At 40.8% G+C, this 72,089-nt stretch overlaps 3 protein-coding genes across 4 annotated transcripts; all 3 read left to right on the forward strand.

The window, feature by feature from the left end:
• The first annotated feature begins 15,974 nt into the window (after positions 1 to 15,974).
• P4HB (prolyl 4-hydroxylase subunit beta) lies at positions 15,975 to 25,380 on the forward strand. Its single transcript, XM_075216810.1, has 11 exons — positions 15,975 to 16,195; positions 20,642 to 20,848; positions 21,015 to 21,148; positions 22,159 to 22,296; positions 22,999 to 23,103; positions 23,197 to 23,322; positions 23,637 to 23,837; positions 23,948 to 24,068; positions 24,156 to 24,337; positions 24,430 to 24,513; positions 24,606 to 25,380. Exons 1-11 carry the CDS (start codon positions 15,997 to 15,999, stop codon positions 24,681 to 24,683), a joined length of 1,575 nt encoding a protein of 524 aa, XP_075072911.1. The 5' UTR covers positions 15,975 to 15,996; the 3' UTR covers positions 24,684 to 25,380.
• A 10,419-nt stretch (positions 25,381 to 35,799) lies between these two features.
• On the forward strand, positions 35,800 to 52,307 carry PPP1R27 (protein phosphatase 1 regulatory subunit 27). Its single transcript, XM_075216811.1, has 3 exons — positions 35,800 to 36,222; positions 37,138 to 37,288; positions 50,847 to 52,307. Exons 1-3 carry the CDS (start codon positions 36,054 to 36,056, stop codon positions 50,968 to 50,970), a joined length of 444 nt encoding a protein of 147 aa, XP_075072912.1. The 5' UTR covers positions 35,800 to 36,053; the 3' UTR covers positions 50,971 to 52,307.
• An 11,668-nt stretch (positions 52,308 to 63,975) lies between these two features.
• Positions 63,976 to 70,024, forward strand: MCRIP1 (MAPK regulated corepressor interacting protein 1). Of its 2 annotated transcripts, none has more exons than XM_075216812.1 (5): positions 63,976 to 64,101; positions 65,043 to 65,114; positions 65,261 to 65,379; positions 65,737 to 65,835; positions 69,374 to 70,024. In XM_075216812.1, exons 2-5 carry the CDS (start codon positions 65,107 to 65,109, stop codon positions 69,436 to 69,438), a joined length of 291 nt encoding a protein of 96 aa, XP_075072913.1. In that variant the 5' UTR covers positions 63,976 to 64,101; positions 65,043 to 65,106; the 3' UTR covers positions 69,439 to 70,024. The 2 variants fall into 2 exon arrangements, with proteins under 2 accessions (XP_075072913.1, XP_075072914.1); XM_075216813.1 differs by lacking the exon at positions 63,976 to 64,101 and adding an exon at positions 64,368 to 64,392.
• The last annotated feature ends 2,065 nt before the right edge of the window (positions 70,025 to 72,089 follow it).

Genomic DNA, 72,089 nt, shown 5'->3' on the forward strand with positions numbered 1-72,089 from the left:
CCCCGTGTATCAGTCTCTGTTAGCTCACCTTCCTGGATCTCCTGCGCTTGTGTACCGACCCGGCTTGTTCACCATTCTGTTTGCCTGTGACCCTGACCCGGATAGTTGATGTTCCTCTCTCTACTCCGTTTCTCTGCCATTCCTGTGTACCGATCCAGCTTGCTGACCATTCTCTTTGCCTGTGACCCCAACCTGGATTGTCTGACGCTTCTTTGCCTCCGTTTGTACTGCTGCCGCCAGACTGTGTACTGAACCCGGATTCCTTCACGCTGCATCTACTCACTACTCCATCCGCTATACTACTTCTTGAGGCAAGCCTGAGGACCGCGACCTGCGTCTCCCGGCAGCTAAGCCCATCCCGCCTTGCAGCACTTCTTGGTGAACACCGGGGAGTTCGTTAGACTCTGCGCCTCAGGTAAGCCAGCGCTAATCAAGAATAGTACTGAATCCAGCTAATCGGTTACACAAAGCCATAACATAAGAAAACAAAGTTCTATCTGATCGATTGACCTTATATGATGGGTTGGCCACTTTCACCACTGCCTTTGTACTAACCGTTGAAGCCCTGGCCACTGCCATTAGGCCAAACCCTGAGATATCTGGGTTTAGAGTAAGAAACAAGGAGCACAAGCAAAGGTGTAATTTCCCTAGTAGCAAAGAGTGCAGCTGGGGGTTCACCATGTTTTTTTTTCACCCTTGGGCGGTACATGGGGCCCTTACAAAATGTTGCTATGGGACTCACAAATGTCTAATTACACCCCTAGCTTTGTTTACGAACGACACATTATTGATACATACAAATCAATTTACATCCCTTTCTCAAGCACTGTCTGAAATGTTAAAATTTGGAAAAATTTACTTTTTAAAAATTGAGTGCAACTAAAACAGAAGCAATTGATATCGCTATACCTTGGACTATGCTTCATTCATTAAAAGTAAAATTTCCATTTAATTATCCCTTACTGAATGAACCCCTTCCTTAACAACATTACTTCAAGCTAACTGCCTCCCATTATTACCTAAGATAAGATTTAACACCGTGTGATATCCTTTGGGTCTCTTGGGCGAATGGAATGAATTTAGTAAAAAATAAAAATCCTACCTAAAATAATATATCTGTTTCAAACAAATCCTGTGTATGTACCAAAGTATTATTTTAGTCTTCTTGCACAAAAATTATATATATTTGGAGGACCTGCCCTGCCTTCATTGGTTATATCACATTCTCTGAACCGAGAACCACAGGAGGTCTAGGGCTACCTAGTATATCTGAATACCAAATTATTGGGGAGATAAGAAGAGTGGCAAATTGTAAATAGCAATAAAGCAACATCTGGCTAACGAATCCAAGCCTCTAATAGTTCTCAAGTCATTGAACCTTTAGCACAGTGATAAAATTCTGAGACCAAATTACAGTAAGAAGACATTTGACCTTGAGCTTCTTGTCCTTCTTAACCCCAATAACTCAATATCCCAGCTTTATGCCCAATTAGCTGGGAAAAATGGTACCTCTTGGAACAATGGGAAAACAATTAATATTCACCATTTTATTAGCACTGCAACTATTTAACATTCAATGTACTAAAGTGGTCTATTTATTAATACTGTGTGGTGACAATCAATATTCATCGCTGCAAACTGAAATCGGGGCTGCACTGGGAGTTGATCCCCCTCCACCATTAAGTATTTCTCCTCTTCACCACCAGCCTAGCGGTGCCGGTTAGTGGAGTAAGTCCTATGCTATGCGTATAGCGCATTCCCTGTGTGCAGGATCCAGCAAAGCCAGAGAGACTATAGCTGGATCTCATTTAAAAAGACTAGTAACGTCATCTTGAGAAGGTGTAAATTTGCTGTGAATTGCAAAAAAGAAGAGTCCACACAGAAGTCTATGGGGACAGTGGTAAGCTAAGAATCTGTTTAATGCAGCCAAAATCGTGACTCCAAACATAGTGGAAACAGAAGCAGGCCCCTTCTGTTTTGAATGGAATATAAAATGATCTAACACTTTGAAGTTATTGGTTGTTAGGCTACCATATTGAAAATGATGTATCTCCATTATGATTAGATCTTTTCTCCCTCTTCTTTTTTGTATTCCAAGTTCCTCGTTGTTTAAATATACCCATTTTCTCGGGTGTAAGAAATGTGTTAAAGAATAATAAAAACCAGTTGAACAGCAATAAAACAGTAACTGTAAATACCATGTACAATAGCTTGTTATATCAAGTGATGGGAACTTTTACATACATATCTGTGAATGTTTTTAATAGCTCCTTTATGTTATGTAATCCAAGAGTCGCGGGCACACTTCCAGGAACCTACTTCCTCTGCTATGTTGGGATCTCAATCAATCCGCTACAAGAGTTTGCTATTATAACTATTTGTGCTGGGTCTTTGATATTTTGACAGTGTGAGTTCTTTTTTGGACGTATGATTTCATTAGAAACCCAAATAGCACTAAGGAACTGGGTGTCAGGAAAGGGAGCCCCACAATTTAGGTAAAGGAGCGTAGGATATTACTATGTACAAATCTTGTTTAAAAGGTAGAATTGTCTCCTTAGGTTCTAAATAGGTTCTGGCAGCATGGTGGCTCAGTGGTTATTACTTCTGTGTGGAGTTTGTATTTTGTCCCCGTGTTTGTGTGGGTTTCATCCAGGTGCTCTGCTTTCCTCCCACACTTCAAAAACATACCGGTATTTTAATTGGGTTTTGACAAAATGGGTGTATGTGAGGCAATTTAGTCTGGTAACTCCATTGGGGCAGGGACTGATATGAATGACAAATATTCTTTGTACAGCGCTGCAGAATTGGTGGCGCTATATAAATAGATTATGATAAATACATGTTTGTAGGCAAAAGCTTATTAAAATAATGTAATTAAGGGCTGATACTGGGCCATTAAAGGACCACTCTAAAAAGTTTATTGAAATAATGTAACTAAATAGGGCTGATTCCGGTGCCATCAAAGGACAACTCTTAATCAGCTCATTCTTTTAGAAGAGCCATATAAACAATTAAGATTAATTCGTCTTCAAGGTCTATATACAATATTTAAAACACCAAACTGTATTCATATATGTGGAAACATCCTTATGACAAACATTTTATGTTTGGATCGAGAATTGTATGAAGATCTGATTGTAATGCAGGATATGTGTGATAATGCTGACTGAGCCTTTAGCAGCTAGCAGCAATTTCTTTAAACAGGCTTCAATCAAGTTTCCCTTGATGCTGAGTTTACAAATACAGCTGTCTGCATCCAGAAATAAAATAAAGGACATTATTATTACCAGTACTCTGTGATCATGTCATTCACATGTATACAAAGTGCTTCCTCCTGCAGTCACTATGCTGATACACTTCAGGGGGGGCATGGGTGGCCCTCTACCTTTCAAAAGGGCCGCATGTTACCCTTAATCTCTGTAATAAGTTAGAACAATACATTGTTAATCAAAGTGACACCACTCTGTAAATTAATTGAAAGGTTTATTACAAGTGAACCAGTACACCACATTAGAACTAGTCTACCTCTGTCGTCAGAATGGGCCATACCCATAACTGGTGCAAAGCTAACAAAATGGCAGTAGAAAACTGCTCATTATATTGTCAACAGTTTAAAAAAAGTGTATCCTGCAACAATGGATCATCCCACACCTCCTTCCTTTTAAAATGGACTGGCTGGAAGCCTCTATGCATAAGGAAAATCAGGTGGTTTAGTGTAAAAGAAGCATTACAAGCTATAACAAAAAGTCTGGCAAGTCAGTGTAACTGCTGGATAACCAGATGTTCCATCAGCTTTTGTAAGTTAGGTGTAAGGCAGTGATGGGCAAACTTTTTCAGGAGCGGGTCAAATAAAAAATAAAAACTTTAGGCGGGCCAATATAATTTATTAAAAAACTCAAATATCGAAATATAGAATACAATTTTTTTAAATGGGACGGGAGGGTGTTATATAGCAGTGTTACCTCTATAAGTGCAGCGATCGTACAGACACAGCACTTATTTCAGCAGGTTGTTGCAGATCCGTCTTTCTGGTGAACCACTAACTGACAACACAGCAGCCAATCGAAATCCGCCTTAGTATATGGCCCAGCCCATCTCTTCTCACATGACTTTCAGCCATTAGGGGGCGGGCAGGTGTTTGAGTGATTGACATACGAAGTGTCCTTGTAGGAAGAAGGATGAAGTGTAATGGAGGAAATAGCTGAGAAGGCATAAAAATGAAGGTTCTGACACACAGGGTCAGCCCTAATAAATTTATGCATAATTTATTGAAATTTTTTAAAATATTGGCGGCCCGGATAGAACCTCTAAGTGGGCCGGATCTGGCCCGCGGGCCATAGTTTGCCCATCACTGGTGTAAGGCATAGCACCATTCTGCAACAAGTTTTCCATCTGTTATCCTATTCAAATGTTATTTTTAAGGTACCAACTACAGAGAATGCTTGTTCATATATGTAAGTGGAACCAAAAATATACATCAATTTTGCAGCACATTGGTACATAACAGGGCCTGCCTAAAAATGATTTACTTTAATGAAGTAGACTAGAATCATGCAGTTTTTTCCCGCAGTGAATAAAGGGAGACCATGCTGTGCAGATGGCACGGCCCTCATCCTTTGAGGTCAGATGTGCTGCTGGCACTGAGCGATCTCCCTGTATTGTGCAGAAGAAATCACGTGAGACCAAGGAGGACGTCATGTTATTTACATTCGAGCAGCTACAGGCAAAAAATATTATCAAGTGCAAAGCTGAGAACGCGATAGTAAAACAGGGACAGTTTTATATGCAAGCCCAATACCTGTAGTATCACAAAACATTTATGATAAAGGTGCTTATGCATACTACAATTGTGATGGTTAGTTAGGCCAATTTGGCTTGGTGCCCGGATCCAATGGACGTGTAGTTACTGTGCTCCTACAGACTCGTCTGAGATAAGCTACATAACCAAAATGCAGGATCGAATAACTTTGCCTACTTTTACAGGCTTGGTTTTTGGTCCCCTAAATGGGAAAAAGTTCTCTTAAAGATATTAGGGTCTTTTTTTTTAGAGCAAACAATTAAACCACCTCTGACTCCCATGTAGATTATAAAAAGGTACAGAAAACACAGGACATAGACTCCTCACAGATTGATGGAAAAGATCTTCCATGCTACAAAAAGGATTTCCTTGAAATTAGAACTTATCTATCATCATTGAAGGATAATATACAAAAGATTTAAATAACTCTTGCACAACAAACATGAGATTCAGGAACTGGCGCTAGGGTAGATGCTTTAGAATCCAAATTGGATGACATTAGAGATACCCTAAAAAAGATCGACATGACCAACAACTGGCCCATGATAAACTGGAGGAGGTCTGTATAGACTGATTGCCGAGGGCATTGTAAAATCCTCCACTTTAGGGAATCCCCAAAGAGGTACTAGATCTAAATACCTTTCTGCAATGTCTCTTTACTTAACGGACTCCACGCACACAGCCCACTCACTCTTGTACAGTTCGAGTGCACCATACACTTCATGCACAACCAGGCAGGATGACATTGTTTGCTTTCATCATTTCACAGCACATACAAGAGGAGATACCCAGAATTACTAGACAATCTGTTTCTCAGATTAATGCATTAAAGTTATTACAGATCTCTCTCCAATGACTGTCTAGAAGAGGCGCCAACTGAAGCAGGTAACTCGCACATTGCTGTCATCAGTAATACACTAACATTGTATGTTTCCTAAGGCCTCAAAGATATTCTTCCATAAATATGTCAAAGGAGCCTTTCTTCACCTTTCGAGGAATCGTTCCAGTATCAAATCTATATGGAGTGCAACCTACTGGGGACACCCAAAAACCTCAGATTATATACATATTCCTGTCAACTAGTGTTGACCATTTTAACAGATCCTAGATGATGTATAACGTAACACTGGAAGAGAGATCCCTCTTTACCATCATAATTAGATATTTTACTAAAAATTGTGAAGTACTTACAATGGGAAAACCTACTGCCTGTGCAAATTAATCTTAAGCTTCATTTACTTTGGTATCAATGGCTCACCCAAAGAGCCTCAAGAAGGCAGACCCTTATCTTAACCTAAACCCTAGAATACAAAGGAGTATATTTATAACTGCGGGTTTGAAAAAGTGGAGATGTTGCCTATAGCAACCATTCCGGTTCTAGTTAGCATTTATTTAGTACATTCTAGGAAATGACAGCTAGAATCTGATTGATTGCTATAGGCAACATCTCCACTTTTTCAAACCTGCAGTTTAGTAAATATACTCCAAAGTGTTTTCTTTTTCTCACCACCCAGTGGAGTTGCAATAATCAAGACAAGAGCATTACCACTAAACCAGAGTCCCTATACAGTCATGGGCAAAAGTTTTGAGAATGACACAAATATTATTTTACACAGTCTGCTGCCTCAGTTTTTATGATGGCAATTTGCATATACTCCAGAATGTTATGAAGAGTGATCAGATAAATTGCAATTAATTTCAAAGTCCCTCTTTGCCATGACAATGAACTTTATCTCAAAAACAACATTTCCACTGCATTTCAGCCCTGCCACAAAAAAACCACTTGACATCAGGTCAGTGATTCTCTCGTTCACCCAGGTGAGAGTGTTGACAAGGACAAGGATGGAGATCACTGAGTTAGAATAACAGACTGGAAGCTTTAAAAGGAGGGTGGTACTTGAAATCATTGTTCCTCCTCTATTAGCCATGGTTACCTGCAAGGAAATACGTGCAATGATCATTGCTTTGCACAAAAAGGGCTTCACAGGCAAGGATATTGCTGCTAGTAAGATTGCACCTAAATCAACTATGTATTGGATCATCAAGTACAGAGGTTCAATAGTTGTGAAGAAGGCTTCAGGGTGCCCATGAACATCCAGCAAGCACCAGGACCATCTCCTAAAGTTGATTCATCTGCGGTATCAGGGCACCACCAGTGTAGAGCTTGCTCAGGAATGGCAGAAGGCTGGTGTGAGAGCATCTACACGCACAGTGAGACTTTTGGAGGATGGCCTGGTGTCAAGAAGGTCAGCAAAGAAGCCACTTCTCTCCAGGAAAATCATCAGGGACAGACTGATATTCTGAAAAAGGTACAGGGATTGGACTGCTGAGGACAGGGGTAAAGTTATTTTCTCTGATGAATCCCCTTTCAGATTGTTTGGAGCATTTGGAAAAACGCTTGTCCGGAGAAGGAAAGGTGAAAGCTCCCATCAGTCCTGTGTCATTCCAACAGTAAAGAATCCTGAGACCATTCAAGTGTGGGGTTGCTTCTCAGCCAAGGGAGTGGGCTCACTCATAATTTTGCCTAAGAACACAGCCATGAATAAAGAATGGGACCAAAACATTCTCCAAGAGCAACGTTTCCCAACCATCCAAGAACAGTTTGATGACAAACAATGCCTTTTCCAGCATGATGGAGCACCTTGCCATAAGGCAAAAGTGATAACTAAGTGGCTCAGGGATCAAAACATCAACATTTTGGGTCAATGGCCAGGAAACTCGTCAGGCCTTAATCCCATTGAGAACTTGTGGTCAATTCTTAAGAGGCGGGTGGACAAACAAAAACCCACAAATTCTGACAAACTCCAAGCATTGATTAGGCAAGAATGGACGGCCATCAGTCAGTATGTGGCCCAGATGTTGATTGACAGCATGCCAGGGCAAATTGCAAAGGTCTTCAAAAAGAAGGGTCAACACTGCAAATATTGACTATTTGCATAAACTTAATGTAATTGTCAAACAAAGGCTTTGACACTTAGGAAATCCTTGTAATTTTACTTCAGTATACCATAGCAACATCTGACAAAAAGGTTTAACAACACTGAAGCAGGAAACTTTGTGAAAACCAATACTTGGGTCATTCTCAAAACTTTTGGCCATGACTGTAGACATATGATCCTTGGAATACTTTAGTGTAAAACACCATATTTCTTCTGTTTTTACTTATTCTCATTCTTTTTGTTTTCATGTCTGAAAAGTGAGAAGACTTGTGAAGAACTGTGATTTCCTTTACACTTAAGCTGGTGTCTAGTGTGTTTTTTAATTAAGACTATTCACTTTATCACTACTAAATTCTGGCACATCAAGCCTAAACCTGTGGCACACAATTGTGTCCCAAAAACATGTCAAGAATCACTGACCTAATTCAGCTGAAACACAATACATAAACATAAATCAGACATACTTTATAGCACAATACAGGACATATGGCATACAATATGATATCCTACACTTTACATCAAGTACTGCCCTATTCATTCATCACTTCAACAACACAATAGTTTAAAAAAGGAATGGATGTGAGGAGGAAGTAGGTGAAAGGGGCAAGAGGAGGTAATCACAGGCCAAGGCTTTAATGACAGACAGACACATATAAGGGGAGTGTGCATAAATAAGGCAAGACAATCAACAAACTTCAAGCAGTGTGATGATGGAAGGGAAGGGAGGCGGAATCACTGGCCCAAGGCTTTTTAAAAAAACAGACACAGATAGGGAGAAAAGGATGTTTTTAGTCGTCTTCTTATTAATAATTGGAAAGGTGGTGCAGCCATCCAATCAAGTGTTGATTTCACCACACACCTCTCTTTAACAGTCAGTAAAACTAAAGGGGTTGTGTGTTTTTGGACAGCCGTTAAACTTAAAGACTTCTCCCTCTTAAGTAAATACCCCTCCCAACTTAAATTTTAAGACGGTGGTCCGCTCACCATTACGGATACTTGTGTGGATGTCAAAAGCAACTGTTATTGCAGTGACAATGTTTAAACTTGGTAGGCATTCCTTATCGAGTAAGGAAATGCTTGTCATAGAACAGCTGTGGCTCCATTCCAATAAACAGTGGGTGAAGCCCTAATCCAGACATGCCAACATTCCAAATAGGTCATAAGGGGGGAATTCTGTATATATAAGCAGCAAACCACAACAAAAATAAGTGTAGCCTAATTATTTTGGGGTGTGACTTATACAGAGGTAGTGTGGTCAGTGTGCAAAGTACAGCCTATTGCATGTACAATACAGTCCATTGCATGGTGGGCAAAATACTACACAGAGCAAAGTCCCTGGTGGCCAAATGTATGATAACATCACGCCTTTCACCAGTTTCGCCCCGTGTGGCTCACTGTGTGCTTTGGTTTCCCTTGGTTACCGCTATCTGCTGTTCAGCCTGGCGTTCCTTTATAAACGGACGCCATCTTGCCTAGTGGTCTGCGCATGCCTTTCCCTGGGCACCTTCAAAACTTCTGCTTCGCAGTTATTGGATCATAACTGCAGCCAGTTCCCTTTATAAGGGCCCTCCTCCCTCTAATGGGTGTCAGATCATCAGGTCGCTCTACCGGATAGGAAGCATTCCCTCTGACTCCTGTTGTTCCTGACATCGTGGATGGTGCAGCTTATGGCTATTCAGAAAACCTGTGCTGCTCACTGCTTCTCAGCAACTACCTGTGCAGCTCATCACTACTCAGAATACCTGTGCTGCTTACTGCTTCTCAGCAACTACCTGTGCAGCTCTTTGCTTCCCAGCATTATCACCACAGAGCATCGCTCATCATTGGTCCTGTTCCATCGTTAGAACACGTGTGGATCTCAGTACTATTGCTCTCTGCAGCTCATCGCTTCACCGCCATATTGGCTCAGCCTCCCTCACAATCAAGACCTACCGATTCACCGCAGAGCATTGCTCATCATCGGTTCTGTTCCAGAGTTATACACCTGTGTGGACCTCAGTGCTCCAGTGCATCTCTTCACCTCAACTATTGTTCTGGCTAAACAACTACTCGGTGGTTCTGCGCATTCGCTGCTCTGCGCCCCCTAGAGGACCACGACCTGTGGTGGAGAGCAGCCAAGACCATATTCCTGTCACTCACCGGACTGTGAGTGCTACTTCTAAGGTAGCTAGGAACCGTGTCCGTCCAGTATAATGAGGTACTGCGCATGTGCAGTCCCTTTTAACCTTCAGTTCTGTTCCTTTAACTTAATTGGCTGATCAGGCAACACTCCCTATATTAAGCACCTGTGGTCAATACCACGTGGCCTGATCTTGGGAGTCTCATTCCTCATGAGTCTCTGAAGGTGTTCCAGTGCCTGCTCGTGTGTTCAGCTGATGCTGATTCCTGTTTGCCGTTTGTGATTTCCAGACCACTTCTATTCCTCGTGTTCCTAGTGTCTTCAGCAGCTGATTCCTATCCGCTGCCTCCGTGTATCTACAGTTACAGATTACTACAAACTCTCCTGTGTTTCATCGTGACTCCAGCAGCTGATTCCTATCCGCTGCCTCCGTGTATCTACAGTTACAGATTACTACAAACTCTCCTGTGTTTCATCGTGACTCCAGCAGCTGATTCCTATCCGCTGCCTCCGTATATCTACAGTTACAGATTACTGCAAACTCTCCTGTGTTTCATCGTGACTCCAGCAGCCGATTCCTATCCGCTGCCTCCGTATATCTACAGTTACCGATTACTGCAAACTCTCCTGTGTTTCATCGTGACTCCAGCAGCTGATTCCTACCCGCTGCCTCCGGGTGTCTAACAAGTTACAGATCTCTCCAACTCTCCTGTGTTACATCGCTACTGTTCCAGATGATTCCTGTTAGCTACTTCAGCGTGTCTAGAGTCCTGCTCGTCTCAGCGCTCCAGTCTGCATTCTACCTGCCGTCAGCTGACCCGCTGCCTACTGCTTCTACAGTGTGTCCATTTGTGTCAACTTGCCTGTTAGCATTGAGTCTACGCTCCTCGGCTTCCAGCTCTGCTACATCGCTTCAACTCTCCCGTGGTCTCCTGCTGTTCTATTCTATATACTACTGCTTCCTGAGTATTTGTCGTCCTTGCTGGCCTACCTACAGTGCGCTGCACCTACCTGCCGCTTCCATTCTGCAAGGACTTCTCATCTCGTCAGTTCCCTGCCGCTCAGGTATCCCTGCAGCTATCTCTAACAGCCTGCTCATCTGAACCACGGTATGCATACTTCTCATTGACTGTGCTGGTGTATTGCATATCCATCTGGACTGAGTTGTTCTCCTCCGGAGTTTCCATCCTCTGAGACTATTGCTATTATTGACTGTGTTTCCTTTTGCTGGACTATTCTAGTGACTTTGTTTATCTGTGCAGTGCTGTTCATTCATTATTATTATTGTGTGCAGTTCAACGTGGGATCAAGTTCAGTGTACCCGTGTAGACTCTGCATTGCATTTATCTCCTCGTGTCCTTCCTCACATATATATTCAGTGGTACAACTTGCTAGAGGCAAACCACTGATTCCTGTTTCCCTGTGTCACCAGTTGCATATATCCTCTCACATAAGCAGTGGTACAACTTGCTATACGCAGACCGCTGACTTCCACCTCCTTATTACTCCTGGACATTCTTCTCACTATAGCAGTGGTACAACTTGCCGTGCGCAGACCACTGACTACCCTCACGTGTCCTTGTCCATCCAGATCTTCGTGTTCAGTTATCTATTGTTTACCAGTGCTGCTAGTCATAGACTTTCTGAGCATTCTCTAACCATCTGCTGTTTCCAGTTCCATTATCACCCTGCCATCAGAGTATCATATACCAACTCTACTGCTCTGATAAGACCATCAGCGGGTGATACTGGGTAAAGACTCCTAGTGCCAGTGACAATTCCCTTGCAGGAATCCCTAGTGAACACCTCTCCACCGTTAAACTCCGCACCTCTCTGGGGGTAAACTGTCACTCCAAGCAGCAAACAGGACCATTCCAATAATCCAGCTTTCGTGACAGATAAAGAGCACATTGTACCATACAGAACTTGGTCTCAAGATGAGCTCTATAAAGACTAGTCCCATTGCTTAGTATCTGTCAGGATTCACTAGGATGAGTGGGATCCTTCTATTCTGCCTGGGATTGGTGGCACATCACCCAGAGGCACGGAATCTAAAAAAGTGGAAGGTTTTCACCAGAGGTTCCCGCAAGGGAATTTGGGCTTGGCAGCTTCCACTCTGCAGGTCGCGGCCCTCTAGGGGAGTTCCCAATGAGCAGTGATAGACAACCGAGTACAGAGAAGAATGTAGGCACTAGATAACCACAAATGAGTAGGATTACTGAGTGATGCTCAGTGATAGTTCACAGAGAGATAATAGGTGATTTGCAGCAGCACACTTGGAGAGATGATAGCGATGATCTGCAGTAGTGACCACTAACAAGTGGAGCAGGTAATAGGTGATTTGCAGCAGCACACTTGGAGAGATGGTAGCGATGATCTGCAGTAGTGACCACTAACAAGTGGAGCAGGTAATAGGTGATTGCAGCAGCACACTTGGAGAGATGATAGCGATGATCTGCAGTAGTGACCACTAACAAGTGGAGCAGGTAATAGGTGATTTGCAGCAGCACACTGGGAGAGATGGTAGTGATGATCTGCAGTAGTGACCACTAACAAGTGGAGCAGGTAATAGATTATTTGCAGCAGCATACTGGGAGAGATGGTAGCGATGATCTGCAGTAGTGACCACTAACAAGTGGAGCAGGTAATAGGTGATTTGCAGCAGCACACTTGGGGAGATAGTAGCGATGATCTGCAGTAGTGACCACTAACAAGTGGAGCAGGCAATAGGTGATTTGCAGCAGCACACTGGGAGAGATGGTAGCGATGATCTGCAGTAGTGACCACTAACAAGTGGAGCAGGTAATAGGTGATTTGCAGCAGCACACTGGGAGAGATGGTAGCGATGATCTGCAGTAGTTACCACTAACAAGTGGAGCAGGTAATAGGTGATTTGCAGCAGCACACTTGGAGAGATGGTAGCGATGATCTGCAGTAGTTACCACTAACAAGTGGAGCAGGCAATAGGTGATTTGCAGCAGCACACTTGGAGAGATGGTAGTGATGATCTGCAGTAGTGACCACTAACGAGTGGAGCAGGTAATAGGTGATTTGCAGCAGTACACTGGGAGAGATGGTAGCGATGATCTGCAGTAGTTACCACTAACAAGTGGAGCAGGCAATAGGTGATTTGCAGCAGCACACTTGGAGAGATGGTAGCGATGATCTGCAGTAGTGACCACTAACAAGTGGAGCAGGTAATAGGTGATTTGCAGCAGCACACTTGGAGAGATGGTAGCGATGATCTGCAGTAGTGACCACTAACAAGTGGAGCAGGTAATAGGTGATTTGCAGCAGCACACTTGGAGAGATGGTAGCGATGATCTGCAGTAGTGACCACTAACAAGTGGAGCAGGTAATAGGTGATTGCAGCAGCACACTTGGAGAGATGGTAGCGATGATCTGCAGTAGTTACCACTAACTAGTGGAGCAGGTAATAGGTGATTGCAGCAGCACACTTGGAGAGATGGTAGCGATGATCTGCAGTAGTTACCACTAACTAGTGGAGCAGGTAATAGGTGATTGCAGCAGGGTGCATGAGCTGCTTTCAGGCCAGGAGTCTGATGAGAAGAACCAGCACTAAGAGGAGCAGGGAGGAGCCTTATAAACGAGAGGTAACCAATGGATGAGCGGGACAGGTGAACACAGGTGAGATGATCACCTGCGCATGTGCAGAGCTGATTGCCGGCCTGACAGCCGGGGAAGAAGCAGGGAATGAAGAATGAATGATACTTAGGTTACTGGGTGGCAGCCGTGGGTGAGCGGCGTGTGACAGTATCTTATGGCCCAGTGTACAATACTGTGCCCAGTCCCTGGTTTCCAGTGATACTTTACTTGCCTCTGCCTCTCTTATCAGTCCTGATATCAGCCTGTTTTATTGCCTGATATTAACTGTCAATGCTCATTGGGAGAAATTGAGCTGTGCCAGTGATAGCTGTGCTGACATGTATTGCCCCCTTATCCTTGAACAGGAGATTGTAAATGCTGGACAGCGTTAAAAATCGAGTTACAGAAAACTGGAGAGCTCTCATTTCAGGTGATGGTGGGGGTACCTTATCTTACTGATATTGATTAGAGAAGTTACAAGGCAGGAGTCCCACCTGACTGCACTATCTTCTTTAAGGGATACGAAACACTGGTTTTCTAGCTAGGGAAAGAAAATCTAGTTCTATGACCGCTCACTTTTGGGATAGAGACGATTAACTGGTTTTCCCATTTTAGGACTTGTTTTCCCACTGACAATAAATATATCAGTTTTCTCTGTCACAATATTCCACAGCTGTTTGCTTTACTAAAAGGACAGACAAATCTGTCTCATTAGTAATATTAAAAAGATTTTCTAGGCTTCATGTTTTCTCTCTTGCAGAAATGATTCACTAGTTAACAGTTTCACATCACTACTTTCATCACCACAAGTCACATTATCACTCATTTCAGTGAGAGGGAAATATGTTCTTTTTCTTGCTGACAGTAGAGCCAGTCTGCTTTATTACGCTAAATTTGTTTTCCTGATAGGTGATATTCATTGACAGGACATAGATGCTACGTTTCTCACTTTAGGGACATAATTAAGGAGTTTTGTGACCTACACAGTCCATAAGAGCAATATATATTATTTTCTGATATGAAGGGCAGTATATTTTTATTTCTTCACTGAGGGCCGATATATATGGACAATACAGATTCCTTTCCTCTCTGAGGGTTGGTATATAAGGACAATACAGAATCCTCTCCCCGCTGAGTAAAGTATATATGGACAGTACAGATTCCTCTCCCCACTGAGGACAGTATATATGGACAGTACAGATTCCTTTCCCCACTGAGGACAGTATATATGGACAAAACAGAATCCTCTCCCCACTGAGGAAAGTATATATGGACAGTACAGATTCCTCTCCCCACTGAGGACAGTATATATGGACAGTACAGATTCCTTTCCCCACTGAGGACAGTATATATGGACAAAACAGAATCCTCTCCCCACTGAGGAAAGTATATATGGACAGTACAGATTCCTCTCCCCACTGAGGACAGTATATATGGACAGTACAGATTCCTTTCCCCACTGAGGACAGTATATATGGACAAAACAGAATCCTCTCCCCACTGAGGAAAGTATATATGGACAGTACAGATTCCTCTCCCCACTGAGGACAGTATATATGGACAGTACAGATTCCTTTCCCCACTGAGGACAGTATATATTGATAAAACAGAATCCTCTCCCCACTGAGGAAAGTATATATGGACAGTACAGATTCCTCTCCCCACTGAGGACAGTATATATGGACAGTACAGATTCCTCTCCCCACTGAGGACAGTATATATGGACAATACAGAATCCTCTCCCCACTGAGGACAGTATATATGGACAGTACAGATTCCTTTCCCCACTGAGGACAGTACAGATTCCTTTCCCCACTGAGGACAGTATATATGGACAATACAGAATCCTCTCCCCACTGAGGACAGTATATATGGACAATACAGAATCCTCTCCCCACTGAGGACAGTATATATGGACAGTACAGATTCCTTTCCCCACTGAGGACAGTACAGATTCCTTTCCCCACTGAGGACAGTATATATGGACAGTAGATTCCTTTCCCCACTGAGGACAGTATATATATGGACAGTACAGATTCCTTTCCCCACTGAGGACAGTATATATATGGACAGTAGATTCCTTTCCCCACTGAGGACAGTATATATATGGACAGTACAGATTCCTTTCCCCACTGAGGACAGTATATATGGACAGTACAGATTCCTTTCCCCACTGAGGACTGTATACAGACACGACCTCAGGGACCGCACACAGGCCGGTCATCCCCATACAAACGGATGACGATTATATGACGTGTCACAGAGGGGGTGAGTGTATATGTTCCCCCAGTCACGTCCATACAGCACAGCAGAGAGGGCTCTATCTCTAATACTAAGCAGAAGCATTGCTGCAAAGGAGACAAATCACCACAGAAGTCCACCTAATTACCGTGGCGACTGACAGGGCTTTCGGCCAATCAGACGCTCCCCGCCTCTCGCGTCCGACGTCTTATCTCACTAGGGGGCAGTGTCGGAAGTGGCTAGCGGCCCAGTCAGAACGCACCACGAGCCGCTACCACAGCGATATAAAGCGCATGCGCCGAAGCCGGGCCTCACAGCGCCACGTCCCGTACACCGGATCCGTCATGTTGCGATCACTATTCGTCCTCTCCACCTTGCTCGCTGCAGCCTTGGTACAGGCAGACATTACCGAGGAGAACGATGTGTTGGTGCTGACGAAGGCCACGTTTGAAAAGGCGCTGGAGACCCATCCGTTCGTGTTAGTGGAGTTCTGTAAGTGCACGGGATGGGGGAGCGGCGACCTGCTCCGGGCGGGTGGATGTTATAGTGTATTAGTGCAGGGTAGTATGGGGTGTCTGGTGTATACCCCCCACTTCCACTGTAGCACCCCAATGCGGGTACACCTGGGTGGGACACGTCAGGGTTACGTGCCGAGAATGATGGGCAGTGCTTTCGGCCAATTAGCGACTTTCACCAGCAGTACACTCCAACCAGGGAGCGCAATGCGGTGGTGGGCGGTGCCTTAAGTTTGGTTGACGTGTACATGGTAGTGGAGACATGTCACCGTCAGTTTGACGTCTGGACTTTAGTCTGGATTTCAAGTCTTATGTCTCTTAGGCTGATCTGCAGAACTTGTGCAATAAGTAAAGGCTTGTATAGTAGACTGCATGATAAACTAACTCATTTGCATTGTTAGACTCAGGCATTAGCTTATATTTCACCTTATAAATAGGAGCTCTTCTAGAGTGCCATTGCCAAGTGATAACGTTTAGAGTTGAGCTGTGGTACACCTACATTTTTATTTAAAATGTGTGGTCCTGTTTAATGCACTACCTAAAATAATACTGGGTTATAAAGTTAAGGCTTACAAGCTATAGGACAATGGGAGTCTAATACTTGAGGTCAAGTTTCACATATTGGTTCAGCCAAAATAGAGTGCCTAGTGGCCCATATGATCCAGTCACACAGCAATGTTGGTCAGGGGGTTAGAGGTTTGATGTCTTGTGTACTGTGGTAGTAAGGTGACCTAGGGAGGTTAAGAGGGTGCTTGAAGAATATTATAAGCTTGACTGAAGAGGTGGGTTTTCAGAGAACTATTGAAGGTTTGAATACAAGAAAGTTTTATTGTGTGAGGGAGGGAATTCCACAAAGTGGGTGCAGCCAGAAAAGTCCTGTAATTGGAAATGGGAGCATGTAATGACTATGGATGAGATACAGATCTTGTGCAGAATATAGGTGTTAAGTTGGGAGATAATTGGACAAGTGAGATGTTGTAGCTGCTGTTTTTTTTTTTTATGGGTTTGTATGTTAGATGTCTTTTGCAAAATATATTGTAGGGATGAGTCTGATTCAGTGGAGACCAGTAAGGAGAGAATTGCAATACTTGGTGTGGGTGAGTGCATGAATTAAAGCTATGGGTTTGTGTTTTTTGTTGTCTTCTGTGAAATGTGCATATTCTCAATGTTTGAGATGTATGCAGCAAGATTTAAATTTAAATGAACTGCACGTTAGTTATGGAGTATGTTCCTCTGTTTTGGGGTCTGTCTACACTATCATTTGCATTAATAATTGGTAATCAAGTGCCTTGCAATCAAGCTTAAAATCGTGCTGAGAAGCTTCAGTTAGAGCTCAGTTTACATGTGACTTCATATAATAAATGGCATTGTAAGAATGTGATCATCTTAAAACTGAAACTTCTATGGTATCACAGACAGAAGAGAACAAGTGATTTATTGTATTACATAAACAAACTAAACTTTGTTATGTAGCTTTCAGTAAATTTAAAAAAAAGTTTATTGAAAATGTAAACAAATATCTAATTGAAAATAGTATCTCAGTGAATTGTTAACATTTGAAGTGTAGTGAATTAAACTACATTGGGAATAGTCTTGTAAGCATAATTATCTGAATAGTACATTATAACGTGTCCTCAAAGCAAGAATAAATGATTGAAGTGATTCCTGTAGAATAATTGTAGCGATGGTTAGATCCTTAACAATTGCTGATTAAAAAGCTGATTATGCTCTTATGTTGAGATCATTGGACAATTGTAGATGGTTTAAGTGTTTTGCAAATTAGCTCATGTTATACTGGGCTGACTAGTAAACACAAATGGTAGAACTCTGATTAGGAAATTAATGCCTAGTGGACCTAAGCAGCATTATAGTGTTGCACTTTTAATTAATCATGGTTCACTTTTACCATCTAGGTTGAGGAGGTGAAACTCCCACTGTACACGCAGATGCGTGTTTTGCAGTTGAGTGCTTTGTCAAGACAAAGCCTGAAAGCACTCAACAGCGTAATGCATGTTGCTGTGTACGGTGGGAGTTTCATGTCATCAATCTAGATGTTGAAAGTGAATCATGATTATTAAAAGTGCAAAACTAGAACAGGGTAACTATTCCTCATGGACCTAAGCAGCATTAACTAATGAATTTGTATGGTCATCTGCCATATGCACAGAATGGTTAACTCACCAGAACAGTGTTTCTACACTTTAATTTGAGATACTTATGCAAAGTGACAATGCTCTAGTATAGCGTTAAGATGTGGCATAGTCTGCGAGTGATAGTTTAGCATAACGGTTTACAACTCTGGCTCACTACCTGTCAGAAATTGCCAATTCAATAACTAGAGGCTACTCTGTAACATCAGGCAATTCACAATGTCATATATCCCCATAGTATGAGAGCAATTGGCAACTCTCTAATCAATGTGTTACAATTCCTTTACTCTTTGGCCCAGTGTAACTTGAAGCTAATTTGTAAAACTATTTGGTAATTTAAATTGTCTAAACCTCACAATATAAGGGCATAATCAACAGCTCTTTGATCAGTGATTATTAAAGGTCTAACTATTGCTACAATTGTTCCACAGGAATCACTTCAGCAATCGCTACATTTCAAACTAACAATTCACTGAGATACTCTTTTTTTTTTTATTTTATTAAGAGAATATGGGTTTACATCTCCATTAAATATAAAGCTTTGTGTTTTTAAATTGCTGTAAGCTACAGCTAACTTACATTGTATAGTGTTTGTACACCACTATAGAGTGCTTATTCATTTTTCCTTCTGTGAATTCATAATTAGTGATGGCACATCTTCTATGATCTTACATTTAAAACTGATTACCAGTAAAATACAATCTTTGAATTTCAGGAGCTAATAGAAACAAACTTCTAGATATAGATCTAGTATGTTGGTAATACCCTTTGAACTTCTGCGGCAGTTGAGGTGACTGTACATTCTGGTAGCACATGTGCAGATTTGTTATAATTTGATGCAAGTTAATTATGTTTTTGCCCTTAAACCCATCTGTAAGGCCAGCATTGCACTCATTTTGACTTTTAGAACTCTACTTGGCTTTTCAGATGTTGCTGAGTGTGTGAAACTACACTACATCTTAAGCTAAGCTTGAGCATGTCTGTTTCCTTAATTTGATTACATACAGTACTACTTAGTATAATAAATGAAGGTAGGCTCCAAACAGCAAATGCAGAGACAGGTGATGCAAGTCAATAAAATACTGTTTACTAACATAAATTGGTATTTTACATGGTAGCTGTGTTAGTCTGTTTTTAACAATGCAGCAAGATCTGCAGTTGAAGTCATTGGGCTGATATTTGAAAGGATTCCTGGGACGTGTCGTGTCGGAAGAAGGCAGCATATAAATGGAGTGAAACAGCAGCTAGCAAATCGCATGCTACCTTAACACAAGGGTTTCTCTCCAAATTTCCTGCAGTCGGACTATAAAACGGTCCAGCACTCACCCAGGAGGGTGGACAAATCTCTAATCTTCCAGATTGGAAAATGTTGCATTCATATGGAACAGTGCTTACCAAAGTTTTTGAATAAAATTAAGAAAATCACTTTGTAAAATCTCACCTATCCCAACAACCAAGGCTATTGTACAAAGACAGTTGATAAAAGCAGTTGAAGCTGACATGTTGCATTCTCAGATTTGTAAGCATACAATTGCATCCAGCAGTTGGTGTAGCTTAGTTTATTGCCTTGTTCAGAACTTATTTGTATTGTGATATTTGAACCATTCCTTTAACCCTCAGACATTAAACAGAAAACAGCCACTGGGACTATTTAGATGAGATTGACCTATGTTTCTGAGCAATGTTGAAGCTGAATTAATAGCATAAGTTGCAACAGTTTAGATTAAAGCAATAAGAACTGAGCTTATTTTAAAAGCACTTTAAATTGTTAGTGTGATGCCTACATTGCAACTTTTTTCAGGCCCGCCTGCTAATACTTCCATAGATTCCAACTTTAAACATGTTTCAACTTTATTATGGGACTTCAGGGCAGCTAAAAACTCCATACGGTTTTACACTAGACCAGACAACGGCAACACTATTTGTAGTGTGGTGATCTGCAGCATGTCTCTTCCCTTAGGAATACACAAACTGGTTGTGCTCAGCTGTCTTGGCTTTATTCTAATACCTAGTCCTAAAAAAAGCATTCTCCAGTTATGTCTCTTTTGTGTAATGCTTTTAATGAGTGCTTAATGTGGGCTTGTCTGCCTTGACATTGCTTTGTCTGGGTCTTTGCCATGGCTGTTGCCAACTTGACCTAAAAGATTAATTGTATCATCTGTATCTGACAGATAGGTTTATCCTGAAGAAAGCAGCTATCTACTTGCAGACTGCAGTGTAAATTGATTAGTTTGGGACACTGTATAATATGTTGGCATGTTTTTGGTTTACAGATGCTCCATGGTGTGGACATTGTAAAGCCCTTGTACCAGAATATGAAAAAGCTGCTAAGACGCTGAAGGAGGAAGGGTCAAACATCCGCTTGGCCAAGGTAGATGCCACTGAAGAGGCTGAGCTGGCGCAGGAGTTTGGTGTTCGCGGGTACCCAACCATAAAATTTTTTAAGAATGGAGACAAATCTTCACCTAAAGAATACTCAGGTGACTACTGTTTCACTGCAAGTGTAATCATTGTTACTGCATCTACTGTACATGAGTTTATAACTGTCTTGGGACCAAGCTTATTGAGTGGGATTGGTGACAAATGTTAATGTGTTCAGCGGCTTGTTTGGACATGATGTGTAATTCCAGTCTTGTTTCCATGCAGCTGGTAGGGAGGCAGCAGACATTGTTAACTGGCTGAAGAAACGTACTGGTCCAGCTGCTGCCACCTTGGATGATGAAGTGGCTGTGGCAGGTGTGGTAGATTCCAGTGAAGTTGCAGTTATTGGCTTCTTTAAGGTAAGACATGAAGAATGCTTAAATTAACTATTTTTCATTAGGGACAAGATGCAAGCTGAATAAAATATTGTTAAAGCCATTGGCATGTACCTGAACTGAGTAGACCCAGTTTTTTGCAGAATTGAGAGAGGTGGGTTCATGGAAACTTCTGTGGTGGCTTAACTGACAGCTCCTAGATTAATGGGATTCAAAAGCCAAGTGTTGTGTGGTAACATATGATGTGATATTGGCTGTGCCTCTAGGAGGTTGGACACTTTGCAAATCAAAAGGTAGCTCATCCCCTGCCCTTAACACTAGTCTATTGTGGCTTGATCTCCTTAAAAAAAAAAAAATATTCGCAAAAGGATGACCATAAAACAGATGCTAGTCAAGTTATAACACTTTCAAGTGTGCAGTACACATTGGTAAAGAGAACTGGTTTGATCTGTTATATGTAACACATAATCATAGAAATTAAGTCAGTCTTTGGATGATCAAAAACCTTCTGTATTTTGAACTGTTCCTACTAGCTGTTCTTTAATCTTGTCTACATGTCAAAGGGAGACCTGGTAAGACTGGCATCTTCATGCAGAAAATGAACTGTTCACAGGTGGTGACTAGAGAGGAATGACATTTTATTTATAGAGCACTACTAAAGCATGGGGATCCCTACGCTTTAGTATATTGCATTGACCTGAGGCTCTTGGATGCTACTGACTTAAGTTGCTAGAAATCTATTTCACCTGTACTGCTGATGGTTGGTTTAAGTAAATGCTCTGGATAGGACCTATTGGCCACCTTCAGATAACAATCTTTCATTCAGCTTTATCTTGCACTAAGTTAGAAATGTGTTCAGTGTTCACCTAAGCTTGTGTGCTTATCTGTCAGATCTGCACACTGTATTTGCATATGCAGAGCTTACATGGTTGTCTGCTCCAAACTATTTCACATTCACTCTTCTGTCCACTGACTGAACAGAAACTTTGGAGGTTTGATATAATTGCAAGTAGAAATTGTACTTTTTCTTGCAGGATGTAGAGTCTGACTTGGCGAAGGCCTTCCTGCAGGCAGCAGAGGCAGTAGATGACGTTCCATTTGGGATCACTTCCAGTGACTCTGCATTCTCTCAATACAATGTTGAAAAGGATGGCATTGTCCTTTTTAAAAAAGTAAGTATGTTATGTTTGACAACTTGGCTTTGGTCTTTATACCAGTGCTATCCTAAACTGAAATGAAAATGGTAGTGGATTAATTTACAACAGTACCTGTTTCTATTGAAACTGGTCTGCTCATGTGACCTAACAATCTCCCAGCAGCTGATAACATAACTGTAGACTGCAAGTGAGTCTGTAATTATTGGCCTACAACCTACTTTGGACTGTTGGCTTCTAGGATGAACCAGGAAACATGAGCCAGCCAGCAAAATTTCCTTTAAGCTGTCTTGGCACACTTGCCAACTTTGTCAGCCTATACTTTTGATAGGGTGCTGCCACCTTCCTCAAAATTTATTCAGTTGGGCAATTCCCTGGCTGTGCATACATTGTTTTGCCCTTGTCATCACAAACTAGGTAACCAAGCTGTTCTTGGCATTCATTGCAAACAAGACATCAACTTTTATGCAAGCCTGTTTTGCTGGAAAGTATTGTGAACTAGTAACCAACAACCAGCTCATTTAAGTGTGCAGAATTTTGGACTGTACTCCAGAAGAACCCACCACTTGCATGAGTCAAGTGTACATGGATACATTTGAATAAGCAAGCTTGTCTCGCCAAGTCACCCAAATGTTTGTGTTGGTAGTTTTTAATGGCCAACTGCATGAGGCCTTGGGTGATGCTGAAATGGCTTCTGCAAGTTGCCTCTTATCTTTTTAGTTTGACGAAGGACGGAACAACTATGAAGGGGAAGCAACAAAGGAAGAGGTTTTGAACTTCATAAAATCGAACCAGCTGCCTCTGGTCATTGAGTTTACTGAACAGGTAAAATGTCTCAAACAAACCTTGTTTTGGTGTGTCTTTGTGTTTTTTTTGTTTTTATAATGCTTGCTAAGTTATTGAATATCCCTTCTCTAGACAGCACCAAAGATCTTTGGAGGGGAGATTAAGACACACCTTCTGTTGTTCCTGCCAAAAAGTGCCACGGACTACCAAGACAAGCTTGATAACTTTAAGAAGGCTGCCACAAGCTTCAAGGGAAAGGTAAGAGTTGGGCAAATCACATTAAGATGAAGAAATAGAAAACTGTTGTCACTTTCTGTTTAGAGATCTAGCTGTTGGTATACCAATTGGCTACACAGTGGAGGCAGCAACATCATTGGTTGACCCACTAACAAACCTACAATTTTAATTGGGGGTATTGATATCTTAGGGATGTAGCACTTGATTTCTAATTATTAGTGTATATAGTGGTAGGTAATGACTGCATCTAAGGCCTAAAATATTGTTCTCAACTCTGCAATGTCATGACCACAAATAAAAGATCTTTCACACCTGTTCCCACTCTTTCATCCTAGATTCTGTTCATCTTCATTGATAGTGATCACACTGACAACCAGCGTATTCTGGAGTTCTTTGGCCTGAAAAAGGAAGAATGCCCAGCTGTCAGACTGATCACCTTGGAGGAGGAGATGACCAAATACAAACCAGAGTCTGATGACTTGTCAACTGATAAGATAAAAGAGTTCTGTAATGGCTTCTTGGAAGGCAAAGTCAAGGTAAAATGGAATATTCCCTGTACATGGTTAGGAGTGGGAATGATCACTGACAATGGGAATAATGACTGTCATTAGCTTTTCAGAAGCTTGACATTATTACCTTTTTATAGCCCCATCTAATGAGCCAGGATGTGCCTGATGACTGGGACAAGAACCCTGTGAAAGTATTAGTAGGGAAGAACTTTGAGGAAGTGGCCTTTGATGAGAAGAAGAATGTGTTTGTGGAGTTCTGTGAGTACTGTCCAGCATATAATGCCGTTACACATGAATAATACAGTAGAGCAAAGGATTCTGAAGGTTCATGGTTTTGTTTTTCAGATGCTCCATGGTGTGGTCACTGCAAGCAGCTTGCACCTATCTGGGACCAACTTGGGGAGAAGTTCAAGGACCATGAGAACATTATAATTGCCAAGACAGATTCCACAGCCAATGAAATTGAAGCTGTAAAGATCCACAGCTTCCCCACCTTGAAATTCTTCCCAGCTGGAGAAGGGAAAAATGTATGTCATAAACCACAACTCATAGTTGCCCGGGTTAGCATTGGTTCTTTCATCTGGTCTGTATTGTGGCTAACTGACTTTCTTGTTTCCAGGTGATTGATTATAATGGGGAGAGGACGCTAGAAGGATTTACAAAGTTCTTAGAAAGTGGAGGGCAAGATGGAGCAGCTGACGAGGTGAGGCCATATTGCCAATGCCTTGTGACCTGTTGGCTTTGTCCTGCAGGTTAAACTTTAAGCACTTTACTAATGTCTGCCTATATATGCAGGATCTTGAGGATTTGGATGAGACAGATGAGCCAGAATTGGAGGATGAAGATGACCAACACAAAAAAGATGAATTATAAGGATGTAAAGTTTTTTTGTTTTTTTTAAACAGTCAGACCCCAAGAGTGGAGGGGGATAAACTTCTAGGAATGTCCTTTGTCAGAGCTCTGAAAAATCCAGGGAAACTCACTTCATCAGAATATGTATGTTGGGTTTTGGGGTAAAGGGAGAATTTTTTTTGTTTTTTTTTACACTGTGTAATTTGGCTGTAAAGTTTAGCACGTGTTGCTGCTTGTATTGTGTGGTCTTAATTTTTTTTTAAATGTGAACATCATACTGTAGACTGAATGAATTGCCTGTGACCAGATTATAAGGCACCCTGCCTCCCTCTCTCAGCCAATCTTCAGTTATGTGGGGCTCCCAAGAAAGGTGACTACAGTAACCAGTCTCTCCCTCTTTGCACCTCTTTCCGTGTTGCCCTTCAATACTCTGGGTGTCTCCGTGTGGAAGCTTTCAGTATTTGATGCAGTGTGAGGTCCTCCCTGGTAACACTACTCAAAAGGCTCCCAGTGGACAGCAGCCCCTCCAGGGGTACAGTTCTGTACAATGCAGTTTTTGTCCTGTTTTACAGGGCTCCGCATCTGAGATTGCAACATATGACACTTTCTTTTTTGTTTTTTGTCACAATATGTGGAAGGTTTGTAAAATTGATTCTGGAGCATTCCATCATATTTAAGTTGGGACATGTATTGGCCAAATAAAACTAATTTTAATAAATTGTCTGGTTTTATTTTAATGTTTTGTAGGTTATACCTTTCTCTTGCAGGTTGCCTGAGGATAGCCTACATGTTAAAGATTTAATCAACTCTTTAAGTATAGAATATCACCAGCAGGTGTAACAGATAAAAGAACAACGGCTTTATTTATATCCAACATCTATCATGGATTTGCTGACTACTTGAGCATCAGATATATCATTTACTGACCTTCATAAAGTCAGTCACTGACGCAAACATCATTACTTTACATGCACAACTGTCTTGGATATGCTGGCACTTAACAAGTTAATGCTTTTGTTAATACTTGCTGACTGAACACCTATCTGCAACCCCCTACTAGACTCAGTCTATTTTCAGTGCCCAAGGAGTTGGGCTTACTGTGGCTACTCTACTTTGTTGATTTCATTTCTTAAATTGGTGTATGTGCTACACTGCAGTGCATACACACTGGCTGGGTAGGTAGTGCAAAAGATTTCAGCTGGAGTCCCAGTTTCTACAGTAGGTGCATAGGACACTCTATACAGAAACTGATCTGGCACATACAAGAAGTGACAGCAGCTTCCTAACCAACCTCTGTCACTCAGAACTGTGCTAGATGTCCGGTGCTGTCATCAGGCAGAGTGCACCGGGCACTACAAATGTAGGTGGCCATTCAAAATCAGATTATACCAATCCCCCACAGAAGAGGGGGGACTGGGAATCGTTATATTGGCCACAGAATGGCACATAGGAGCAAGAAACTGCTGCAGGCTTAATATAGAAGTGCCACAAGACCGCTGTTATTACCTGATACCAATACAGATAACAGAGTTCAGTACAGTGGAGCAGCCAGATAGGTGTTTCTCTCACCACCCCTCCCCCCCCCCCCTCTTCCCCATTGGCTACGATGCATGGTATATTCCAGAAGTGGGAACTGCACACCAGAAGGTAGTTACATGTCTACAGCGTCCTGTTGTTGGCCATCAGAAGGGTTAAGTACTTTCATTATTTTTTGGGGGATTGATATAAATACAATACTTTGCAGCATTTTTTCCACACCTTCCTAAAACTTTTGCAAAGTAAGAATGCTTTCAAAAATAGAAGTGTTAATAGTTTTTTTTTTTTTATCTATTAACAAAATGCAAAGTGAATGAACAGAAGGGAAATCTAAATTAAATTCAGTATTTGGTGTGACCACACTTTGCCTTCAAAATGGCATCAATTCTTCTAGGTACAGTAGCACAAATTCAGGGATTTTGTAGGATTAGTCAGGTATATGATTAACCAATCCGGTGATAATGATCATCATTTTCATATGTAGGATGAAAGAGTCATTAAATGAAACCGTTGTGTAGGAGGCTTAAAACTGGTGAGGAACAGCAAAACTGCTACAAAGGTATAGGTTGTGGAAGACAGTTTCATGTCACAGATCATACACCATGGTAAGACTGAGCACAGCAACAAGACAAGGTAGTCATACTACATCAGCAAGGTCTCTCCCAGGTAAAGATGTCAGAGCATACTGGGGTTGCAAGATGTGCTGTTCAAGCTCTTTTTGAAAAAGCACAAAGAAACAGGCAACGTTGAGGACCGTACACGCAGTGTTCGCAAAGGAAATTTGTCCAGCAGCACCACCGGTTCAGAACTGGAAAAATAAACGGTGGGACTCTCACCCATCTACTGTACAAGAATTCTGGCCAGAACTGGTCTTCGAGGAAGAATTGCTGCAAAAAAAGCCATAACTTCAACATGGAAACAAGGTCAAGCAACTCAATTATGCACAAAAACATAGGAACTGGGGTGCAAAAACATGGCAGGTACTCTGGACTGATGAGTCAAAATTTGAAATATTTGGCAGGCAGTTCGCCGAAAGGTTGAAGAGTGGTACAATAATGAGTGTGTGCAGGCAGGCAATAGTGAAGCATGGTGAAGGTTCTTTGCAAGTTCGGAGTTGCATTTCAGCAAATGGAGTTGGAGATTAAATCTCATTAGGCTCCGTACCAAGAGATTGGCGAATAGCAGATGTGGTGCCGTTGTTTAAAAAGGGGACGAGATCACAACCAGGGAATTATAGACCTGTAAGCCTGACATCAATAGTGGGGAAACTACTAGAAGGTATTTTAAGGGATAGTATTCAGGATTATGTGGTACGCCATAAAATTATTAGTGGGAATCAACATGGATTTGTGAGGGATAGGTCATGTCAAACTAATCTAATTAGTTTCTATGAGGAATGTAGTGGAAACTTAGACCAGGGCAGCAGAGTAGAAGTTGTCTAGTTGGATTTTGCAAAGGCCTTTGATACAGTGCCACACAAGAGGTTGGTTTACAAAATTAGGGAACTGGGTCTAGGAATCAACATTTGTACTTGGATCGAAAACTGGTTAGAGAATAGGGAACAGAGAGTTGTGATAAATGGAACATTTTCTAATTGGTCAAAAGTCTTAAGTGGAGTACATCAATGTTCCGTGCTGGGGCCACTCCTTTTTAATAAATTCATTAATGACCTTGGTGATGGTTTAGAGAGTAAAGTTTCTATTTTTGCAGATGACACTAAACTCTGTAAGGTAATAAAATCAGAGCAAGATGTAGCTTCTCTACAGAGGGACTTAAATAAACTGGAGGATTGGGCGGCCAAATGGAATATGAGGTTTAACACAGATAAATGTAAGGTTATGCATTCAGGGATCAAAAACAAGAACGCAATCTATAAATTAAATGGAATTAATTTAGGAGAATCTATAATGGAAAAGGATTTGGGAGTGCTCGTAGACAGTAGACTTAGCAATAGTGCTTAATGTCAAGCAGCAGCTGCAAGGGCAAATAAAGTATTGACATGCATAAAAAGGGGCATAGATGCAAGGGAAGACAGTGTAATTTTGCCACTATATAAATCGTTGGTAAGACCTCATCTTGAATATGCAGTACAGTTCTGGGCACCACTCTATAAAAAAGATAATTTGCAACTAGAAAGGGTTCAGAGAAGGGCGACAAAATTGATAAAGGGTATGGAGTCATTAAGTTATGAGGAAAGGTTAGCCAGTTTAGGCATTTTTACTTTAGAAAAGAGGCGTCTAAGGGGAAATATGATTACTATGTACAAATACATTAGGGGTCAATACAGAGAACTTTCATGGGAACTTTTTACTCCAAGGACTATACACAGGACACGTGGTCACCCCCTAAGGTTAGAGGAGAGGAAATTTCACAAACAGCAAAAGAAGGGGTTCTTTACAGTAAGGGCAGTCAAGATATGGAATTCATTGCCAGGGAAGGTTGTGATGGCAGATTCAATAGATATGTTTAAGAAAGGGTTATACAAATTTTTAGTGGAAAGGTGTATCCAGGGATACGACCGTTAATTAAAATGTAGGATAGTAGTGGATATAGGGTAAAAATAGGACTGCTAATATTGAGTCTGGGGTGATTTTCACAATTGAAACAGATTGGCGGTTGCTTACTCTGGATCAATTTCAAATATAAGTGCAGGATCGCAGGAGATCCAAAATAGGTTGAACTTGATGGACTGGTGTCTTTTTTCAACCTCATCAACTATGTTACTATGTATGTTACTATGTTATATTTGGTCAGGATTAATGGTGTTCTCAATGCTGAGAAATACAGGCAGGTACTTATCCATCATGCAGTATCATCAGGGAGTCGTCTGATTGGCTACAACTGTATTCTGCAGCAGGACAATGACTCCATACATGCAGCCAATTTCATTAAGAACTATCTTCAGTGTAAAGAAGAACAAGGAGTCCTGGAAGTGATGATATGGCCCCCACTGAGCCCTGATCTCAACATTAATGAGTCTGTCTGGGATTACATGAAGAGACAGAAGGATTTGAGCAAGTCTACATCCACAGACGATTTGTGGTTAGTTCTCCAAGATGTTTGAACAACCTCCCTGCTGAGTTCCTTCAAAAACTGTGCAAGTGTACCTAGAAAAATTGATACTGTTTTGAAGGCAAAGGATGGTTACACCAAATATTGATTTGATTTAGATATATTTTCTGTGTATTCACCTTGCATTTTGGTAATTGATAAAAATAAACTATTAACACTTCTATTTTTGAAAGCATTCTCACTTATATATTTCTACAACTGCCTAAAACTTTTGCATAGTACATTGTAGGTGTGTGTATATCTCTATCCATCTATCTGTACATCTATCTATGTGTATATATATATATATATATATATATATATATATATATATATATATATTTATATTTGCTTTGTGAGCGGATCCTCTTTTAAAACACCCTGCAGTTTCCTGGTCAAAGAATCAAGGTGCTTCAAAATAGTGGTGCAGTCCTAAGGAGGGAGACATACTTTACAATATCAGGCAAATAGCTCAAAATGACAGCCTTTAAACCAAAAATGAGTTATCCCTGACCATCATCATCATCATTTATTTACATGGCGCCAGCAAATTCTGTTGCGCTTTACAATTGAGGACAAACAGTAATTAACAATACTGGATAAAACAGGCGACGAGGTAAGAGGGCCCTGCTCGCAAACTTACAATCTATAGGTCAATGGGAATCAGATACATGAGGTTAAATCTACATACTGCGCATTGGTCCAGCCAGATTGCAATGGATAAAAAGTGATTAATATGTTATGTGATCCAGTCACAAAGCAATGTTGGTCTGGGGTCAAAGGGTTGTTGTCTTGTGTGAATTGTATAAAGGGTGGTAATAGGGTAGCCTAGGGAGATTAAAAGGGTGGTTGAGGAATATTATAAGCTTGCCTGAAGAGGTGGGTTTTCAGAGAACGCTTGAAAGTTTGTAGACCAGAGGAAAGTCTTATCGTGCGAGGGAGTGAATTCCACAGAGTGGGTGCAGTTCGAAAAAAGTCCTGTAACCGGGAATGGGAGGATTTAATTAGGGTGGATGAGAGACACAGATCTTGTGCATAACGGAGTTGTCGAGTTGGGAGACATTTTGAGACAAGTGAGGAGATGTATGTTGGTGCAGTTTTGTTGATGGCCTTGTACGTTAGTAAAAGAATTTTATATTGGATTCGCCAACCAATCAAATCAGTCTGGCTGCTGCATGCAAAAAAGATTGTAGGGGTTTGAGTCTGTTTAGGGGAAGACTAATAAGAAGGGAATTGCAATAGTCAAAGCGGTAGATGATGAGTGCATGAATTAACATTTTGGCAGTGTCTCATATAAGATATGTGTGTATTCTGGAAATATTTCTTAGATGTATGCAGCAGAATTTAGATATAGAGTCGATGTGGGGAACAAAGGAAAGTTGTCAAGGATCACACCTAGGAAGCGAGCTTGTGGGGTGGGATTAATGGTTATGTTGCTAACAGAAATAAAAATGTTAGGTAGGACACTGTTGGAGGGTGGGAATATTATTAACTCTGTTTTTCAAAGAGTTAATAATAGAAAAGTTGGCGAGAGGACATCCAGGATGATATGGCAAAAAGACAGTCAGTAACTTGGGATATCACAGATGGCGAGAGATCAGGAGAGGATAGATACATTTGGGTATCATCCACATAGAGATGATACTGAAATCAAAAGTAGCTTATTAGTTTTCCAAGAGAAGCGGTATAGATAGAGAACAGCAGAGGACCTAGTACTCAGCCTTGTGGGACTCCTACTGATAAAGGAAGTGGGACAGAGGTAGATCCAGAGAAATTGACACCGAAAGAGTGATTAGATAGGTGGGATGAGAACCAGGATAGGACAGTGTCTTGAAGACCTAGGGATTGTAGCGTTTGTATGAGAAGAGAGTGGTCAACAGTGGCGAATGCAGCAGAGAGATACAGGAGAATTAGAAGAAAGTAATGGTCTTTGGTTTTAGCAGTAATCGAATCATTAACAACCTTAGTCAATGTAGTCTCTGTGGAGCGAAAGCCTGACTGAAAAGGATCAAATAGGTTGTTTGCAGAAAGGAAGCATGTGAGACAAGTCTCTCTAGAAGCTTGGAGGGGCATGGGAGCTGAGAGATGGGACGGTAATTTGAGAGAGTTTGGGTGAGAATTTTGTTTTTTCAGAATAGGAGTAATCACTGCATGCTTGTATAATGATGGGAAGATACCAGTAGCGAGATATAGATTACAGATTTTAGTTAGAGGTGGAATGAGCATAGGAGACAGGATCTACCTATTTGTGGGGGTATAGGATCAAGAGGACAGGAGGTAGAGTAGGAAGATAAGAAGAGAGTAGATACTTTATCTTAATTTGTGAGATCAAATGAAGAGAGGGTGTCAGAGGGTGCTGGGAAGGAATTGAGCTGATTGCTTGGCAAGAAAGATGATACCATTTTTAGCCCGATCTTATCAATCTTGTCCTTGAAATTGGAAGCAAGATCCTGTACACTGATAGTAGTTGGAGGGTTTGGGGTGGGAGGGTTGAGAAGAGATTTAAATGTGTTAAACAGGCATTTGGGGTTTGAAGATTGAGTATAGATTAGAGATCATTAGTATATTTGTTTTGCAGTGTCCAGGGCATTTTGATAGGCGTGATAGATAGAAGTATATGTGAGGAAATCATTAGAGGTTCCAGATTTACGCCAGTGATTTTCTGCTTTACAGTAAAGTTTTTGAAGGTTTCATGTTACTTTAGTGTGCCACAGTTGACATCAAAGTCGATGTGATATATGAATATATTCGCTGGAGCCACTTGATCAAGGTCTGTTGCTAGGGTTTGGTAAAGATGAGGTACTGCCCTATCCGGAGGAGAATGTAGAGATTCGGGAGAGAAGATGTTGGAAAGAGGTGGAAAAATGTTGAAGATTAATAGAGTTAAGATTTCTGCGGGTATGATGAAGCTTGGTAGAGTTTGACAGAAGAGAAGTTAAAGTACTGGGAGTGAGTATGTAGCTGATAAGGTGATGATCCGAGAGGGAAAAAGGTGTGTTAAGAAAATCAGAAATTGAGTATAGTCTAGAGAATACAAGATCAAGGCAATGGCCATCCCAATGAGTAGAGGATTCATAACCCATTGGGAGAGGTCAAGTGAGGAGATTAGAGAAAGTAGTTTGGAAGCAGCATTGGAAGGTGGATTAGCAACAGGGATATTGAAATCACCCATGATGATGGTGGGGATGTCAGAAGATAAGAAGTGAGGGAGCCATGCGGAGAAATCCTCAATAAATTGTTGGTGCGCTCCAGGTGGGGCAATAGATCATAGCAACACACATAGAGAATGCATTCAAAATCCGGATAGCATGTACTTCAAATGATGTGAATGTAATCCTTGATCATTTCAAAGTAGTTTATTATTAATATGAATTAATTATTATGTATTGGACCCATGTAGTATAACATATTGTTATTTCCTGAAATTGGTCTGTGAAGATAAAACACCTAATGGAAAAGACTATACACAAATTCATGAAGGTTGTAGCTCAACCTGTAGTTGTTCCCAAATGAAAAGACATTGAAAATGTGTAGTATCTTATAGTAACGCTTTGATTTCATCATGACTGCATATTAGACTACTTAACTTGTTCTCCATGGCCAGTCATATCCATACGAACAAGGAAGCTGGTTAAAATGTGAAGTCATAGAGTCTGGTGTAAATTTATTGGATGGCTTTGCACATCCCACTGCTGCCACCAATTGTCAGGGATAAGCCCCTCTAGCTACTCCCTGATTAGATATCTTATCATATATTCCAACAGTGATACAATATATCACGTCTGTTTTGTCAGGAAACCGCTCCTGAACCCCTTTATCTGTCATAAACTGCCCTCTGCGCACTTGTTTGTTCATGACATATATTAATGTGTGTTATTATCTAGGACAGCATTATACATATTATATATAATTTCACAGCAAAAAGTTGTTTCATTTAACAGTTCCCATTTATAAGCATACAAAAACACCAGGAACTTTTTAGAAAAGAAGTTATTTGGTGTATCTGTTATGGATAGAAACATTGCAACTACTGTGTATCAGTGTATCCTAGTATGTAATATGAACAGTGTACAGCTTACCCAAGGATGGCTCCTCCCTCTGGCCTCTCGGTTTCAAGTGTTAGTTTAGTTTCTGCACATAATGTGGATACACATGCCTCAGTTCAACCAGTGCTCAATTCATTTTTATCTTCTATCTGGGAATTTTGCTGGAGAACAGGCTAATGTACCCTTCATTATCTCCCAATTACAGAGTTGCATACTCTTTCGGAATGTGCAGGAGACTCCCAAATTAGAGAACTTGTGGACTCACCACAGAGCCGGCAATTCTCGCAGTATGTGCAGCTGCATTTTGGAATGTGTATTTTCATTCACAGCAGTGTAGCACTTTTTAATACATGTTTTAAAGGTTGTGACTGCCTTTCTTTTGACCCAGCACCCCACCCATCTAAATGGGCATCTACAGTTTTATCAAAATGTGCACTAAGAACCATGTTTATTCTAGAAGTTATAGAATTTATATTACCAGAGTTTAACATATGTCTGTTTTTAATTATGTATAAATATGTTCATAGTGCTTTAACTGTGAACCTGCATTTTGGATTGTGAATTCTCCAAGAAAGCAATGACCTGCCCAAAGGTGGGTGGGGCCATGATATGATGTGCACCGATTTTTGGCCCGTAATTGCTTCAGGGGATCACTCCTATCCTGGACTAGGACTCTTGCTGAAGAAAGTTGTTCCATTTCCCGTTTCTTGGCATCCATGGTAATCCCCACTCATTGTCCGTACTGTGTTTTATAAGCGCAATGCTGAGGCCATGCCACCCATACTACCTATGACTGTGCCATTAATATCATGCCTGGTACCTCTCCAGCTAGGGGCAGAGTATGTCCATTGTTCCCACAACCCGAACTGTAAATGCATTATAGGGGACATGGACTGAGGTTTCATCTGTAACCTGAGGGTTCCACATGGTGACGTCCATCATTACCTTGTTGGTGTCCCTGGAGAAAACCAGGAATTCCATTAGACTCCACGGCTCAGATCTAGTCAGAGCCAATCGCTACCAGTATTGTGGATTACCAGATATTTAGTGTTCCTGTCATGAGTATTGGCATAATGTTTTATCGCCCAGATTACTGTCTATTAGTGTTTATAATGTTTTTATTTGCAGAGTACAGCAGATCTTTTCCTATTTTAATTGTTTTTGTGAGTATGGAATATTCATGACAAGGTACATCCCTAGGCCGTCCTTGTCTTTCTAGTCCTCCTTGCATAACAATGATCATGTGTATGTGCCATATAATTCATTAGCCCACATGATGGCCCCATAAACTGCTTGTTTGCTTAAGACAAAGAGGCTGGAGGTACATGGCAGAAAGAGAGGGGCAAGGTTGTTCTGCTAGTTTTCTCTAGAATGGTGTGTTAAAATCTATACATTGCATTGGATCTATAATCAGACGTTATCATTAGGTACACTTTAAATTGGGTGGTAACCCTGGCTGCATAATTGTATTTATGTTATCATGATTGGTTAATGGGTAGGAAGTACCTGGCCAAAGAAGTATTCCCAAAGTTGTTTGTGAACCAATCATGGTATCACCCTTCCAATCCTTGGATGCCCTCTACTGCCAGGTATGACCCATTGCTGTCTTGATCCTTTGGCCAATCACAGTAAATATTGTGATGCAGTTGGGGATTTCCATCCTGTGTAGTATATTTGAGAAGATTGATGGAGACAGAAAGAAATTTTTCTGCCGACTCCCTGTTCTGTGGAACATAAATACTTATCATGCCACTAAAACACATTGAAGAGTGACACCAATAGGCTAAAACAAGCTAATTAACACATTACAGGGGAGGAGTATTAAACACTAAATACCTGACAAATTATCACAATTCAATTATGATATACCACATAATAAAAAATGTATTTGGGTAATAACGTCCTGAAAGTTGTTGAAAGACTTCACTTACGTGGGACAAAAACGAAATAATTTTATCTCCATAGAAAACAGACTTTCATATATTTTAACCTCCAACAGTGGGTTTACTTTGTTTTGCTCTTAACATGTTTTGTAATACAGTGCTTTCATTTCAAGCCATACACATTAAAGTCTTGTAATTCTTTTCTTAGTCTGTCTTGCAATTTAAACCATGCACCATTTGTCAGGAGAGAGAGAGAGGGAGCGATCTTTCTTGGCACTAGTGGAGCCATATTGCTTGAGCATTAAACCTTCCTTTTGCAGTTCATTAAAATGTGTATAATTTCAGACCTGGCTAGACAGAGTGACCCAGCTTTATTGACCTCTATTTAGTGAGCCATGTTATAACTTCCTTCTGTGTGAGGACAGATAACTGTCTGATTGTCAGTAATAACCCTGGTAGCACACTCCCCACCCCAAACTTGCAGCCAATTTCTGCTTCTTGCTTGTGACCCTGTGAAGCTCTGAGCAGCAGCTGCTCTCACGATCAGTTGACCTGGTAAGATGAGCCTCCCTTGAACTGCAGTGGGCGTCTGCACTGGTCGTTTGCCTTACAGTACGATGAGATGAGAGTCCCTTAAATAGATAGGAAGGCAGAGCTATAAAAAGAGGGTTTTATGTGCCGCTGCTGTGTGTGTGGAATTGGTCATCAGTGTTCAGATCTGTGTTACAGGGCTCCAAACGTTAAAAGTGGCTCAAGGACTCACCTCATTTTTTGGGGAAGGAGACAAACCCGATTCTGCCCAAGAGGAAATAACCTAGTTGACAGCGCTGGCGCTAAGTTCACCTTCCGCGGCCCCAGATCACGGCATCCTCAGGATGAGGTACTACTCTACCCGTCGGTCTGCGCGTAGCCTGAGATCGTCACGGACGGTGCGTTTTCCAAATGACGTTGTCTTCCTGGACCATATTCGACAGGGTGACCTGGAGCAAGTTGGGAGATTTATCCGAGCACGAAAAGTGACATTGGATACAATCTACTTAACAGGTGAGGAGACCAGTTGTCTTAATTAGGAGAAAAACAGTGATACATCCATAGCTATCTTGAAAAATAGTCAGAAATATTATGCATCACGGCTCCCTGCCTCCTGGGACTTGTCCAGTCTTGGCCATTATGCGACAGTCTTTCCACCAATGACATTAATCTGTCACTGACAGTTGTTTATTAGCTGTTGTTGACTTGCGCTGCGACCAGAAAATGTTTATGCTCCAGAAATAAAAAGTCTTTCTAACAGCAGTTGCATCAGTTGTGGAGAAAAACATCCCCAGATGTAGACAATGTAGATGCATGTGTCCTTCACAAGTTTTTCGTAGGGAGTAGAATAAGGCAATGCTCTGGATTTGTATTCATTAATCACTTCTGGCTTTGAAGAAAAGAAACAGACTGGACTTGTATTGTATATCTCCACAAGGGCGGCACGCCAAAAGAATACTGCATACATGTAAATGACTGTGGGGATCCATCATAAAATATGACCTGTTACGTGCTTTTAAGGTCTAAAGGTTTTCCTCAGTCTAAACTGACAGCGCAGCATTCAGACCTTTTATTACAGGCTGGCACAAATTAACCAGAATTATATTTTAAAAGCCAAACACCTGGTGCCTGGTTCACCCCACTGGTGCCTGGTTCACCCCACTGGTGCCTGGCTCCCTTCTAGGTTGTCCTTGTCTAACCATGTGTGAAATAGGTGCTCAGACTTTCCTGAAATGAAGTTTTTGCTGTAGCCCAAATAAACAAAGATGTTTTCTGTGTTGGGTGAATTAAGTTGGGTAGCTGGAATTTAGAGTATAATGATATGACAATAGTTAATCATCTACATGACTGCAATGATTACGTCTTTCAGATAGTCTTGTACACAAAAGCAATATGAGCTGACCTGTGACCCCTGCTTTCAACCTTCAGGTATGGGTGCTCTGCATGAAGCAGTCCTCTCTGGGAATCTAGAGTGTGTGAAGCTGCTGGTGAAATATGGAGCAGACATAGAGCAGAGGGATGAGAATGACTGGACTCCCTTGCATATGGCATGTAGTGACGCACACCCACACATTGCCAGGTGAGGCCTATGGAGAAATAACTTCTTATGACATCTCCTGTGATTACATCACACTGTGCTGGGAATGTAGATGTGAGCCACAATGAGGTCATATAGACCAGAGATAGGGGCCACATGGGAGGCACATGACCATTAACTGCAGTAATAAGCTAAACAATACTTTTAATCAAAAGAAAAAGACACCTATGTGTAATAACAACAGGCATTCTAAACAAGCATGTGTAACAAACATCTGACAATAAGGAAGGAAGGAGCTGCAGGTGATGGCTGAGAGCTGCCTGTTGCCCATCACTGTCATAGACTCTCAGTAGGGTAATGTCATGATAGTGTCATTTTAGCTGTGGTTGTCCAAAAATGCAAGTTTATTTTTACTGGCGATTTCTGAACATTTACTTCTGCTTTGATTTTCCATTATTAAAGATCCGCTACTCTAAATATTGAGGGTTGTTCTGGTAATTTTGATATGCAGATAACAAAAGGGCTACAAATCACTACTTAACAAGAGTAAATACACACTTAGGGGTAAATGTATCAAGCTGAGAGTTTTCCGGCGGGTTTGAAAAGTGGAGATGTTGCCTATAGCAACCAATCAGATTCTAGCTAATATTCTGCAGAATGTACTAAATAAATGAAAGCTAGAATCTGATTGGTTTTTCAAACCTGCCTGAAAACTCTCAGCTTGATACATTTACCCCTTAGTGTCACATAATTGTAAGATATTGTTTTTGATAGAGTTGCATTTTCCAGAGTTTTTATCCTCTAGGCTAAATTGCTGTTAGTGATATCTGTCAATGCCTCTCTAGAGGAAAGTCTCTAGTGTAAAATCCTCCTATAACATTAAAAGAATATCTATGGGAACATATTTGCATCAGGTTTTCAGCAGCGATTTTCACTGACATGATCGCTGCAGAAAAATCAATCGCCAGTGTGACATAACCCTTATGCCCTTACTCAGACATATTGCCAGGCTTACTCTCTATTATTTTAATAAACTCTTATCTCTAAGCTTGTATGCATGCAAATAGTATCTTCTTGTAAACTGTAAACAAACATCTCCAACAGGACATGGTTTCTGGATTTCCCCATGGTTAATTTATCTGTGTCAGAGTAAAAAAACCTTTAAAAAAGAGTCTGCTGGTGGTAGAGAGGAGAGACTCTCCCTGGGATTAGTGGCATTTATGAAATTAGATTGAGAACTAAACAACTAACGTAAGATATTCCTCCAGTATTCAATTACTTGATAACAAAACAAAACAAAAAAAATACCTGAAAGCTGAATGTTAAGGATAAAACAACAGATCCCTTAGATCAGTGATGGGCATCCTGATGCACTACCGGGGGCTGCATGGTTCGGCCCTCTACCATTCAAAGGGGCCGCACATGACACTCAATCTCATTTATAAGTTAAAACAAATATATTTACTCAAAGAAATGGACACCTATCTGTAATAATATATCAGCAGGCATTTTAAACAAGTGTTACAAACTATAACAAACAAATCTTACAGTAAAGCAAGAAGGGCCACAAGTGAAAGCTTGGAGGGCCGCATGTGGCCCCAGGACTACCTGTTGGCCACCAGTGCCTTAGTTGCATAAGTTTCGCAAAGTATACATAAGGCAACTACCATTTACAAGGTGATCTGACAAGCAGGAGATATTTGGTACTATATAACAGTTATATCCATTATACATTTAGTGTTATGATCAAGTTTTGAGCCATTTTTTAGTTTGCCTTATATATTTAGCAAAAAACTATGCAGTTTTTTTAATTCTTGATCCAATCCTCTTTTGATGATTGGAAATATACATCCTTGCACTTGACTTCCATTTCATATACCGTAGTTGTTGTTTTAATCAAACACAGGTAACGCCTATAATGCTTGGCTGGTGTGATTGTATCCACTTGCTTAATGACCTCAATCAGTTTGATAGCGTTTCACAGTGGAATGTGTAACAGAAGCTATTAAAGATCTCCAGATGGATTTGAAGTAGAGGTAATACAAATAATACTAAAGGATACTGATCTTAGATGACCATTCTCTGCAGAGCCACCAATGGCTCTAATGGACCTATGCAACACTGCTCTCTAATCTTACCGCTGTTTCAGTCAGGCCAAGCAGGTGTCATAGCCCCTCCCCTGTGAACTTGCCATGAATAGAAAGTTTAGGGTGGAGGGCATCAATACTGGCTTGATTTGTTTAAAGCTTAGGGAGAACTGCAGCATGGGACCATTAGAACAGGAACTTTCAGTGGATCCAGAAAATGGTACATCCAATTAGCTTTTGTTTTTTATTTCAACTCCTTCAACATTTTTTTGTTTTCTTCAGGTTTAAGATAAAATATAACTTGAGAATCACTTCAAATTAACCATACATGACGGGAGTATAGGAAGAGGAAGGAATGGCCATCAGCTGGTCCATGACAGACAGTCAGCTCTGAATAAATGCTAAGTTCTATTATTATTATTAATACACAAAAACATGGGATGAGTGATATTGAAATTTAAAATGCATTCACTAAAGGTAATTTTTGAGAGTGCAAATAATGCAATTCTATTTGTGTACATGTGTCTATTTGTACATATGCTGTTGTGTTTTTTGGTGATGCCCCTGGAAAATCAGTTTGCATCAAGTTTTGCGGAATTGCAAATCTGACTAAAAAAAGCATAAGGTTGAAAGAGTAAAAGGTCACTTTAAAGTTATTATCCGTTTGTAGCAATGGGGAGATGTAAGGCCCCTCCTTGGCTGAGGATCCATGGGGTGGTGTTGCACTGGAGCCAGGGATCTGCAGTACTGTTATCGATGGTGAGATGCTTGGAAGAATAAGAAACTAAGTGCTAAGTGGTGAAGGAACAGGTGTGAGTAGAGGAAGGTGCATATTAAATGTGTTAGAGATGGTTGTGCAATGTGGGTAGGCAAAAACAGGGAAAGAGGACGTGGCTACAGAATGAGATGTGGGGGAAAAAGGGGCAAGGAAAATGTTAGAGAAATATAGCTTTTTGCTATCTCCGCTGTCATGTCACTCTATCCCTCCTCACCTGGTTGAGGTCAAGTAAGAGGTCATAAAGAGAGGATATCATTCCTTACGAATTGGTTGGCAACAGCATAACAATTCAAAGCGGGTGACACCTCTAAGAACTTGAGTAGAAAGGAGAGAGAACAGAAAAACTCTTATTTGGATGAACTCAAATGGTCTCAAGATGTACGAGGGACTTTGCTGTTGTAAACCAGAGAAAGCCAATGGCCTTGTTTGAGCAATCTACTGGGTATATGACAACCGCTAGTAGTTAGTAAGAGGATCTAGTAAAGAAAATGGCTGGGAGAAAATCAGCGTTATCCCTGATGAGAATCAAAGCAAAACATGGAGTCAAGAGATTAGCTTTGAGCGAGTACTGATCCCAGATATTTATGTCAAACTTCAGTGACGGGGGCAATGTAAGGGTGGAGTGGGGGGTTCTGTGCCTTTTGTGTATGGCGCAGATATAGGAAATGGTCTGTGAATTTATGACATTGGCCTCAACATCGAGCTAGGACATCACTAGGACATGGCGCAGCAAGATTAGCTACTATTTCTGTGAAGTGAGCCGCCAGGTGGTACAATTTTATATCACTAGGTTAGAGGATACTCTTAGAGGTCTGCTATCCCAGATAAAATGTATAATGGATTTTTAAATGGTATTCAATAGTGTAAGTGGAACAGCTAGTGTTTGTAAGAGGTATAGCCACTTGAGGATGATATTCATCTTCACTGATATGATCCTGCCAAGCCACAAAATTATAAGGAGGATAGTTCAGTCTGCAGTTTGGTAAAGAGAGGGGCATCATTATCCTGGTAAAGAAGGTCATGGCTAGAAGTGATAAACACCCCCAAATATAAAATCTTCATTTGTTGCTATGTAAAGTTGTATGTTTTGGTTAGACAGTCTTTGTCTTGAAGGGTGGCTGGAGAAGCATGGCGTTCGATTTTGAACACTTAATTTTGTACCCCGAGAAATCACTATAGCGATGCATCATTTTATAGAGATTGGGTAAGAAGATTCTCGGTTGAGTTAGACCTGCACCTCCATGTAAAATTGTACTTTAAGGGACAAGCATCCTAAAATTATACTTATTAAAAAGTAGTGGTGTGTTGAAAAGTATGATATAGATATAATAGATGTATAGACTAATTATTATGTAATAGTAGGAATTTAACTAATGATTGATGATAATAGGAAGAAGTATGACGGTAGAACTGGTATAGATAGAGAGTAACTATAGAGAAATGGAAATAAATATAAATATATGCAATACATTATTAGCAATAGGTGTAAGGCAAAAACATAAAGAAAATGAAAAAGAGATTTTCAAACTGTATTTGCAGATTTCCTTTTTGGTTTAGTTTCAAGCACGTTTTTACATACACATACTACCTCCTACTATAGCTAAGCGTATTAGTTTATCAACCACACTTTAAAGTCATTAGGACTGTCTTTATCATATGTGTCATATTTGAAAGTTTAAACGTTTTGTTGCATTGGTTGTGTGCAGAGAAATGTGCTTTTCTTTGTGCTTTAAAGGTGCAAATAAGCATTCAATGGGAAGTATACGATTCAGCTTGGTTCCCACTATCTTTGCCAAAATGTAAAAATGTCCTTTTTGTGACCATAAAAATACTCTGTGGACACCCCGCTAAACAGTGAACACCCCCTTAATGCACCTTCTACATCCCTCAAATCTCATTTAAATAATTGAAAATGAAATCAAAACTTTTTTTCCATGTCAGCACTCCTAGTTCCCACATAGTAAGCAACACCCGATCCTTCAAGATCCTCCAATCAGAAATGCTAAATTATACATCTCTGCCTCTGCAGACGCTGTAATTTTCCATGGCATTCGCACCAAGGAAGGTGCCTTTTATCACTATTACTGTGTGAACAACACAGGAAAACAGTGGCGGAACTACCGTCACTGTAAGTGGTGCAGACACTATGGGGTCTGGAGGTGAGGGGGACCAAGCAACTTTTGGTCCACCCTCCTGAGGCCCCCGCTCTGCTAGTCCCTTTGTAGGAACTGGCGCATGCTCAAAATAGCAGAATGGGCGCCTCTAATGAGCATGCACACGCCCTGGTGTCGCTTCACTGTACATGTTTCAGCCAAAGAGCAGAGAGGGGACATCCAGAGAGCAGCCAGATTGCACAGATTAGGACTTCATATAGTGTGCTGAACTGTGTGTGTGGCCATTGACAGCTGCCATCTATTTCTGGGTTGGTTGATGACCAAACACATTCACCAATGCAGATCACTGACTGACCAAAGTTTCCAACTCAACTGGATTAGATTTTTATCTGTCAGGATGTGGCCACACACGTTGCAATGATCTGCCAATTTGGTAAAAAAAAACCATGATATTAGCCACCAAATCTGCCATGTGCCTGGTGATCTTTTAAGTAGTTGTTTACCACCATGCCACAGATCTAAATTAAAAGCAGTGCTTTTGGCAGCAATCGGGCCTGAGAGGTTTTAAAGGAGAAGGGGGATATTTCAGTGCCTTAGCGGCTGGCATATATTTGTTTGTGAGTTGCTCACAACTAATCATACACCCCCCTCCCCCCTCTCTGCAGATCTGAACAGTGCAACCCTTTTCAAACTCACCTCAGCCCACCACTGTCACAAATAGTAATTGTATTTAAAGGGCGGGTGGGGTGCTCCTTTCTGCTCCACGGGAAGTTCCTGTCCTCCCAGGGCTCGCTGATCTCTTACTGTCATACTCTGCAGGAGGAGAGGCAGTTTCCAGGATAAATTATATGTCTCTTACATCTCTCTCCTCCAGACCAGTCTGATGAATGGGCAGTGAACATTTATTAGTTCCCAAAATGCCTGGACTATATTTGCTACTTTTTCTTATTCCATCTCCATGTAAATCATAAATTGTTGTGGTGCACGTATTCCACCAGCTATTTAGCACTCCCTAATGGTGGCTGTATATATAATGCCAACCCTAGGTTTAGAAACATTACCATTCTTTTCCTAGAAGTCTGTGACACCACCTGGTGTAAACAACTTGTTTAGCGCTGCTAGAGAATATGTCTAATGTTTATTTTTTTCCACTGGCCCAACACGAGTGTACTTTTACATAATAGTCAAATTACTTTTCTAAATTTTTGTTAAGGAAAAAATGAGCAATGCTCGTACAGTACTTCTGTATGTATTTATATATGTAAAAAGTCTCGAAAGAAACATAATATTTTTCAAATACCCTTTTCAAAAATATACCTGGGATATAATATGATATCAAATAGCAATATTTATTATATATCCATTATATGATACTGTAACAAAGTCTAGATCTAACAGTGCAAATAAAAAAGAATATCAATATTCCCAGAATAGGATAGAATTAGCCAAATCATAGTGACCAATAAGGACCTCATTTCTAAAGCGCCCTGAATGCACACCATAAAACACGTTGGTTTTTCATTGCGTTGTGCCAGTATGGTCCACGCAATGAGCCCAATATCTGCTGTCCGGCAGAAACTAGTAGTGCACCTATGTTTGCTTTTTTTGCACTGTGCAAAAGAGTAAGCATCCAATCAAATCCCAACCCCGGCCACTTTAGAATCACTCCTATCATTAAATAAGACTTTTCCATTGTCTCCTAAAATTCTGTTCAGTTTAGCTTTACTTATGATTTAACTGAATGATGCAAGGGAGGGGACATTGGGACCATAGACAGTGTTAACGGATGTAGAGGTTTGCGTATATTTGAAGCTGGAAACTAGAAAACCGTACCTACACCATGGTAATCCACTGGCGGTCCAGCAATGAGGGGCAGGCTGGGCTGGGGGGGCATCTGCCCCCCGGGTCGGTCCCATAGTGGACTACCTTGGGCTGGGTCACTGGGCCACCTGCATTTTTTTTCCTTTAAAATGTTCCTAATAGGGCTGCTGAGTCGAGTCTTACCCCCCACGTTAAAATTTGCCAGCCCTCCCCTGCCAGAAATCAATCCCACTTGACATAGAACACAATTAATTTAAATTTGCTATAACCCCCGCCCCCCTCCCCAAACAATTTGCTTTTATATTTAAATTACAATTAGAAAATTTACAGGATTTGATAGCTCCCTTTTCACATACAACAGTTTGGGTAGTAGGCTACTCACAGTCAGTGACGGAGATTATGGTTCTGACCTGTCATGTCCACCCCAAGTTTTAAGGTATGGAGCTAGAGATGACTTACTCTTGTATTCCAAGGCATGAAGCAGGTAGCTCGATGCTTATACCGGTTGGTCAAACCTCAGTAAGATTGTCTATAGCCTTGGATAAAAGACTTTTACAAGGAGACATTCTTTAGCTATGTCATCATCACTGTAGATTTAGCTGTTTGATAACAGGCCACCTCCTCATTCCCAATGAAACATGGCAGCAGAGTCATGTTCTACTTATTGCCTGAGCTCTGTGCAGATTTATTTTATTTAAAAAAAAGAAGTTCATCTGGAAGTTCATTGGTGGTCATAGGATCTCTCCTGCACTTAAGAGGAAGTAGATTATCCTGAGCAGGTGACACACATCGTAAAACCTGAACACTGTGTATGGCCACGGGGACTAGATACAGAATAATCCAGTACCTGGTCCTCTTACACTCTCTCATACTAAACCAAGCATTGTTTTTTATAGAATGCCCAGTATATATGTCCACCCCTTAGGTTTTCACGATAATGGTTTGCACAGAGTCATGCCTTCAGGAATGTTTAAACCACCTATATGGGTCAATTTATTTACATATGTTCTAACAGGTGAATGGTATCCTGAAGGCCGGATTTGTCCCTGCCAAGCTTTTCTCCACCAGCTGGAAAGAATTAGATTACTTATGCACAGTGGACTCAGATAAAACAACTGTCAATACAGAGATCACTGATCTCTATGGTAAACACCAGCTCCATACTCACTAAGAGAATGACGCACATAAAATGCAGCCTGTACTACTTGGAAACAAGAACATAAGTTGCTTTTAGAATAGAGATAAATGATTTCTATTGTGACTGGCATACTGCATTGGAGGTAACACTTTATTGTGTATGTATACTTAGAATCGGTTTCAGTCATTATTGTTTTACAGGCATAGCATTGGACAATGGTAATAGCAGTCACAATGCTGGACACTGTGGGCCTGATTCATTTTCATAGGTGCGTCCAATTCACGTCCATAGCATATCATGCGTGAAATAGTTCTGCACATGCTCTGAAATGGAACTTACGCCAATGAACGTAATTGCATGGACTTGGATCAGGCCTTGTGTCATGTAGCACTAATGCTGATAACCTTGCATTTAGCGATGACAGACAGAGCATTGGTGTAGCACAGATATCATCCAGAGCCCACCTCCAGTATAAATGAAGAGGGGTATACACAGAATTTCAGGGGCTTCCTTCAGTCACCAGTGAGTGACTTAGTGGCCATGGCGATTGGTACTTAGTAGGCATACATTATTGATCAAGTATCCAAAGGTAGTTCCTACTGGACATGTGTCAATAAGTACAGTGACTTATCATATAACAGCAATTATGTTATAGTGGTCCAAGCATTGATGGTATAATTGAAAATTCAACAGGATGTTAGCAAATTACTGACCAAGTGTTAGGAACCCCTCCAGCTGGCACGACACAACCCGGAATCTACTCTGCCAGTCAGGTGTTCACTGGAGCCCCTGATGGTGGGGACAGACTGGGTTGCAGACTGACAGAGGGTCGTGAAGTGTGTACCGGCTGGGGAGAACCCAAGCAAGCGGAGTGGAATCCAAGCAGAGGTCAGGGGCCGGCAGCAGACAACAGTACCAGTATACAAGCTGAGGTCAAAGGGTCACGAGCAGACAGGGAGGTCGGTATTCAAGCCAGAGGTCAGGGTCACGGGATACACAAGCAAAGTCCAAATCCAAGCCAAGGGTCATACACGGGTAAACAACAGCAAGTCCAATAGACAGGAACAAGGCAGAGAGCAGGTACAGCAGACTGGATACAGAGACTATAACCGGCAATGAGGCAGCAGACCTCATTGCCTTAAATACAACCCACAACCAATCAGAACCTGCCCCTAGACATAGCCACACTTGCAGGCTAATTGCCAGCACCTAGCAAGACCAATTAGGGCTTAGCCCTGAAATCCACACTTGCAGGCTAATGCCTGCTAATTCAGCCACAGGCTGAATCTGCCTGATTGTCCCTAGGGCGCATGCGCGCCTGGCTGCCAGGACGCGGCGATGAGGAGGCGTCCGACCGTTGCCTTGGGAGTTGGAGGCAAGTGACGTCCTGGTCGTCATGGTGACGGCCGGGACGTTGGGACCGACAGGAAGCGAGCCGCGGCGGCTGTGAGTACCGCCGCGGCTCGTGACACCAAGTCCTATATTTTAGTGGGTATACCAACTGGCATTTCTCAATGGGTAAATCTTGCCATGTGTGTGTCTCAGTATAATGCATCTCAGTAATCATATTTCAGAAGATACAATACACGGGGAAATGTCAGTAGTATGATTGTATATAGTTAAATGCATGTGTGTGTTTATCACTGTAAATTGCATCCTTTTAGCGCCTGATGTCCTGCACAACATATTAATCGCTATTATCCACGGTTTTTGAATAGTTGTGTACATGTGGTTATAATAGCTGGGGAATAACTCCAAGATGACTTCTACTATACTTTTCTTACAATACACACATATTCTTGTAGGAACAAAACAATGGCCTTGTGTGAAGGAATCCTTATATCCAGTTTGTTTTGTCTTCACTTACAGTTAGGGTGATATGACATTGGCAGCTTCTGCGCCCAGCGTATATCTGCCATAGGAAGACAGCATTAATCTGCTCCCTTTATCTGCACATTGCATTCAATGGATATGCAGAGGTACAATCACACTACAGTGGAAGTGCTCAAGTGCTGCTGGAAAATGGGAGATAATCACAGATAACAAATAATACTACTAAACCACTGATTGGTTTAACCTCATTTACAGTGGATATAAAAAGTCTACAAGCATATTGAATTTGCAGGCGTTTGTGATGTAGCCTAAAATCATGATAAATACTGTCAAACCTTTTTTTCCATTTTTAATGTGACTTGTAACCAACAGATCTCAAGTGAAACACAGATAGACATTTTTTTGGAAAAAGAAGTGAAAATAAAAAACCTACATTACCCTGGTTGCATAACTGTACACACCCCAAAACGAATATGTTGTGGTAGCATCTTTTGTTTTTATTACAGCAGTGACTCTTTTTGAATAAGGCTCAAACATCTGGATTTTACAATTATATCCCACTCTTTCCTGCAAAAATATTCAAGGTACATCACATTGTGAGGGATGTCCTGTGTACAGCCCTCCTTAGACCATCCTACATGGTTTAGGTCAGGCCTGTCCAACCTGCGGCCCTCCAGATGTTATGAAACTACAAGTCCCAGCATGCCCTTCCAGCTATCAACTGGTTGTCTACTGGCAAAGCATGCTGGGACTTGTAGTTTCACAACACCTGGAGGGCCGCAGGTTGGACAAGCCTGGTTTAGGTGAAATTGAGGTCTGGCTCTGATTGGGCCAAGACTTTGATCTTCCTTTTCTGATGCAATTCTTTGATTGACTTCAATGTGTACTTTGGATCATTATCATGTTGGAAGGTGAAATTCCTCTTTATCTTCAGCTTTCTGACAGAGGCCAGCAGGTTTCATGCCAGAATATCTTGATATTTGGAGCTATTCATTATGCCCTGTATGCTGACTACAGCCATTGTCCCAGCTAAATGAAGCAGCCCCAAAGTATGTTTCTATAACAACCATGCCTCACACAGTAGGAATAGTGACGAGCTGGTTGACTTTGTGCCCATCATATCTTTTAGAATTAAGGCCAAAAATTCAAGCTTGGTCTCATCCATAAGACATTTTCATGGTTTGGGGTGATTGAATGTATTTTTTGCAAAATTTAGGCAAGCTTGGGTGTTTTTTTGTGATAAATGGCTTCTGTCTAGCCACCCTACCCCATAGCCCAGATGTGCAGAATACAGAGATTGTAGTCACATGCAGGGAGTGATCAGTTCCTGACGGAAATTCCTGCAGCTCCTGTAATGTTGCCAAAGGCCTCTTGGTAGCCTCAATGATGAATTTCCACCTTGTCCTGTCATCAACTTTGGAGGGACGTCCTGATCTTGTCAATGTCTCTGTTGTGGCACATTTTCTCCACATACTGATGATAGTATTCCAGCGTTGCATGGTACATGTAATACCTTTATAATCCCCCTGATTGTCACTTTTCATCAATGAGATCCAGTAGATCCAGTGTTTTGAAAGCTCCTTGGGCGCCATGGATACTCCAGTACAATGCAAGCAAGAAAACTGCAAGGAAATTCTACAGGAACAGATTATATGAGGCTAATCACAACCACTTTTCTTGCTAGAAGGTGCATGCTAATTAACTTTAAACATGATTTTGAATGTGATTGGTTAACTCTGAACACAGCTACAGCCCCAATATGAAACGGTTGGAACACCTATGCAACCAGGGTACTGAAAGTTTTTTTTATTTTCACTTTTTTCCTAAAGAAAATTGTTTACACTTGAATTTTGTGGCTTGCAAGGTCACAGTAAAGGTGAAAAAGGTCTGACATTATTTATCTTGGTTTCCAGCTTTACATCACAAACACCTTAAGTTTCAGTAAGTGTGTGTAGATTTTTTATATTCAATGCATGTGTCACTTTTGTGTGTTTCATTACATTGGTCAAAGTGCACTTAGAAATGCACCTCGTGTACAGGGCTGCCAAGAGGAATTTGGGGCCCCGGTAGAGCAATCTTCTGGGCCCCCCTCCATGTATAGCTGGAGAAGAGATGTGCGTTTCCAACATGAGCTGCGGCTATGCCTCTTTACACATGACATTATGGGGGGAATTCAATCAGCCACGAAGTGTATCCAGAACATCTGTGAGACACTACACGATGGAGATTTTGTGGAAAATGTCTACTGTTATTGCCGGCAATGTCTGCGGCATATCACATCGCCGACAATAGAGTTCCCCCCATCATGTATTAAAATGGTGTTGCTATCACCTACCTGTTATTGCAGCTTTCACAACCTGGTACTGGATTCTTGAATGTTGGGACCTGTTTTGGAAAATGTATAGGTACATGAAAATATGGAAAATAATTAGTGAACACAGTACACAACTCAGAGATGTGCACATCTTCAATATTATATATATATATATATATATATATATATATATATAAATATACAAGTTAACCTGTGCATGATACTCATGCATTCTAGTCAAATCAAGATACATAAGGTCTTAAAAAGGTTCTTGTCATGCATTTGGGCCTAGCCCAGGCCTCCTCTGGGGAAGATCGTTACTTCTCGACGCAAGCGCCCTTTTTAATGTGTGTTCATGAGGTAAAATTACCTCACGAAAATGAGTTTGACCCCCACGGGGGGAAGGGGGGATGATGGAAGTTAACTGACTTCACTATTCTAATTTTTTTGTCAAATAATGTCAGTATACCAAATTTCAGGTCAATTTGATGAGCCCTTTCTGAGGAAATAGTTTTTTACACACACACACACACACACACACACACACACTAACGCACGCCTCTACACATGTGTGTTCATGAGGTAAAATTACCTCATGAAAATGAGTTTGAGCCCTACCAAATTTCAGCCCTTTTTGAATTTTTTTCCCCACACACACTAAGAATTTAGTAGGTCAGTGTATAACTCCACCCAGCAGGTGGCGCTGCAACTTGTTTTTTTTTTTTCACACACAGACGCCACTAAGCATTTATATATTAGATATATATATATATATATATATATATATATATATATATATAGTTTAAGGGTTTTTGCACGCCTCTTAATTTTTTAGCATGCAGTATGTAATACATACATTATAATAAAACATAACATTTAACATGTCACCCCCACAGCCACATTATGTCACAGCCACATTATTCCACCCCCACATTACAACCCCCCCAAACACATCATAACCTTTAACAACCCCCTCCCCCAATATGCGCATGCGCCACCCACTGTGAAAATTTTGTTTTTAAAAAGTTAATTACAGGACTACAGAGCCTGGGCCCCAAAGGCAGGCCGGGCCCGGGTAATTTGTACATGCCCCCCCTCTCTCGGCATCCCTGCTCGCGCAATAATGCAATTAGAAGGTACAAGTCACTGTATAAGGAGAAAATAGCTGTCTGTCATTTTTCTCATTATTCGCTCATATAAGACCCATAACATAACCAATATATACTCTACCAAAAGATAGCCCTCTATAGTGTAAGCTAAGAAAAATAAAAGTTATTAGCAGTGAAACTGAGAGATCCCCTAACATAAAAATTGGTCTAATATGAAAAGAGCTGACATAGGATAAATGACATTATTAGCATACTAAGTTAATTAAGTTGTATGTCTTTATGACTCATATTATGACTAGGCAGGTTATGGTAGTATGAGTATATGGTAAAGGAAATTCTATATATATATTAATATCACTTATTCATTATAATATGTGTGACTACATTAAAATCTCTCTCCACACAGATACCTCCTTTCTCTCGGAGCACAGAAAGATGTTGTGAACAGCGATGGGGAGAAGCCATGTGAACTGATAGACTCCGACTGCGAAGAGTTAGTGCAGATCTTCTCCACCAAGGAGGGCGACTGATGGACCCTTCCTCTGACTACCAGTGGAGCAGGGTGGGGATTTTTTGAAATGTACTGCCCCCTAGTGGTGGAACTTTGAGTGCGGAGGTTTCTCTCTGAGCTCTTATCTATTCAACCAAACTCACTCCTGAGGAGATTTTTTTTATGTTCTGCTACAGTCACACACACTGTAAAGGACAGGATGATAACAAAGCAACAGAGTGTATTTATACTGGGTCTTCAAAAATCTATAAAACCACTAAGTGCAAGACATAGAAGTAGGGTAACCATTTTGTGACATATTACTGGTAACAATGGGCCCTGTCTGGACATGTGGACAATTAATCTACAATGAAAGCTGATAATTGACTTTGTTGTTTATAGGGCAATGTATATGTATATAAAGAGCACAGTGTGCATACAGTATACGTATGTGTGCTCTAACTATCGTCCATCTACAGCATTGAGGTCAAAATGTGGATATGGGGCCTCATTTACAGATGGACGCATTTGTGCACTGAATGTACTCAGAAAAGACAGCGCAAAAAAAAAAAGCTTACTTATGTATAAATGCTGAAACAGCGTTATCTCAAAGTGCATCTAACTCAAGAACAGTAGTGTTTGTCCCAAGTGTACATCAGGTGGATAAATGTGTATATTTACGCCTAACGATAGCATAAAGATGCAGCTTGACAGTATAAGTAGTAAATGCTGAAGTCACATTACCCTCCTTGTACACAACATAATAATGTAGTCTTGACAGTGTTAGTAATAAATGTGAAAGTCTCATTTTCCATAAATATGTAAGTAAATACAAACACCCCAACATACAAAATCCAATGGGAATATTCTTTCCTGTAATATGCCAAATGGAAATAACAAATAACCAATGTAAATAGATGGGCGTGGCTTGATATAATATAACCGCAACGCTAGCAAATGGAGTACTCTCAGCTGGAGAGGTCAATATGCAATCAGCCAATCAGAAGCGGTTAGTTATGTTGCACTTACCCATACTGTACTCGGAGGTCCACCTCTCCAGTTATAAGGGGACACAAGTCTAAGATAAGCAAACATCTACCTATGTTTAGTGCGCATGAACAGTACAGAAATGCGTATATATGCAAAAAAAAGTTTTGTGCGTCCAACTTTAAATGAGGCCCGTTGTCTGCAATAGAGTCTGTAAGAAACATTTATTAAACAGACTTATTACATTTTCATGTTCTTGACTTGAGTGAAATCTACAAAATATGTGCATAGCTGAACAGGAAACTCCCTCCTGCGCTCGTTTATCTCCTGATCCTGGCTGCCTTTTTTTTGTGTGCTGTCTTTTATACCATAAAAAGTTGCAACATTTTACCTTTTTTGATTTTTTTTTAAATAAAAATTATGTTGCTCAAATCAAAAACACAAGTCCAGACCACTTTTAGTTCAAGAATCTTAAAACCATAGTGGAAAAAGATACTTTTTTAATTATAAAAATGTCTCTTTTTTTAAATAAATGTGCTTTTTGCCACAGTTAGGGTTCATGCAGCTCTAGTTATTGTGAGAGAAAATGCCCAAAATTAGTCATTGTTTATCCTGCATCCTCATGCCTCTCTGTATGTCACCCTCTACACTTTCATTTTTATTGGTGAAAAATATGTAGCTGGTAAAGACCAAATAACAAATAAAAAAGGGAATATCAAAAGAAAAAAAGCAAATAACCATTTCTATTTTGTGCCCCTGAGCTGTGGTATATCTATACAATAAATATAGTTCTTCGGGGTATGTTTACTAAACTGCAGGTTTGAAAAAGTCAAGATGTTGCCTATAGCAACCAATAAGATTCTAGTTATAATTTATTTAGTACATTCTACATAATGACAGCTAGAATCTGATTGGTTGATATAGACAACATCTACACTTTTTCAATCCCGCAGTTTAGTAAATATACCCTTTGGTATGAAAAATGTAAATCATGCTATAAATGTACATAGCTGTGTTTAAAGTGCTGCTCAACATACCATTCAAGCTGATGCAGTATTGAAAAAGTGAATTACAGCATCCAAAATTATATGTACAAAACAGAATATTTAGGGGCCTTGATGTAGCAGCGCATTTTATGAAAAATACTTTTCAATCCTCATCGCATAGATGAGGATTGAAAAATATCTCATATTTATTAAAAAATCAACACAGGAACAGCCGTCCCGAAAAACGGCTGTTCCTGTGAAGTCTTACACTTACATTTCACGGGCTCTTCATTTGCGGTCCTCTGCGATGTGGTTTCCGGCTTGCTTTGAATCCCTGTGCGCATGCTCCGACCGAAAAGCTCAGGCATGCGCACAGAGATCTGGACTGAAAGACGGTGGGTCATGTGACAGGGAGGGATCACATGATCCCTCCACACATGCGCTGTGCAGCTCTGCTCTTCGGAGCTTCTGGCAGTGCAACTTTTTAATTATGTTAATGTACACCAGCTTGAGCTGGCGTACGTCAACATTATTGAAAAGTTAATTTCGTACAAAAATAGCGTTACTGAGTACTCCCCATACACTGTTATGGGGAGTGCTCAGTAAAACGATAAGAGATGCAAAGCAGCAGATATCTGCTGCGATGCTACAATCATAAATAGCAATTTAGTGGTTAATCCCCGAAAACTGCTGTTTTCGGGGATTTAACAGGGGGGGGGGGGGAGTATAGATAAATAGGCCCCTAAATATGGTATCCACTATTTGTTTGTTTGGTGGTTGAGTACAAGCATTTGTGTTCTGAAATGTGAGTTGTATGTAAATGTGTTAGGCTGACCAGAAGATCCTACCAATCAGGGCAATTTCCACACAACATGACCTTTTTCCATCTTCGTGGCCATATTGGAGCTGGCTGAACTTGGCTGGATCACTCTCCTATCTCACAGTCAAAAGATGATTGAACCCACACATCGATGGCTGTGTATTTCTAAATGCATAAACCAAAATGTCTAACAATGATCTGATCAACATCAATCACAATATTATCGGGCATCGCATGTGCGATATTGGGCCAGGCACCTGACATTAGCTCTCATATCGCAGTGGCCAACATTAATGATTAACTGTAGATGGGACTGGCTTGAATGCACTCATTTCTTCTCCTTCAGACCACAGGTTATCTTACATATATATTTGTGAATGTTACTAGTGGTTCTTTTATGACAATCACATTATATTTTACATTTAGCTTTCCTTTACAATATAGAGATGCACTAGTTCAAGAATTCAAGGAGGCCCTAGGTTCCTGCATTGTGTTTTCCATGAAAAGAAGCAAAACAGATTTGTTACAGTTCTCATTTCCAAACTATATCAAATACCTTGTTTTCATTTCCGGACCTTAACACATGGAACAGTAGTACAGAGCAATTTAGTTCACATCAATGTTTAAATATATGGCAAAGTTTGTGTGAATACAAAGTGCATACCTGTGGTTGTAATTATATTTGTTATAATAATCTATATATTTCTTATAGTTTCCATAATATTAATATAAATGTTACAGGTATTTCTTCTGAACTCAACATACTGGTATAATTGCATACAGACAGGTAAGAAAATGATAAACATGCAATGTCCATGACTTAAAAGGGTAACAATTCTCAATTTTTTATGTTGCCCCCTCCCTCAATAGGCAGAATAGTACTGCTCCAACATTTTGGTAACTTGAGAATATTAAACTAGATTGAAGATGTCCAAATAGACAATAAGGCTGGTGTCTTCACCCCCGGCTTCCCTACAGTTGAATTATAGTAGCCATCCTATTGGATAAAACTGTTTAACACTACTATTTTGGGGGGTTATATAAAATGTAACAAGCAAGCTGTCGTATTCACACCTTTTTAAGGAAGTTGCCGTTAGTCTTCTTATGTTGAAAGTGTATCTTTGTTAGCATTGGTACCAGAAAACTATCAAGAATAAAAATGGGATAGCACTTCAGCTGCAGGCCTAACTAGTTTTGCCCTGTAATGGCACCTAATTTATTGTTTGAACATAAGAAGAGTGAAAGTGGCTTCCTTTGATCACTGTGTGACCGCTTGCTTGTTAAATTTGATACCACCCTATCAAAATATGAGTATTAAACAGCTTCACCTGATATGAAGGCTACTGTCATTCAGCTGTGGGCAGGAACAAGCTGGGCTGGGGGGCATCTGCTCCCTGGGACGGTCCCGTAGTGGGCTACCTTGGTCTGAGTCACTGGGCCACCTGCTTTATTTCCCTAAAAATGTTCCTAATAGGCTGCTGAGCAGAATCTTGCCCCCTGGGCTAAAATTTGCCAGCACTCCCCAGGCTGTGGGGAAGCAGTGATATAGGCCACCAGCCTGATTTTCTATCTGGACATCTTTATATCCCAGTGTAGAAGCTGCCTGCACCACAAATCTGGAGTGGTAATCAGTTGGAGCCGAGGATTAGCACATCAGAGACACAGTAGGAGATATAGCGTTTACAGAGGACCGGTGCTTCCCTACATTCTTAATCAATGGGTGAGATGTTTAGAGGGCGATATAATAAAAAATCTTTTGGGTCATAATGTAATTATGAACTTATTAAACATTCCTAATGAGCTAGTTGCACATTGATAGCAAGACCATGGTTGTGACAAGCAGCAGGGCTGGCTGGGATGTCTCAATGATTATTAAGTGTTAGTGTTGTTGTATTTCTAAAGCACTTTTTTTACTCTAGGATTTCCCCCACTTGTATAGCCTGCATAATAATGTTGCTTGGTTATAAAGATAGTGTCCATTTCTAATATGCTATCGTCAGTTCATCAGCTATGGTTTATATATTGGGGTCTATACACATCATATGATACCTATACCCCCTCAATCTCCCCATTGGTAAACAAATGAAGTCTCCATCACTGGGTGATGTATGCATCATTTAAAGTCATTTCCAAATTTATTACATTATATGTAATAGAGTCTGGTACCTTCCTATATCAGGCAGGTGTCATATTTGGTGGCAAGCTTTTAGTTGGGAATTAAAGTCCTTAATAACTAGTAAAAGTGCAGACTGGTTTTTTTTTTCATAATGTACTAATGTACTAAGTATTAATCCTAGACGTAAGTGACATCATAACAAAATATATAAATATATAAATATATAAAATTAAATAATTACCTCATATAGTTAATAATTTTTCTAGGGCAGCAGATGATTGCTTAAAAATGGAAATTTGCCAATACAAATACATATTAATTGAAAATATGACTTGTTCATTTTGTATATTAAAGTAAGGCTGAGCTTGTTTGACTAGAGTTTATACGATGTTGAGGTTGCTGGTAGGGCTCCAGAAAGTCAGATTAATTAGATCCAGTTCCCAGTCACAAGATCGGTAAAATACAGTGCTGAGTCTAAGCATTAGGGCTGCCATGAAATGCCGGTAAAGTCTCAAAAGCATATGTTCGTATATATGTGCAGGAGAGACACAATCTATGTCTCTCCCATCTCTCAGCAACAACGTTGGCAAGCAAGCTAGGTTCAGATACCTATTAGAAGCAGTGGGCGAAGTGCAAATTTGGAAGTGACGGTATGGAAATGTAAGTGAACAATGAAGTCAGTAAGAGAAGTGGTGGTATGTCATACCACCATACACCAGCCCACTTTGACCACTGATTAGAAGTAACTAAGGGACACATTTATCAATGTTCGGCAAAAGTGAGAAATAGTTATCAATCCTTATCGCATGGATAAGGATTGAACTATTTCTCAAATTTATGAACAACAGATCACAGAAACAGCAGTTCCGTAAAACTGCTGTTTCTGTGATAAAAAAAATCACACTTACCCCCCTCTTCGGAAGCGCTGTCTCCGGGTCTTCTCCTCGTTCTCTTCATTCTTCAATTGCGCATGTGCAGTTCCAAGAACTGGACATGCGCACAAAGATCCCCTCACTGTCTCTGCAACTATCGTTGCAGAGAGAGAGCTGTGAGTGACAGGGAGGGATCATGTGATCCCTCCACACATGCGCTGTCCAGCTCTGCTCTTCGGAGCAGAGCTGTCAGCACTGAAAACTTTCAATTTTGATAATGTACGCCTATCAAGACAAGTTCCCGAAAAAAAATTTTTTGTTAGATTGTGGCCAGAGCAGTCACCATACTTTTGAATGGTGACTGCTTGCAAAAACGATCAGGAGTGCAAAGCAGCAGATATCCATGATATCTTCTGCGATGTACCTTTAATAAATTTGCGGAGGGCACATCGGGACCTGATTTCCACGGTAAGTGCACGATAGTGCACTACCGTAATTTCTTAAATATACCCCCATGACTGCTGAGGGGCAGGGAAGACATGGATCAAATGACTCTTGCACCTATGTAGTAACACAGTATGAAAGCAAAAAAAAAGTTAACTAAAATCTAAAGTAAAAATAAAATAAAATAATTTGCATAATAATGCAAATCTTAACAAACACGCAGACAGATGGAGAGAGAGAGTGTGTGTGTGTGTTGGGTTTAGTGATCAGAATCCCCCATCCTGCCTTCAATAAGCGCAAGGGTAACCGTATCTTTTAATAAGACTACCCATATTTTCTTATACATTTTATGCCTTTCATTCAAAACTTTATTATGAAACCTATGTGCAGAATTCTGGTCTTTGCTGTTTTGGAAAGAAGGACTGAGGCCAATGCAAGAACAATAAACTAGGGATGTGCACCGGCAACTTTTGGTGTCTCGTGTTTTGTGTTTTATATTCGGATTTTCGTGATGTTTTGGGTTTGGATTTGTTTCGCAAAACACCTGCCGAAAGGTTTTGGTTCGGATTTAAGGTTTTGGATTCTGATTTTTTTTGAAAAAAGCATAAAAAGTTCAAAAATCAAGTTTTTGGGCTTATTTTCACTCCTACGCTATTATTAACCTCAATAACATTCAATAACAATCATTTCCACTAATTTACAGTGTATTCTGAACACCTCACAATATTGTTATTAGTCCAAAACGTTGCAACGAGGTATCTTTCTGGACTGCGTAGAGGAGTGGTCACCACAATATAATAAGAAAACCATCAACTGGTCTTAATCGCACCAAAAAATGTACCTGGACTGCGTAGAGGAGTGGTTACCACAATATAAATTAAAAACCCTGAACTTGTATGATTCGCACCAATAAATGTATCTGGACTGCGTAGAGGAGTGGTCACCACAATATAATAAGAAAACCATCAACTGGTATGAATCGCGCCAAAAAATGTACCTGGACTGCGTAGAGGAGTGGGTCACCACAATATAATTTAAAAACCCTGAACTTGTATGATTCGCACCAATAAATGTATCTGGACTGCGTAGAGGAGTGGTCACCACAATATAATAAGAAAACCATCAACTGGTATGAATCGCACCAAAAAATGTACCTGGACTGCGTAGAGGAGTGGGTCACCACAATATAATTTAAAAACCCTGAACTTGTATGATTCGCACCAATAAATGTATTTGGACTGCGTAGAGGAGTGGTCACCACAATATAATAAGAAAACCATCAACTGGTATGAATCCCACCAAAAAATGTACCTGGACTGCGTAGAGGAGTGGTCACCACAATATAATTTAAAAACCCTGAACTTGTATGATTCGCACCAATAAATGTATCTGGACTGCGTAGAGGAGTGGTCACCACAATATAATAAGAAAACCATCAACTGGTATGAATCGCACCAAAAAATGTACCTGGACTGCGTAGAGGAGTGGGTCACCACAATATAATTTAAAAACCCTGAACTTGTATGATTCGCACCAATAAATGTATCTGGACTGCGTAGAGGAGTGGTCACCACAATATAATTAATAAAAAACCCTCCACGGCTCTGAATTACCCCCAAAAAATTTCTGGACTGCGTAGTGGGGTGGCCACGGTACTAAATTTGATACCGGGACCACAATATAATAAATACACCCTCAACTGGTCAGAATTCCACCAAACAAGTATCTGGACTGCGTAGTGGGGTGGCCCCGGTACTAAATTTGATACCGGGGCCACAATATAATAAATACACCCTCAACTGGTCAGAATTCCACCAAACAAGTATTTGGACTGCGTAGTGGGGTGGCCCCGGTACTAAATTTGATACCGGGACCACAATATAATAAATACACCCTCAACTGGTCAGAACTCCACCAAACAAGTATCTGGACTGCGTAGTGGGGTGGCCCCGATACTAAATTTGATACCGGGGCCACAATATAATAAATACACCCTCAACTGGTCAGAATTCCACCAAACAAGTATCTGCACTGCGTAGTGGGGTGGCCCCGGTACAAAATTTGATACCGGGGCCACAATATAATAAATACACCCTCAACTGGTCAGAATTCCACCAAACAAGTATCTGGACTGCGTAGTGGGGTGGCCCCGGTACTAAATTTGGTACCGGGGCCACAATACCTCCTCCAAGTTCCAAGTGTAGTGTTTATAACATATTAACACTACACTAATTCTAGCACGTCAAAACCTCGTTTTAAATAATGACAGGGCATTTAACTTTTGATTTAATTTTTTGAATTTGTTGACATTTTCTTTTACTTTTTGAACATGGCAAACGACTGTTGAATGGTCACATAATGCCCAAAAAATAGTTGCAAGATGGAATTGTCCTTGGGCCCTCCCATCCACCCTGATGTTGTTGAAATAGGACATGCACACTTTAACAAACCAATCATTTCAGCGACAGGGCCTACCAAACAACTGTGGCTGAAATGATTGGTTTGTTTGGGCCCCAACACCAAAAAAACAATTCATCTCTCCCTGTACAAACTAAACAGGCTCTACTGAGGAAAGATGTCGTCCTCATCCTCAACCTCTGATTCCTCTCCCCCTACAGTGTGTACTTCCTCCTCCTCACACATTATCAATTCGTCCCCGCTGGACTCCACAACCACAGGTCCCTCTGTACTATCTGGAGGGCAATGCTGTACTTCATTGAGGAATTGATTATTCATTTTTATAAACATCATTTTTTCAACGTTGTGAGGAAGTAACCTCCTTCGCCGCTCACTGACCAGGTTCCCCGCTGCACTAAAAACTCTTTCAGAGTACACACTGGAGGGGGGACAACTCAGGTAAAATAGAGCCAGTTTGTACAGGGGCTTCCAAACTGCCTTTTTTTCCTGCCAGTAACAATATGGACTGTCTGACATGTCTATTTGGATGGTGTCAGCAAAATAATCCTCCACCATTTTTTCAATTGTGACAGCATCCAATGCAGCGACAGTAGACATGTCTGCAATGGTTGGCAGGTCCTTCAGTCCGGACCAGATGTTATCAGCATCCCCGCCAGCGGCTCTTTTAGGAAAACTGAGCTTTTTCCTCGCAGCCATAGATGTGGAAGAAAATGAGGGTGGAGCTGTTGGCATGTCACGGTCCTCTTCAGAGGACAATCTTCTGACCAGAAGGTCTTTGCACCGCTGTAGACTTGTGTCCACCGGAAACAGAGACACAACATACGCTTTAAACCGAGGATCGAGCACGGTGGCCAGAATGTATTCCTCTGACTTTAAAAGAGTGACCACCCTCGGATCCTGGCAAAGCGTACGAAGGGCCACATCCACAAGAGCTACATGCTTGGTGTAATCGCAATGGTTTACCAGCTCCTCCCTCACTTTCTCCAGCTGCTTCTGCAACAGCCTGATCAGGGGAATGACCTGACTCAAGCTGGCAGTGTCGGAACTGACTTCTCGTGTGGCAAGTTCAAACAGCTGGAGAACCTTGCACAACATGGAAATCAGTCTCCACTGCGCTTGACTCAGGCGCATCCCCACTCCTTTGCCTATGTCGTAGGTGGCTGTGTAGGCCTGAATGGCCTTTTGCTGCTCCTCCATCCTCTGCAGCATATAGAGGGTGGAGTTCCAGCGCGTCACAACCTCTTGTTTGAGGTGATGGCAGGGCAGGTTCATGGTTTTTTGATGTGCCTCTAGTCTGCGGTAGGCACTGGCTGAATGCCGAAAGTGTCCAGCAATTTTGCGCGCCACCGCAAGCATCTCCTGCACACCCCTGTCACTCTTGAGGTAATGCTGCACCACCAAATTAATGGTGTGGGCAAAACATGGGACGTGCTGGAAATTGCCCATATTTAATGCCCGCACAATGTTACTGGCATTGTCTGACACCACAAATCCCCATGAGAGTCTAAGTGGGGTAAGCCACTGGGAGATAATTTCCCTCAGTTTCTCTAATATGTTGTCAGCGTTGTGCCTCTTATTAAAGCCTGTAATACACAATGTTGCCTGCCTTTGCACGAGCAGCCATTTTGTAGATGCTGCTACTGATGCAGCTGTTGCTGTTGCTGCGGAAGGGGATGCATCTACCCAGTGGGCTGTCACAGTCATATAGTGCTTCGTTTGCCCAGAACCACTTGTCCACATGTCCGTGGTTAAGTGGACAGTGGGTACAACCGCATTATTTTAGAGCACTGAGGACACTTGATCGTACTTCTCTGTACATTTTTGGTATCGCCTGCCTAGTGAAGTGGAATCTCGACGGGATTTGGTACCCGGGACACAATACCTCCATCAACCCTCTAAATCCCACTCCACTGATGGCGGACACTGGGCGCACGTCTAACACCAACATTGCAGTTACAGCCGCAGTTATACGCTTTGCAATAGGGTGACTACTATCGTATTTTGTGGTCATGGCAAACGACTGTTGGACGGTCAATTGTTTTGTGAAAGACTTAGCGGTCTTACGACTTCCCCTCTGGGAAGATGACCGACTAACAGCAGCAACAGCAGCAGTGGCAGTAGTAGGCGTACCGCTGCAGGATTCCTCGGATGAATCCCGTATTGGAGAGGACTCAGTCTGGCTGCTGACTTGGGCTGCAGGACTGAATCTGATGGAGATTGTGGAGGAGGGTGTTGCTGGTGTGTATCCAACTGGACCACGGGATTTAGGTGTCCCTGTACCGATGACGGTCCTAGCCCCAGTTCCTGAACTAACCACTGAACTATGAAGGTTATTCAGGTGACGTATAAGGGAGGATGTTCCTAGGTGGGCAAGATCCTTACCCCTGCTTATTTGAGCTTTACATAAGCTACATATGGCAATACATTGGTTGTCCGGATTTGGATAAAAATAACTCCAGACCGAAGAGGTGCATTTTTTGGTCTTCTGACCAGGCATGACGATGGGCTTTTTCATCCCATGGACATCAGCTGTTTCCCCCCCTGGTGCCTCATTTTCAATAACCACATCACCATCCTCATCATCAAGTTCCTCCACAGCGCCAGCTACATCATCAATAGCCTCCTCCCGAGCCACCTCTTCCCGTACAGTGATGGGAAGGTCAGGCTTGACAACCACCAACACCCTTGGACTTGCCTTGGGGATTTGTGATAATTTCTCTTTAGAAGGCAGAGTTGTTTGCTGTTTTGTTGCTGACAGCATAACTCTCTTCAATTTTTTGTAGGGGGGGGGGGAGGAGGAGGGCTAAGATCCTTGGGTGAAGATGGACCACCAGTCATGAACACGGGCCAGGGCCTAAGCCGTTCCTTGCCACTACGTGTCGTAAATGGCATATTGCCAACTTTACGTTTCTCCTCAGATGATTTTAAGTTTCTCTTTTTGCTATGTTTTGAGAACTTGGGCTTTTTGGATTTTACATGCCCTGTACTAGGAGATTGGGCATCGGGCTTGGAAGACGACGTTGATGGCATTTCATCGTCTATGTCATGACTAGTGGCAGCAGCTTCAGCATTAGGAGGAAGTGGGTCTTGATCTTTCCCTACTTTATCCTCCAAATTTTTGCTCTCCATTATATGTAGCACAAGATACTGCAGAATGTGTGAACTTGGTAATATTGCAGTACCAATGGGCTTATAATGCAGGATTGGTTTTGCAAATTTTGTTGTAATTAAATTTTTTTATAATTATTTTTTTGTATTTTTTTTATAACTTTTTTTTAATTTTTTAAACACTTGGGAATATGGGGGGAAATAACTATGCCCTTAGAAGCACAGAGCACAGGACACAGGACCACTGGACTGAACAGGACACAGCACACAGGACCCAGCAGCACCACTGAACTCAAAATTGACAGAGCACAGCACACAGCACCACTGGACTGATACTGCAGAATGTGTGAACTTTGTAATATTGCAGCAGTACCACTGGACTTTTACTGCTGAATGTGTGAACTTGGTAATATTGCAGTACCAATGGGCTTATACTGCAGGATTGGTTTGGCAAATTTTGTTGTAATTAAATTTTTTTTTAATTAGTTTTTGAATTTTTTTTTTATAACTTTTTTTAAATTTTTTAAATACTTGGGAATATTGGGGAAATAACTATGCCCTTAGAAGCACAGAGCACGGAACACAGCACAGCACAGAACTAAACAGCACAGCACGAGATCTACCAGAACAGAGGACCACCTAACACACCCTCCCTCTACCCTGATCAATGCCCGAGTGAAGATGGCGGCGACTAGCGGGGAATTTATAGGATCCGAGTATCGCGAAATCCGACAGCGGGATTATGACTCAGAGCCTCGGTTTCAGGTTTTCATTTGGCGCCAATACCCGGATCTGTCTCGGATCCGACTCGGATCGGCAACGTTCGGGTGGGCTCGGATTCAGGAAATCCGAGTGCGCTCATCTCTACAATAAACTATGTCTGGTTGGTGTTTACAAAAATACACACATTTAGTTCACTTTCTTGCAATTTCAATGGTATATTTTTAGCCATTTTGGGTACATTTTGTTTGTTGTGTCAGAAGAAAGATAAGGTATAATTTGTATGTAGCGTTTACTGTATAGACAAATTATACACACTGATGTTGGGATGGCCTAAAACGTGCCAAAATAAGCTCAGCACATGGGTGAGAAAAGTCTCAGCCGCAATGTGGTTAACATCTGACTCAGACAATTTGAGGAGATCTGACATCATGCACTGGTGGTGAGACCTGGATGGTCTGAGCACCACAGAACACGACTGGTGCCACACAGATGGTTACTACACTGTTGTGACGTCTCCCTAATGAATGGGACATCACGTGACATAACGCCCAGCCCCTTCTAACATCCGGGACGTCACGCCGCTTCTCCACCTGGGTGCGTGCGCACCTCACCGAGGACACTTCCGGTCGATGTGACGTCATTTCCCCTCCGGGCCTGCCAGCTGGGAACCGGAGAAACAACAATAACAACAACAGTGGTAAGATGCCGGAACTTGCGGCGGTGATCCAGTAGATGGCGGGTTTACAGGCACCGGGGACTTTGTAGTACTAACTGGCAGTGTGTGAGAAGCTTGGGCCGGTGTCTCCATCATTGTGTGCGTTCTCCAGAACTACAAGTCTCAGCATATCCCGCAGAGAATTCTGGGAAACGTAGTATGACACTAGCTTGGAGGGAGGGAGTGTGGGTGGGGGTAGTTGCTTTCCACTTTTATACATACATGTGTTACAGCTGGGAAACTGTAAACCTGCCCCCAACTCTAGTTCTCATAGTAAGTACATCGCACCTCCTCCCTCAGCTCATATCCAAAGCACTAAGCAGTTCAGATAAATGTCATTTTATTGAAGTATTGGAATCTGGTAACTATAGTAACATGTCTAGTGGGAAGAGAATGAGATCAGGAAGCTGGTTTCTGGAACATGCAGTCCTGAATGAGTCCATGCCAGAGTTACCATATTTCATATAACATCGGATTACATGGCACCAGTGTGTACTGCTGCATAATAATTCTGTGTGTTTGGTGTGCGATCGCTTATTTCCTTCTCCCATAATTGTACTCCATTGTTCCGATCATCACTGCTGCTACTGACAACTGGACCAATGAGAAAGGCATGTACTGTAATGCTCATGGATCTTACTGCAGATATCTATAGTTAATTTAAAGTGGGCTTGCTCTTAAACATGTGTAAATATGCTACATGTGCTTTGTTCTTTGTTTATACACTCTCATACCATCATGATGTGTCTAAAATGTCGGGCTGAGGTGAGGTTGCTGTTATACGGTTTGGCAGGCCTATGCTTCATATTTACTTGTGGGTTGTCTGATACCCCCTTCCTTCCCTGCAGTGCTGTGTGTGACCTTATCTGTATACTATGTGTGTAGACTGTGATGGTCTGAAAATTCTTTACTCTTCTCGTCAGTTTCTCCAGCAATTTTCCCAGAAAGTACACATCACTTTCCAGACAAATCCCAGACTGCTTAGCAATGACCAGGTGAGAATATATCATGTGAAATGATATTGTTAAATATTGACTTATTCACAGTGACTGTTGCTTATTAATTTACGTTGTTTGCTGTCACGGGTGAGGCGCTTTAGCTGTATTTGCTGTCCAGTATCTGACCATTGATTCTATTTTAGCTCCCCAGTTTCTCGAGTAGTGTATAACGGCAAGCGCCCCACAAGTAGCACACGTTCTCCAAGCAGCAGTGAGATATTTACACCAGCTCATGAGGAGAATGTGCGTTTTATTTATGAAGGTAAGAAATGTGTTTTATTCTGAAGCCATTTAATTTTTTTTTTTTTTTTAATCTCAAAAGGTTTTTATTGAGTTTTTAGTAACAGAATATGTAACAAACATAGCAGTTACCACAGAATACAGTGCATAATGTAGATCCAATAGCCATTTAAGTTTTTATTGGCTGTTGTATTACACAGACTTTGCACAGTTTTACCTCATTCCATCTAGACTGTATTGAAATTTGTTTTGTTGGCTTCTGATTTGTTGTGTTCGTTGTTTTTGATTATTTTTTTTTTGTCTCGGTGAAGGTGTGGTTCTGAAAATAGAGTGAAATCCAGATTCCTATATTAACTCCTTTGTGTTTTTCCCATCTTAGCATGGCAGTGCGTGGAGCGGGACCTAAGAAACCAAGTGTCAGGTGTGGACCGTGGACTTGTGGAAGAATATGTTGAGAAACAGCCGAGCAACCTGAAATGTAAGTGTTGCCAGCCATAGTTAGAGTTGATGTAAAAGAGTTATTAACCGCACCAAGTTATTCAAATAGTAAAAGTATATAGAAAATGTCTCTTTATTAGTCGATTGTCCAATTATATTTAGAATATTATAATAAATAATTGGCTGAAGGGTGCACCTGAATACTTTAACATAGAAGTATACATATCAAAAGAGAAAAAAGAAGTATATATCTGGGCTCTCCAGGATGTTTGTTAACATTGAAAATCATTTATCTTATTGGTATACATTAAAAAAAGGATTGTATTACTGGTTTCATAAGAGGTCGCAAATTATAAAATAAAAAGTGATAATGTGAAGTAAAATTCAAATGTCTTGTGATTAAAATGCAGATTTAACTGCAATTGCTTTATCTCTTAAGTTTTACCATTAAATAAACAGTTTTAATTTGTGTGGCATTTCTTTACTCTGCTGTTATGTAACTGGCAGTAGTCGTCAAATAAATCCTATTATATACAATATATTATAATTCATTCATCAGTTGTTATGCATTGATCCCATGGTAGATAGACTTGCAGCTTAATGTTCAACACTTAATAATGCAATTCACCTATTTATAGATTTTAAGACTATTTGTAGATTATATATTGGATAAATATTTCTCAAGTGACAGAGAATAAACTATCCCAATATAATGAGGGATTTTATTTAGCCTTGTTGGTGGCTCTTTTTATAGTAAATTGAAGTGGTGTGTAAGCTGCAATGCCACTAAATGGGTATATAAATCAATAGCTGACTCAAAGAAATCTGCCCAACAATAGTATATAGCATGTGCAGAATGACTGGTATCTGCTGTCCAATAAAATGATGAGATGTGGCTAAATCAATTGTAATTTCCCCTAACTTAGTTGAAAAGTAGGAGATCATTAGTCACCTATATCAAATCTCATTCATTCCATATGTATCATGGACTTAGATGCTAAAAGCGTCAGCTGCTAGTAGTTGATTATATGCCACTCAATATGAGAAAAATGCCTTGCTATCTGCCTATTGATATTCTAGCTAGTGGCCATGTGTGGCTGAATTGCAAGGAATACAAGTGAATTTCTAGCTGCCTGAATAGTATCTAACAAATGGCCATGGGATCAGTAAGCAGAGGGATAGAAACAAAGCAAACGTCAACACGCGATTTGCTTTCTCTCCTTGCCTTCAGAAAAAAGAAGACGTAACGTATTCAAAAGTCAAAATAGACAAGTGGCAGGGCCTGACATGATAGAGAAGAGGCACACACAGTTATATATGCAGTCTGGTAACAGTGTGAGAGTGTAGAGTGTTATTAAGACAAGAAAAACATAAAAGGAATACCTTTTTACTGAATCTCCTAACCCATTCCAGCTATTAAGTCAATCTCCTCTCCTCTATCCCTTAAAAAAAATAAAATATATATATATATATATATTTTATTTTTTATTTTTTTTTCCAGGTATCATTTAAACCACTTATTGCAATAATGTCTCCTCACTCGAGCATGATTATAAAGTGCCTTGTTGAGTTTGACATACTGTAGATATAACTAACATGGCATTCATATATAATCAGAGGCGTGCATAAACAATATTATGACTTAAAGCAATATAGTGTAAGATACTGACTAAAAGCTTCAGATTGTAGCCGTGCTATATTTTACTGAAAGCTGTAATGTCATTTTTGGTGTCCTCTATGAATAAATACATACACAATCACTTGGCTACTTTGTCATTGAAAGTCTTACAAACTAACTTATGACTCTGTTACTGAAAAATAATTAGTTTTGGAAAAGCTAGATAAAAGGGAGTACTATATACATATCTTACACACACATTCTGTGTGAGAATAATATTTCACATGAATAGAATTGCAAATATCATTAAAAATACCTGTCAGTCAGAATACAAATTATAGAAATGTAAAAGCTTGGGTTACCTATATACTTAACCATAGATATATATATATATTTTAACTCTTACTTTGACTTATCAAATGATATTTTGTTATTTAAGAGAATACCTGTTAAGACACTTGTTGGTAAGAGGTTAAGGCACTGTGTGGCACCTGTACAATAGGGAGAAAGTTATATAGGTGAAGCCTGAACATCTGAAGCAACCACTTGTTGTCTACATGGAAAGCATAGGAGAGATGCTTTAGGCCATCATTTATGTAAACCTCAATAAATTTTTACATTTAGTAATAATTTCATAGAACAGTGGCTAAGTGGTTAGCACTTCTGCCTCACAGCGCTGGGGTCATGAGTTCAATTCCCGACCATGGCGTTATCTGTGTGGAGTTTGTATGTTATCCCCGTGTTTGCTTGGGTTTCCTCTGGGTGATCCGGTTTCCTCCCACACTCCAAAAATATACTAGTAGGTTATTGGCTGCTATCAAAATTGACCCTAGTGTGTGTCTCTCCCTCTCTCTCTCCCCCTCTCTCTCTCCCCCTCTCTCCCCCTCAATGGGGCAGGGACTGATGTGAATGAGTTCTCTGTACAGTGCTGCGGAATCAGTGGCGCTATATAAATAAATGGCGATGATGATATATGTAATGAGAAAACCATTTGCATCCAAAATTGGAATGAATCTAAAATGCATGTGAGAAATTGTCATTGTGTATATTACAATACTTAACAGGGAAATATGCTGTTAATTATGTCATCCACACAAACTGTAGCTTCGACATAATACATACCATAGACTAAATGTTGCTTGCAGTGTTTTCAAAACCATGGAATTGTGGAAGTTTTCTTGTGTGAGATATATATCTATAATATAAATGTCTAGTGGCGTGTGTTAGTCTGTCTGTCTGTGTAAAAAATAAAACCAAGCTGCAGCGCCACCTGCTGGGCGGAGTTATACACTGACCTACTAAATTCTTAGTGTGTGTGGAAAAAAAAAAATTCAGAAAGGGCTGAAATTTGGTATACTAAGATGTTTTTAATTTGTTAATTGTTAAAAGTGTTTATAAAGATTTTAAAAAAATATATATATATTTCTTGAAGGAGAAGTGACAGTTGGGAGTGGTTGGTGGTTGCCGGGAATGACAGTGGTTGGTGGTTGAGGCCTGAGCTATGGCCCAAATGCATGACCAGAATCTTTTTAACACCTTAAGTAGCTTGATTTGACTAGAATGCATGAGTATCATGCACGGGTTAACTTTGTGTGTGTATATGTGTGTATATATATATATATGTGTGTATATATGTATATGTGTGTATATATGTATATGTATATGTGTGTATATATATATATATATATATGTGTATATATGTATATGTGTGTGTGTATGTATATGTATATATATATATATATATATATATATATATATATATATATATATATATATATATATATATATATATGTGTGTATATATGATATATATATAATTTTTGGAGAGATATAGATATATATACACACACACACATACACTGGATGAAAGTCACAGCAGACATATATTTATGTCTGCACTGTGAGTAAATCAGCGTTCATAGTATCTTATTTTAACCATTTCTTCCCTGTGTCTCCCCAGCTTTTAAACCAGTTGACCTGAATGACCTGAAGAGGAGAGGCACACAGGACCCAAAGAAGTCATAATAACTTTTTACATGTGGCTGATCATTCCTCCCTCTGGCACAGTTTGGACTCTTTCATTCTCTTCCATTTGGTTGTCCATTACCAACATAAAGGGGATACTCTGGGACTGTACTATCTGGACTAGGCAGAGTTATCTTCCTCTGACCCCCTCCCTTCAAATCCCTCGTCTTGTACTAATGTTTATCATGCCCTTTACCCCATGGGTCTGTCCATAAACTGATGGTTCACAGCAGCCCTTTTTAACTCCCATATCCCTAATTGAGAGGCTGACTTTGTGGGTGGTATGTACTAATGCCGTCTGTTCCTGGGATAAGATTAAATCCCAGCACACAGCTCTGCAGCCGGACAGGCTATTACCCAACACTGTCCTGTAATATCATCCCCACTAATTGTAAACAAAGTGCAACCTTCCAGTGCATCAAAGTTCAGATGATGTCACACACTTACAATGGGTACAGTGGAGTATACAGACTGGATGATAATTGGCACTGTACACCAGTACTCTGTTAATTTTGAGTTTTTAATTGTATAGTTTTGTGTGTTCTACCTATTTGTATGTCTTAGTGATAAAATGTTGGACAGGAAATCTGATGCCTGCGTTTCCATGGAACAAATCAACCTCCATCTTAATTCATCATGAAGTTAATAGTTGGCTTTAGCGCATAAACACATGTTCTGCAGCTTACAAAGAAAGTTACCTAGTTGCTTTAGGGTAGTAAATCTCCACCATTACAGGAATACTTTACTTATATACTCTACAATAGGCCCTCTCTGAGTAAGACTTCAGGCGGACCTGTCATCCCCACAAAAAGCCAGTTAATAACAAAAAAAAAAAGAAATCTAATAACCTAGATGTTTTTTTTTTTTTTATTTATATTTTTCTCCCTAACAGCTACGGGGGTGAACTACTAGAATCCTGCTCAGTCTTGTCTCACCTGTTTAAATGTTTCTGGAAAAAATGTGAAAATGACAATTCATCGGGACATGTTTATTTTCAATTTTATTTTAAACTATAGTCTTTAATCAATGTTAATTAGACAACATTTTGTTTTTCAAATTGATGCTGTCCTATGAGTGCAAAACATCATTCTTATGAGCATCTCTGCAGAACTAAAGGTTAACTGGGTTGTACAGTGTTAAAAGTGTTCACTGCTTTAAGTGGTGATGAAGGTTTAAACCAGGCCTGTCCAACCTGTGGCCCTCCAGATGTTGTGAAACTACGAGTCCCAGCATGCCCTTCCAGCTATCAACAGGTTGTCTACTGGCAAAGCATGCTGGGTCTTGTAGTTTCACAACACCTGGAGGGCCGCAGGTTGGACAGGCCTGGTTTAAATGTACCTGGAACACATACATGTAAGTAATGTTGTATTGATTGTCATCCAAGATACACATCTTTGTATTTATATCCTTAAGCTTCAGGAAACAACCTTTGTTTAATACTTTTCTTGAGCAGGTATTTGGGTTGGAGGCGTCTCCTTTTTTCACACAGTTATTTGTTTATTACTGTTGACCACTAAGGTAAGAAATTGGATTGAATTCACACTACCTGCACCACCAATACAATCTTCAGTGTTGCAGTAGCATTAATTTAATGAGTTAGCTTAGTCCCTTGCCTGACTGTAGCCTGTCTGTGAGCTTGTCACACAGTACATCTGATATTTACTATAGAGTTCATCTCGCAGACACATCCATCAGCATCATGTGAAGAGGATGTGATTTTGTAGTACAATAGACAACAGAGAAATGCCTCTATTCTGTACAGCAGGGTCTCCACTGCCTTTATTAATGACTGTAAACAATTGCCATCATAGTTTTACTTTTAAAGTGTGTAAATAATTACGTGACTTAAAGGGGTTGTCCACGTTTAGCAAACCCACTTTATATCTTGTCCTGGGCTGAAGCAAATGGGTAGGAGTGAGGCAGCCTCCCCTAGGACTCAACTTATCTGAAGGCAGCTGCTGTTGGTCACTCTGATTTAATCTGTTCACCAGAATAGTTCTAAATGGATGCTGTGTAGACTGCTCCTCCTTCAAATAAGCTGTTGGGTCTGCATCTTACTTTATGAACTATTTGTATCTAAAGAGGCAGACTATAAAGTAAGTGGTTTGTCCAGAAGTAGCTAATCTCTCTTAAGGCTGAATTTACACAAATTTGGAACAGCACCACATTGCCAGGAAAGCAAACATCACATGGTATCACGTTCCATGTTTGGCAGTTGGATCAAACAGCAAAGTGGGACATCTTTTTAGAAACAACAGATTTACTGAGGAACTGGGTAATAAATCATTTACACAAATTACTTTGTAAGAGCAAATTGACATTATTTCCTGTAGGGCAGCAGATATCCTAATTATATACTCTTCTTATGTACAATATAAACAAGGAGCCACGTGTCTCATTGACGTATAATATTGTAAACAGCATGTGTTACAAAAGTTTTGCAACCATTTTGATATATTTGATATGGTATAATGTAAAATGTAGATGAAATAGTTTCCTATCTGACAACAGATCAGTGATGGGAACTCTCACCTAGATGTAATTGACACTTGCCACCAGTAATTGGAGGTCTATTATGTACTATCAAAAGAGATTGGACGTCTGCTTTACATATTAGCAACCATTTTATACACTGGTTACTGGACTCTAAT

Source organism: Mixophyes fleayi, chromosome 6 (genome assembly GCF_038048845.1).
Source record: "Mixophyes fleayi isolate aMixFle1 chromosome 6, aMixFle1.hap1, whole genome shotgun sequence".
Taxonomy (NCBI): domain Eukaryota; kingdom Metazoa; phylum Chordata; class Amphibia; order Anura; family Limnodynastidae; genus Mixophyes; species Mixophyes fleayi.

What these genes read in the sequence shown, in the direction of transcription:
- MCRIP1 (XM_075216812.1), top strand. An exon ending in TGTGCGTTTTATTTATGAAG is followed by an intron (nt 65,380 to 65,736) that starts GTAAGAAATGTG and finishes TTCCCATCTTAG; the next exon opens with CATGGCAGTGCGTGGAGCGG. An exon ending in ACAGCCGAGCAACCTGAAAT is followed by an intron (nt 65,836 to 69,373) that starts GTAAGTGTTGCC and finishes GTGTCTCCCCAG; the next exon opens with CTTTTAAACCAGTTGACCTG.
- PPP1R27 (XM_075216811.1), top strand. Translation starts at nt 36,054, where the DNA reads ATGAGGTACTACTCTACCCGTCGGTCTGCGCGTAGCCTGAGATCGTCA. An exon ending in GGATACAATCTACTTAACAG is followed by an intron (nt 36,223 to 37,137) that starts GTGAGGAGACCA and finishes TTCAACCTTCAG; the next exon opens with GTATGGGTGCTCTGCATGAA. An exon ending in GCACACCCACACATTGCCAG is followed by an intron (nt 37,289 to 50,846) that starts GTGAGGCCTATG and finishes CTCTCCACACAG; the next exon opens with ATACCTCCTTTCTCTCGGAG.
- P4HB (XM_075216810.1), top strand. Translation starts at nt 15,997, where the DNA reads ATGCGCCGAAGCCGGGCCTCACAGCGCCACGTCCCGTACACCGGATCC. An exon ending in CAGTTATTGGCTTCTTTAAG is followed by an intron (nt 21,149 to 22,158) that starts GTAAGACATGAA and finishes TTTTTCTTGCAG; the next exon opens with GATGTAGAGTCTGACTTGGC. An exon ending in GCATTGTCCTTTTTAAAAAA is followed by an intron (nt 22,297 to 22,998) that starts GTAAGTATGTTA and finishes TTATCTTTTTAG; the next exon opens with TTTGACGAAGGACGGAACAA.